The 64,008-nt window shown below is 46.3% G+C and overlaps 1 protein-coding gene across 2 annotated transcripts; it reads left to right on the top strand.

The window, feature by feature from the left end:
- Window positions 1-24,635: 24,635 nt before the first annotated feature.
- On the top strand, window positions 24,636-30,677 carry LOC141099093 (uncharacterized). Of its 2 annotated transcripts, XM_073587175.1 has the most exons (5): window positions 24,636-27,250; window positions 27,708-27,821; window positions 27,953-28,158; window positions 28,870-29,029; window positions 29,141-30,677. In XM_073587175.1, the coding sequence occupies exons 2-5, from the start codon at window positions 27,730-27,732 to the stop codon at window positions 30,609-30,611; spliced, it is 1,929 nt and encodes a 642-aa protein (XP_073443276.1). In that variant the 5' UTR covers window positions 24,636-27,250; window positions 27,708-27,729; the 3' UTR covers window positions 30,612-30,677. The 2 variants fall into 2 exon arrangements, with proteins under 2 accessions (XP_073443276.1, XP_073443275.1); XM_073587174.1 differs by having other exon boundaries at window positions 24,636-27,821.
- Window positions 30,678-64,008: the final 33,331 nt, after the last annotated feature.

Below are 64,008 nucleotides of genomic sequence, written 5' to 3'. Positions count from 1 at the left end.
TTTGATAAAAAAAAGCATGGAAGCCATGTCGCCAACACCAAGGTGACCCTGCTCGAGATGGTCCTACACTGTATAATATTAAAACCTTGCTATGTGTCGAAGTCAACCTCAGTGTGTGAATAAGGGCAGACAAAAGGACCAGGTCCCGATCTAAGGACACCAGCCAGGGGAAGCTTTTAAATGTGATTTACAGCTCAAGAGGGTGTGGCCACACCCCAACTTGCACAGAATGCAAAAATACAAAGACAAAAACACACAAAAATTGAGCTTAGTTGAAGTTGGTATACATGCAGCATAAACGCATGATCATTTTGGACATAAAACATTGAAAAAACCTACAAAAAGCAAAATAAACAAAAATCTTGCTATAACTAAATTAGTAAAAAGCAAGTGCATTTAAATAACACAGGGTTCTTAGTAATACGATTTTTGATCAAAAAAGCATGAACGCCATCTCACCATTGCCAAGGTGACACTGATCGAGACAGTCCTACACTGTATAATAGTACAACCTAACCATGTGTCGAAGTCGACCTCAGTGTCTTGGGGTACATTCACACAAAGGTATTCTGGTCATATTTGATGTTTGTGTTATGATCATAATTCCAAGTTGGCACTTGTCCAATATGCCTAAGATGCTGCCAGATACCATTAGGACAACCACGCTTTGGCTGACAAATGTGGCCACAAAATAGACAGCAAGTTTCACAATCCATTTTTGAATCTGTGGCAGATCTGGATTCTCACATATAAACTTTTTTCCTTTCAGGTCATCGGGGGTTAATGTCAGTTTCTCCCCTTGTGGCCGTTGGTGTAATTACATTGCTGCGGAGTTTGCTGCTGCAGGTGGTGACCACTCCCACCGTCCTTTAAAAGGTCACCTGATGCATCAGCTGACCGTTGGTGTTAGAGTTCATGCTACAGCGACCGAACTGGAGGAAGGAGCTTGCTGGGAGCAGTGGTGCCTCAGCTGTTTATGGTGTATCTGATGTTATGATCCTGCTGTGTGGTGCTTTACAGCAGAAAGCTAAGTGTTTTATTTTTGTTACCCTGTTCCTTTTGCTGTCTGTCTATCCTTACCTTGTGTTGTATTAGTGCAGCGGTGGTACTAGTGTCCTCACTTGCCAATTCCCTACTTAGGGATAGGTGCAGGGCAAGCCAGGGCTTAGGTATCCTGCTCAGCAACAGGTTGAGAGAACCTGTATAGAGATGTTTGTAAGATCAGGGCACTTCCTCAGGTGAGTGCAGGAGGTGTCCATTCTCCCCATTCCCTATCGCAGGGCCCACCGTTGTTAAAGTTTCCCTGGTGTCCGCTGGTGTGTTTTGTTTTGCTGTTTGATGACCGACCAATTGGTAGGTCATGTCGAACTGGTCAGTCACTCCGTGACATTAACAGTGACCTGCCCGTTTTTTTTCTCTGGTGAGCCATGGCCCAAATGCAGGCCTTTGCCCAACTACTCCAGACCCTCACCAATGAGCTTAGGGTGCTGCGTGGTGAGGTGGTGCAGCAGCTGCAGCAGTTGGGGGGTTCGGGGCCTCGGCTCAGGTGCAGGCTCAACCAGAACCCAAGATATCTCTCCCTGACAGGTTTTCTTGAGGGAGAGATGCATTTTTGGTTTTTCAGTAGGCCTAAATTTTGTACTTCAGGCTCCGCCCTCGTTCAGCAGGGAGTGAGGAATAACGGGTGGGAATCATCATATCCCTTCTTAAGGGTGATCTCCCAATCCTGGGCCTTCTCCCTCCCGACCGATTCACCATCTCTACGGTCAGTGGACGAATTTTTCGCAGCTTTGGCGCTGATGTATGGAGATCTTGATGGCGTCACCCTGGCGGAATCCTGATTCCGTAAGATCAAGTATGGGGGCCAGCCAGCTGAGGAGTACTGCTCAGAGATCAGGAGGTAGGCCACTGACGCGGTGGAATGACCGTGCCCTTAGGAGTCATTTTATGCAGGGTCTGTCTCCAAGGTTGCAGGATACTCTGGTGCAGTACGCCACCCCCAAGTCGTTGGAGGCCGCCATGTCCCTTGCCATCCGGGTGGATAGGCGCTTGAGGGAGAGACTTACACCAAATTTGTCCCCTGTAGTCCTTGTGAGGGAGGAGAACACACCGGTGCAGAAGGACAAGCCCATGCAGGTTGGAGGAATTGGTTCCCAAATGGTGTTGCCTGCGGTTCGTCGTGGTGTGGGGGCCTGTTTTTACTGTGGGCAGACTGGGCATTTTATCGGGGTCTGCCAAGCGCGCGCCAAATTATCTGTACCATCTAAGAAGCTGCATCCCCCTGGTCATGTGGATTTGCTACATTTATTCCCCTCAGTGTACCTTGTCTGTTGAAGTGGTGGTTGGTGGGGTAACTGAGGGTATTCCGGTGCTTGTGAACAGTGGAGCAGGTGTCAATCTGGTGGTTGCTCACTTTGTCCAAACCCATGGCCTGAGGTGTAGGACACTAGCCAAACCCCTAAGCGTCCAGGCCATTGACTGTGTCCCACTTAGCCAGGGGAGGTTGACCCAAGTTGTGGATGATATACATCTGCATAAAGGGACTCATCATGAGGAGTCTCTGTCGTGCTACATCTTGGGGGGAATGCCATCACCCATCGTTTTATGCCTCCCTTGAAAAGACACAACCCGGTCATAGATTGGCAGTCTAGGGAAGTAGTCAGCTGGGATCAGTCATGTGAGGGCTGCTGCCCGGGGACTACTGTCTCTGCCGACTTTCTACAACCATCCCCTTCTTCTCTAGTGTGGGCAGCAGAGGTGCTGCCAGGGAATAGGGGAAAGTCTCATCCCTCACCACAAGCTAACCCTGAGTGTTGGAGTCCTCTTAGGTGTCAGATGTACCTGTCCTGTGTGACACGACCCGCAGGTCGGTAACTGAAACAACAAGACAAAAAGGAGAACACCGGGGAAACAGTTACAACGGTGGGCACTGCAATAGAGAATGGGGACGTGGAGACCTCCTGCACTCCCCTGAGGCAGTGTCCCTGAACACTCCTAACGTTCCCTATACAGGCTCTTCACCTGTCGCCGACCAGGATACCTGAATCCCTCACTAGCCCTGCACCTATCCCTTACTAGGCAACTGGATAGTGGTCCCACCGCTGCACTAATACACACGAAGGAAAATACACCAAACGGGGGAAAACAACAAAACACTTATCTTTCTCTGCTGCAGTCACTGGGCAGCAGAGATCATCACCGGATTAGCTTTCAGCAGTGGCTCGACACCTAAGAGCCAGCTGCTACCTTCACCATCTTCAGCAGTGGCTCAGCACCTAAGAGCCAGCTGCTACCTTCACCATCTTCAGCAGTGGCTCGACACCTAAGAGCCAGCTGCTACCTTCACCATCTTCAGCAGTGGCTCGACACCTAAGAGCCAGCTGCTACCTCCACTATCTCTGCTGCAAACACCGGGCAGCAGAGTTCAGCACCAGATCAGCTTCAGCAGTGGCTAAACACCTCAGAGCCAGCTGCTAACTTCACCGTGGTTGGAATCAACCAAGGACCTGCTATAACCAACACCAGCTGATACACCATGTGACCTTATATAGCAAAGGAGGAGTGGTAACATTAGCAGGGAAAGCAACAAACAGGTAATAAACCCTGTGGCCACCGGGGGCAAAAACCCATATTAAGGCCCCAGAGGCCTGAAAGGAAAAAAAAAGGTTTAAATGAGGGAATCCAGAATCTGACACAAATCCAAGAATTGGACTGTGACATTAGGAGGGGGGTCAGAGGAGGGTGGAGGGTGGTGGTTCATTTTGAGCATTGTGGGGGTGTGATGACACAGGGGGACGCCTCTGTTGTCGGTTCTGTAAAGAGTTCATCATCTTGTGGCAAACTTATGCATGGCAATAAACGTTCAGGTCCGGACCTGTGTGTGAATGAGTACGTATGGGTGTCCACCAGAGACATCGGATGGAAGTGTGCTGCTGGGGCCTGGAGTTCTCGGGTGATTGTGCCGTATGGGGTGTCAGCCATTCTCGGCCCGGGGACTTACCAGCTGGAATTACCCCCAGTAATGCCCGTACACAACTCATTCCCCAAGTCGGGGCTCTGGAGATTTGTGACACCTCCGGAGTATATGTTATTGTCACTTCCATCAGTCCGAGTTTGCCATAGGTGACTACCGAGTTGAACTCTGGTGGATCAAAGCATCCTCACTGTAGGTTGCTTTCAGGTGAGGTCTGGTGTTGAGGGTCCAGAGGCCCCTCAATGAGGAAGGGGTACTGTCATGACCCATTTTTGGATCTGTGGCAGAACTGGATTCTCACATATATATTTTTTTCCTTTCAGGCCATTGGGGGTTAATGTCAGTTTCTACCCCGGTGGCCGTTGGTGTAATTACATTGCTGCGGCGTTTGCATCAGCTGACCGTTGGTGTTAGAGTTCATGCTACAGTGACCGAACTGGAGGAAGGAGCTTGCTGGGAGCAGTGGTGCCTCAGCTGTTTATGGTGTATCTGGTGTCGTGATCCTGCTGTGCGGTGATTTACAGCAGAAAGCTAAGTGTTGTATTTTTGTTACCCTGTTACTTTTGCTCTTTTCCTGTCTGTCTATCCTTACCTTGTGTTGTATTAGTGCAGCGGTGGGACCGATATCCTCACTTGCCAATTCCCTAGGTGCAGGGCAAGCCAGGGCTTAGGTATCCTGCTCGGCGACAGGTTGAGAGAACCTGTATAGGGAAGTTAGTAAGATCAGGGCACTTCCTCCGGTGAGTGCAGGAGGTGTCCATTTTCCCCGTTCCCTATCGCAGGGCCCACCGTTGTTAACGTTTCCCTGGTGTACCCTGGTGTGTTTTTTGTTTTGCTGTTTGGTATCCAACCAATTGGAGGATCGTGTCGCACTGGTCAGTCACTCCATGACAGCAAATTACAGCTGCTACAAGGTTACATCCTGAATTACAGTGTATTATTAAACTTGGGATGAAGAAAAATTAAAGTGGCTGAGTGATGCTGGAGGCTTAGGTGTAGCGGTGAGATGAATAAATTGATAGTCTGGAGGGAAAGAAAATCAGTTTGACTAATTTATTAGAAAAATTAAACTCCAAGTAAAATAATGAAAAAGTAATGAACTGCTTACCTCTGATCGCAACTGTGACGTTGTCAAAAGAATTTGTGGTATCCAACACAAATTGTACTTTCTTAGTGTAATAGTGTAATTCTTTTAGACTTTTCAGTTACATTCAAACAACAAAAATCCAGTCATTATAAAAGGTGACTATTCTGTTTAAAATAATAATACAATTTTAGAATATGCTGCATTTTGGATGTTGTCACATATTTTTACACTAACCCTGGAAACCCCAGGTTTGGCGTTAGAAATAAGGTTACTGAGTTAACAAATTATAGTTATATTATGAGGTACCAAGGCCAAAAAGATTGAAGAAATATTCATTAAAATTTAGCTGTAACATAGAGAATGAGGCATTTTATTTACAGTGTGTTTTCTTTAATATTGGTAGGAGAAAACTATAGTAAAAATGCAATTACTTACCAAACCAGGACACAGAATGCCAGTGATAACATAAAGACTTTGCAATAGTTTGTGAAAATTGTAAATTAGACTAACTTGTAAATAGAGTTAAGTGAATATCTTCAGTTCCCCGCTTATTTGGCAATCTATAGCGCTTGCTGAATAAGCTACAGTGGGAACCTGACTTCTTGGTTCGCGCCAGCTGAACATCTAATCGCCGCCACAGCTGCATGTGTCGCGGCTGTGTCACTGTCACAGCACATGCATGGAGACCCTTTGGGTTGGGCTCTCCATGCATGTGCTGTCGGTCTTACTCAACTCAAACTGAAGAGTGGGTCCTCACAAGCAAAACCAACAACAGTAAGACTCAATGACCCAGTGGAATTAGCCTAAAATCTTAAAAAATGGTATCTCATGGTGCCATAAATCCATATTCGTATCTAGACAGGCACCCATAACGTAGGCTGGGGGGCTTTCTTGCCAAACAAAAATATGCAGAGCAAATGGAGAACGTTTGGTTGTCTGGGAAACTGTCTAAAAGCCATCCTTAGGTCTGAAGCACCAGCATCTCTTCCCTGATAATGCCATTACAATAGACATTTTTAGGCATCAACTGGTTGCAGAATTCAAACTCTTCAAAATTTTACACATTAGATATTTGCTTGGGCACAGAAAAGACTCCTTTCCGTTACAGATATCTATTTAAGGCAGGGGTGGGGAATCTCAGGACAGAGAGCCGTCTGTGGCCCGCGATGACCTTTTATCCGGCTCATGTGCAGATTCCCAGGGACCGCAGTGCTTGAGCCCGGCAACTGTGTATTGATGACCCACGATCCTTTTGATTTTTTTTTGCTCTGTGAGCATGTGCATGCAGAGCTCAATACTCAATGCTAAGGCGCATGCAATGAAAGATTACGTCTTGTCACCACCGCCATCGTCAGGACGTACTTTGTGGGTGGAGTTAGCGCATGATTTGTACAGCCCCGGAAGGATGGAAGGATGGTCTAAATACCCAAATAGCCTTTGGCCTTCAAAAGGTTCCCCACCATTAATCTAAGGTGAGGGAGCAAACCAGAAAAATCTGGATGGTGGAATAGTGTTCTATGTTATGTTCTCAATGAGTGGATTCTCAATAAAATCTTTGCACCATTGAAAAGATGTAAAAAAAATATATTTTTTTGTCAGTTTAGTTTAGCACTGGGTGCTCCAGTTTTTACCACATATATTGGAAAGGGTTCATTTTATCAGCTTCATAGTTCTACCATTCAATTCCCCCTCACAGTTTCACAGATAAGGAACCTGATACAGAGGGACACTAGTCTACATTTCTAACTCTTTAATTGGAGCCCTGAGTCTGTTTGGTGCTGTGTGTGTATTTTTAATCTATAGGAATTTTAAAAGTTAAGGTCCGTTTACACTGTGAAACTAACACACAATTGCTGTTCGATAATCAGCGTAGGGTAAATACTCTATTCACAATTTGCAGGAGAAGAACAAGGGAGCACCGCACTAGAGTTGTAAAAGTCTCAAAAGTAGTGACTAAAGATCAAGGTTGTATAACAAGTGGATGAGAGAATCCCATAAGGGATGGGGGCAGTGCTCTAGAATCACTGCGTTGAGAAACACGTGATGGTGTCTCCGCAGTGCCGGATGTTGATCTCCATGAGGTCAATCATCCTCATTTTTTCTTAGTCTTTTACTAGGCATTGCTCCTACTAGCCAGTTTCCTACTCCACACTGATGAGGGGCAATACCCCGAAACAGCTGTCTGTGGATGGATACCATGTTTTGGCATAGGTGGTTTCCTTCATTGGAGACTGCCCTTCCCGTGGTTGTTCCTTCCCGGTGAAAGACCTGGCTAGTCATTGCTTGCGTTGAGAAACATGTGATGGTGTCTCCGCGGCTTATATATTTTGCATGTTTTACATATTTCCCATAAGGGATGGGGGCAGTGCTCTAGAATCACTGCGTTGAGAAACACGTGATGGTGTCTCCGCAGTGCCGGATGTTGATCTCCATGAGGTCAATCATCCTCATTTTTTCTTAGTCTTTTACTAGGCATTGCTCCTACTAGCCAGTTTCCTACTCCACACTGATGAGGGGCAATACCCCGAAACAGCTGTCTGTGGATGAATACCATGTTTTGGCATAGGTGGTTTCCTTCATTGGAGACTGCCCTTCCCGTGGTTGTTCCTTCCCGGTGAATGACCTGACTAGTCATTGCTTGCGTTGAGAAACATGTGATGGTGTCTCCGCGGCTTATATATTTTACATGTTTTACATATTTCCCATAAGGGATGGGGGCAGTGCTCTAGAATCACTGCGTTGAGAAACACGTGATGGTGTCTCCGCAGTGCCGGATGTTGATCTCCATGAGGTCAATCATCCTCATTTTTTCTTTTTTTTTTACATTAGGTGGAGTGCCGTGTTTACTTTTAGAACTATTCACAATTTGCCAATTGGTAACTAATCACTAACTAAAGATTATATTAAAACATAACTTTTACTATGGACATTTAAAACCATCAAGTAGCTGTGTATTCATCACTACTCATTGGGACAACACTACTACAAAAATCAAGTCAATTCACTGCTCCTTCTTATGGTACCATTCCCTAATCATGATAGTTATATAAGTTATGGGATCGGTGCGGCCGGTACCTGATTCCCTATTATAGGTACACTTCTGACTTGTTATTAAAACAATTTTCTAGACCTCCCTGACATATTTTGCCAGCTTAGCTGGCTTCATCAGGGTTTGAGGCTTGACTCAATTAGCACATGGTCAACCAGATCTTTTAAATCCTTTGGTATGATGTCATCAAGGTGAGTTGGTTGGGATTAACGAATCAGATCGTATAAGGCATCCTAGCCAATCAAGACTCGTCTCACAAAATGATTACTCGCAATAAACAATACAAATCCCTATCAAAATGTTTCCCACTCACTCATACCTATAATAGTAACCATAGAGATTTCCATGTGAGCTATTTACTTACGCTCTCTTCCAATAAATTACGGCGTTCACTATATGGGGGAAGAAAGATATGTAAACACCATCACTTCCATGCACTACTATTGGTGCTCACCTTCATTGTGGGAGAGAGGGTCCCCGCTGAGTGTCCGGGTCGGAACCAAGGGGACCGTCACCTGGGTTCCGGGGGAAACTGTTTCCGGGGGACAGAGTTCAGGGACAGACCGTGGAGACTGACAGGTGGGCTGGGGGAGGAGCCAATATAAAAGGGGCGGGGAACGCTAGTCACAGTGAGTCAGCAGAACGGGACAGAAGGAGCAGGAGACCGTGGGAGCAACTGAGTGCCAGAGCGACTCACCGGAGCCAGGAAGGAGGCCAGAGACAGGAGAGACTTCCTCAGGTGAGTGCAGGAGGTGTCCATTCTCCCCATTCCCTATCGCAGGGCCCACCGTTGTTAAAGTTTCCCTGGTGTCCGCTGGTGTGTTTTGTTTTGCTGTTTGGTGACCGACCAATTGGTAGGTCATGTCGAACTGGTCAGTCACTCTGTGACATTAACAGTGACCTGCCCGTTTTTTTTCTCTGGTGAGCCATGGCCCAAATGCAGGCCTTTGCCCAACTACTCCAGACCCTCACCAATGAGCTTAGGGTGCTGCGTGGTGAGGTGGTGCAGCAGCTGCAGCAGTTGGGGGGTTCGGGGCCTCGGCTCAGGTGCAGGCTCAACCAGAACCCAAGATATCTCTCCCTGACAGGTTTTCTTGAGGGAGAGATGCATTTTTGGTTTTTCAGTAGGCCTAAATTTTGTACTTCAGGCTCCGCCCTCGTTCAGCAGGGAGTGAGGAATAACGGGTGGGAATCATCATATCCCTTCTTAAGGGTGATCTCCCAATCCTGGGCCTTCTCCCTCCCGGCCGATTCACCATCTCTACGGTCAGTGGACGAATTTTTCGCAGCTTTGGCGCTGATGTATGGAGATCTTGATGGCGTCACCCTGGCGGAATCCTGATTCCGTAAGATCAAGTATGGGGGCCAGCCAGCTGAGGAGTACTGCTCAGAGATCAGGAGGTAGGCCACTGACGCGGTGGAATGACCGTGCCCTTAGGAGTCATTTTATGCAGGGTCTGTCTCCAAGGTTGCAGGATACTCTGGTGCAGTACGCCACCCCCAAGTCGTTGGAGGCCGCCATGTCCCTTGCCATCCGGGTGGATAGGCGCTTGAGGGAGAGACTTACACCAAATTTGTCCCCTGTAGTCCTTGTGAGGGAGGAGAACACACCGGTGCAGAAGGACAAGCCCATGCAGGTTGGAGGAATTGGTTCCCAAATGGTGTTGCCTGCGGTTCGTCGTGGTGTGGGGGCCTGTTTTTACTGTGGGCAGACTGGGCATTTTATCGGGGTCTGCCAAGCGCGCGCCAAATTATCTGTACCATCTAAGAAGCTGCATCCCCCTGGTCATGTGGATTTGCTACATTTATTCCCCTCAGTGTACCTTGTCTGTTGAAGTGGTGGTTGGTGGGGTAACTGAGGGTATTCCGGTGCTTGTGAACAGTGGAGCAGGTGTCAATCTGGTGGTTGCTCACTTTGTCCAAACCCATGGCCTGAGGTGTAGGACACTAGCCAAACCCCTAAGCGTCCAGGCCATTGACTGTGTCCCACTTAGCCAGGGGAGGTTGACCCAAGTTGTGGATGATATACATCTGCATAAAGGGACTCATCATGAGGAGTCTCTGTCGTGCTACATCTTGGGGGGAATGCCATCACCCATCGTTTTATGCCTCCCTTGAAAAGACACAACCCGGTCATAGATTGGCAGTCTAGGGAAGTAGTCAGCTGGGATCAGTCATGTGAGGGCTGCTGCCCGGGGACTACTGTCTCTGCCGACTTTCTACAACCATCCCCTTCTTCTCTAGTGTGGGCAGCAGAGGTGCTGCCAGGGAATAGGGGAAAGTCTCATCCCTCACCACAAGCTAACCCTGAGTGTTGGAGTCCTCTTAGGTGTCAGATGTACCTGTCCTGTGTGACACGACCCGCAGGTCGGTAACTGAAACAACAAGACAAAAAGGAGAACACCGGGGAAACAGTTACAACGGTGGGCACTGCAATAGAGAATGGGGACGTGGAGACCTCCTGCACTCCCCTGAGGCAGTGTCCCTGAACACTCCTAACGTTCCCTATACAGGCTCTTCACCTGTCGCCGACCAGGATACCTGAATCCCTCACTAGCCCTGCACCTATCCCTTACTAGGCAACTGGATAGTGGTCCCACCGCTGCACTAATACACACGAAGGAAAATACACCAAACGGGGGAAAACAACAAAACACTTATCTTTCTCTGCTGCAGTCACTGGGCAGCAGAGATCATCACCGGATTAGCTTTCAGCAGTGGCTCGACACCTAAGAGCCAGCTGCTACCTTCACCATCTTCAGCAGTGGCTCAGCACCTAAGAGCCAGCTGCTACCTTCACCATCTTCAGCAGTGGCTCGACACCTAAGAGCCAGCTGCTACCTTCACCATCTTCAGCAGTGGCTCGACACCTAAGAGCCAGCTGCTACCTCCACTATCTCTGCTGCAAACACCGGGCAGCAGAGTTCAGCACCAGATCAGCTTCAGCAGTGGCTAAACACCTCAGAGCCAGCTGCTAACTTCACCGTGGTTGGAATCAACCAAGGACCTGCTATAACCAACACCAGCTGATACACCATGTGACCTTATATAGCAAAGGAGGAGTGGTAACATTAGCAGGGAAAGCAACAAACAGGTAATAAACCCTGTGGCCACCGGGGGCAAAAACCCATATTAAGGCCCCAGAGGCCTGAAAGGAAAAAAAAAGGTTTAAATGAGGGAATCCAGAATCTGACACAAATCCAAGAATTGGACTGTGACATTAGGAGGAGGGGTCAGAGGAGGGTGGAGGGTGGTGGTTCATTTTGAGCATTGTGGGGGTGTGATGACACAGGGGGACGCTTCTGTTGTCGGTTCTGTAAAGAGTTCATCATCTTGTGGCAAACTTATGCATGGCAATAAACGTTCAGGTCCGGACCTGTGTGTGAATGAGTACGTATGGGTGTCCACCAGAGACATCGGATGGAAGTGTGCTGCTGGGGCCTGGAGTTCTCGGGTGATTGTGCCGTATGGGGTGTCAGCCATTCTCGGCCCGGGGACTTACCAGCTGGAATTACCCCCAGTAATGCCCGTACACAACTCATTCCCCAAGTCGGGGCTCTGGAGATTTGTGACACCTCCGGAGTATATGTTATTGTCACTTCCATCAGTCCGAGTTTGCCATAGGTGACTACCGAGTTGAACTCTGGTGGATCAAAGCATCCTCACTGTAGGTTGCTTTCAGGTGAGGTCTGGTGTTGAGGGTCCAGAGGCCCCTCAATGAGGAAGGGGTACTGTCATGACCCATTTTTGGATCTGTGGCAGAACTGGATTCTCACATATATATTTTTTTCCTTTCAGGCCATTGGGGGTTAATGTCAGTTTCTACCCCGGTGGCCGTTGGTGTAATTACATTGCTGCGGCGTTTGCTGATGCAGGTGGTAACCACTCCCACCATTCTTTAAAAGGTCACCTGATGCATCAGCTGACCGTTGGTGTTAGAGTTCATGCTACAGTGACCGAACTGGAGGAAGGAGCTTGCTGGGAGCAGTGGTGCCTCAGCTGTTTATGGTGTATCTGGTGTCGTGATCCTGCTGTGCGGTGATTTACAGCAGAAAGCTAAGTGTTGTATTTTTGTTACCTGGTACTTTTGCTCTTTTCCTGTCTGTCTATCCTTACCTTGTGTTGTATTAGTGCAGCGGTGGGACCGATATCCTCACTTGCCAATTCCCTAGGTGCAGGGCAAGCCAGGGCTTAGGTATCCTGCTCGGCGACAGGTTGAGAGAACCTGTATAGGGAAGTTAGTAAGATCAGGGCACTTCCTCCGGTGAGTGCAGGAGGTGTCCATTTTCCCCGTTCCCTATCGCAGGGCCCACCGTTGTTAACGTTTCCCTGGTGTACCCTGGTGTGTTTTTTGTTTTGCTGTTTGGTATCCAACCAATTGGAGGATCGTGTCGCACTGGTCAGTCACTCCATGACAGCAAATTACAGCTGCTACAAGGTTACATCCTGAATTACAGTGTATTATTAAACTTGGGATGAAGAAAAATTAAAGTGGCTGAGTGATGCTGGAGGCTTAGGTGTAGCGGTGAGATGAATAAATTGATAGTCTGGAGGGAAAGAAAATCAGTTTGACTAATTTATTAGAAAAATTAAACTCCAAGTAAAATAATGAAAAAGTAATGAACTGCTTACCTCTGATCGCAACTGTGACGTTGTCAAAAGAATTTGTGGTATCCAACACAAATTGTACTTTCTTAGTGTAATAGTGTAATTCTTTTAGACTCTTCAGTTACATTCAAACAACAAAAATCCAGTCATTATAAAAGGTGACTATTCTGTTTAAAATAATAATACAATTTTAGAATATGCTGCATTTTGGATGTTGTCACATATTTTTACACTAACCCTGGAAACCCCAGGTTTGGCGTTAGAAATAAGGTTACTGAGTTAACAAATTATAGTTATATTATGAGGTACCAAGGCCAAAAAGATTGAAGAAATATTCATTAAAATTTAGCTGTAACATAGAGAATGAGGCATTTTATTTACAGTGTGTTTTCTTTAATATTGGTAGGAGAAAACTATAGTAAAAATGCAATTACTTACCAAACCAGGACACAGAATGCCAGTGATAACATAAAGACTTTGCAATAGTTTGTGAAAATTGTAAATTAGACTAACTTGTAAATAGAGTTAAGTGAATATCTTCAGTTCCCCGCTTATTTGGCAATCTATAGCGCTTGCTGAATAAGCTACAGTGGGAACCTGACTTCCTGGATCGCGCCAGCTGAACATCTAATCGCCGCCACAGCTGCATGTGTCGCGGCTGTGTCACTGTCACAGCACATGCATGGAGACCCTTTGGGTTGGGCTCTCCATGCATGTGCTGTCGGTCTTACTCAACTCAAACTGAAGAGTGGGTCCTCACAAGCAAAACCAACAACAGTAAGACTCAATGACCCAGTGGAATTAGCCTAAAATCTTAAAAAATGGTATCTCATGGTGCCATAAATCCATATTCGTATCTAGACAGGCACCCATAACGTAGGCTGGGGGGCTTTCTTGCCAAACAAAAATATGCAGAGCAAATGGAGAACGTTTGGTTGTCTGGGAAACTGTCTAAAAGCCATCCTTAGGTCTGAAGCACCAGCATCTCTTCCCTGATAATGCCATTACAATAGACATTTTTAGGCATCAACTGGTTGCAGAATTCAAACTCTTCAAAATTTTACACATTAGATATTTGCTTGGGCACAGAAAAGACTCCTTTCCGTTACAGATATCTATTTAAGGCAGGGGTGGGGAATCTCAGGACAGAGAGCCGTCTGTGGCCCGCGATGACCTTTTATCCGGCTCATGTGCAGATTCCCAGGGACCGCAGTGCTTGAGCCCGGCAACTGTGTATTGATGACCCACGATCCTTTTGATTTTTTTTTGCTCTGTGAGCATGTGCATGCAGAGCTCAATACTCAATGCTAAGGCGCATGCAATGAAAGATTACGTCTTGTCACCACCGCCATCGTCAGGACGTACTTTGTGGGTGGAGTTAGCGCATGATTTGTACAGCCCCGGAAGGATGGAAGGATGGTCTAAATACCCAAATAGCCTTTGGCCTTCAAAAGGTTCCCCACCATTAATCTAAGGTGAGGGAGCAAACCAGAAAAATCTGGATGGTGGAATAGTGTTCTATGTTATGTTCTCAATGAGTGGATTCTCAATAAAATCTTTGCACCATTGAAAAGATGTAAAAAAAATATATTTTTTTGTCAGTTTAGTTTAGCACTGGGTGCTCCAGTTTTTACCACATATATTGGAAAGGGTTCATTTTATCAGCTTCATAGTTCTACCATTCAATTCCCCCTCACAGTTTCACAGATAAGGAACCTGATACAGAGGGACACTAGTCTACATTTCTAACTCTTTAATTGGAGCCCTGAGTCTGTTTGGTGCTGTGTGTGTATTTTTAATCTATAGGAATTTTAAAAGTTAAGGTCCGTTTACACTGTGAAACTAACACACAATTGCTGTTCGATAATCAGCGTAGGGTAAATACTCTATTCATAATTTGCAGGAGAAGAACAAGGGAGCACCGCACTAGAGTTGTAAAAGTCTCAAAAGTAGTGACTAAAGATCAAGGTTGTATAACAAGTGGATGAGAGAATCCCATAAGGGATGGGGGCAGTGCTCTAGAATCACTGCGTTGAGAAACACGTGATGGTGTCTCCGCAGTGCCGGATGTTGATCTCCATGAGGTCAATCATCCTCATTTTTTCTTAGTCTTTTACTAGGCATTGCTCCTACTAGCCAGTTTCCTACTCCACACTGATGAGGGGCAATACCCCGAAACAGCTGTCTGTGGATGGATACCATGTTTTGGCATAGGTGGTTTCCTTCATTGGAGACTGCCCTTCCCATGGTTGTTCCTTCCCGGTGAAAGACCTGGCTAGTCATTGCTTGCGTTGAGAAACATGTGATGGTGTCTCCGCGGCTTATATATTTTGCATGTTTTACATATTTCCCATAAGGGATGGGGGCAGTGCTCTAGAATCACTGCGTTGAGAAACACGTGATGGTGTCTCCGCAGTGCCGGATGTTGATCTCCATGAGGTCAATCATCCTCATTTTTTCTTAGTCTTTTACTAGGCATTGCTCCTACTAGCCAGTTTCCTACTCCACACTGATGAGGGGCAATACCCCGAAACAGCTGTCTGTGGATGAATACCATGTTTTGGCATAGGTGGTTTCCTTCATCGGAGACTGCCCTTCCCGTGGTTGTTCCTTCCCGGTGAAAGACCTGACTAGTCATTGCTTGCGTTGAGAAACATGTGATGGTGTCTCCGCGGCTTATATATTTTACATGTTTTACATATTTCCCATAAGGGATGGGGGCAGTGCTCTAGAATCACTGCGTTGAGAAACACGTGATGGTGTCTCCGCAGTGCCGGATGTTGATCTCCATGAGGTCAATCATCCTCATTTTTTCTTTTTTTTTTACATTAGGTGGAGTGCCGTGTTTACTTTTAGAACTATTCACAATTTGCCAATTGGTAACTAATCACTAACTAAAGATTATATTAAAACATAACTTTTACTATGGACATTTAAAACCATCAAGTAGCTGTGTATTCATCACTACTCATTGGGACAACACTACTACAAAAATCAAGTCAATTCACTGCTCCTTCTTATGGTACCATTCCCTAATCATGATAGTTATATAAGTTATGGGATCGGTGCAGCCGGTACCTGATTCCCTATTATAGGTACACTTCTGACTTGTTATTAAAACAATTTTCTAGACCTCCCTGACATATTTTGCCAGCTTAGCTGGCTTCATCAGGGTTTGAGGCTTGACTCAATTAGCACATGGTCAACCAGATCTTTTAAATCCTTTGGTATGATGTCATCAAGGTGAGTTGGTTGGGATTAACGAATCAGATCGTATAAGGCATCCTAGCCAATCAAGACTCGTCTCACAAAATGATTACTCGCAATAAACAATACAAATCCCTATCAAAATGTTTCCCACTCACTCATACCTATAATAGTAACCATAGAAATTTCCATGTGAGCTATTTACTTACGCTCTCTTCCAATAAATTACGGCGTTCACTATATGGGAGAAGAAAGATATGTAAACACCATCACTTCCATGCACTACTATTGGTGCTCACCTTCATTGTGGGAGAGAGGGTACCCGCTGAGTGTCCGGGTCGGAACCAAGGGGACCGTCACCTGGGTTCCGGGGGAAACTGTTTCCGGGGGACAGAGTTCAGGGACAGACCGTGGAGACTGACAGGTGGGCTGGGGGAGGAGCCAATATAAAAGGGGCGGGGAACGCTAGTCACAGTGAGTCAGCAGAACGGGACAGAAGGAGCAGGAGACCGTGGGAGCAACTGAGTGCCAGAGCGACTCACCGGAGCCAGGAAGGAGGCCAGAGACAGGAGAGACACTCCCCCTGGACATCAGTGGGATGGCGCCAAGACGACCGTCCGAGAACCTCTCCCCCGCATCGACCAGCGGCCGCTGCCGCCTTACTCCAGCCCGCGGCTGTGGCCTGCCCGCAGACACTCGCGGCCGTTGCCGCCTCGCTCCTGCCCGTGGCTGCGGCCTGCCCGCGGGTCCCTGCGGCCGTTGCCACCTCACGTCAGCCCACGGCTGGGCCCCGTCCCCCGCTGCCCGCAGCCGCCCCGCTTCCTCCCGTGGCCGTGGCTAGTTCAGTGCCATCAGCGGCCACCACTGTCCCTCTCCAGTCCGCGGCAAGGGCTGGGCCGTTGCTCGCCGCAGGTCCTCCGTTGCAGTCGCTGGCTGCGCAGGTGGCCTGCCAGCCGCCACCCCGCATCGCCGCTGCTTGCCCCTATCCAGGGGCTGCGGCCCATCTGTCCAAGGACTCTTCCAGGGCCTGTTGTTCCCCTGCTTCACCGAGTGTTGGAACGCTAGAAGACTATGAAAGATCTTCAGCGGCTGGGCCCAGCGGATGCTACGCCGAAGAACAATCGTCCGGGACGCCGAGGGACGTCGAGCCGGTTAAGTGACACTATATCGTTAAGGACCCGTAGTCGGCCATACCGCGGCCCTATAGTGACCGGCTTTGCCGGACTTAGTCGTGTTCTTAGTTTTCCGTGTTGGCTTGTATTGAGTCCCTGCGAGGACAATTCCTGTTATTTTGGTCGGTTGCTAAGACTATCCCTGCGGATAGTTACCTATAAACCTATAAAAGTTATTACCAAAAACACAAAACCGTCTCGCGTCTCGACACTGCATCCTGCGTACCTGCTAGTACCACATCATCATGCATCAATGTTCTCACAGTGTCTGCTGCCAGTGTTGATAGGCCAACAAGAAATTCCAGGTAACATCCTTGTCACACGATACGCGCATGCGCTCTCTTCATGAACTCGTAGCTACAGAGAGCTCCATTGCGCATGACAAAAATGACTATTTTGCGCCTGTGCAGAAAGGAATAATCTCAACATTGAGATTTCCATAGATAAATATTACGCTGCTTTCAATTAAGAAAAAAACATTGTAAGTAGCTCGGGAAACCTCTTCTATCCTTGCCTAATTGATTACTATTATACCGATATTTTGGAAACTCATAATAAGAAATATAAATAAAGATCATAATTTGAACAAGTGAAAAATGTCCTATTATTCATTATGGCAGCAAGATTATAAAAATAAAAAATAAAAAATTCAACGGAGTAATCAAGTCAGAGAGCAACAAATCCTCCCCCAACAATATACCAATACATTTCTAATAAAATTCCAGAGCATCAATCATCAAGGAAGACAGAATAAGAAAAACCTTCAATAAGACCAAGAGGGGGGGGGTACGACTTTTCAATCTAATTATCCACCTACACTCCTCTTGTAATAACATTTTAGCAAGATTGCTCTTTATGGGCCAGATGAAAGATGTCTGATACCCCATATCTTCAATTGTAGAGGATCATCCACATGTAATATATTCCTCATGTGTGATGACAATGGTGTCTCTGTCTTTGTATTTATTGAACTAACATGTTTGGAAATTCTCCTCCTTAGTTCTTGAATTGTTTTACCCACGTATATACGTGGACATGGACACATGATTGCATACACTACCCCCTTGGTCCTACAGTTGATACTATCTCTGATGTAGTACTCCTTATTATCAACAGAGTTACAAAACTCTCTCATATGTGGAAGGTATTTACAAAAATTACAAGATCCATATGGATGGGAACCCTCTTTTCCAACCCTTACTTTCGAACCACTTCTATACTCAGTAAAGTGACTGTGTGTAAGAAATTCTTTGAGGTTCTTCCCTCTGCGATAAATGATAGAGGGATAAATTCCAACTACATCCTTTAGATCCAGATCAGCTCTTAAAATAGGCCAATATTTTTGTAATATATTAGATGCTTCAGTGGATTTTTCATCATAGGTCCCTATGAATCTTACAACTGGTTCCTCCATCTTCTTTTGGGTTATATCCAACAGCCTATCTCGATTAGTCATCTTTGCCTTATTATAGGCTTTAAGTAAAACTCTTTTTGGATATCCCCTATCAGAAAATCTCTGAAGGAGATTTTGACTTTTCCTTATAAAAAAGACTATCACTGGAACAATTACGGCTTGCCCTTTAATATTGTCCAACTGGAATACCAGCTTTCAAAGATGGGGAATGCCAGCTTTCTGTTGTGAATTCTCTTGCTCGCATTTCTGAGCCGAAGCTCCCTCTGATCCCTCTGGTGGTTGCTGAGAGTAGTGGAGCTGGCCAGGTGGATGGAGGTTCTCCACCTGACAATGATAATTGGGAATCTGGGTATTGCTGGCTGGGAACATATAATGGAATTGGCTGCTCTTGCAGGTTGCTGGTGATTTTTTCCTCTGTGTGCATTTGGAGTTCTTTTGTCCCCTGCCTGATCTGCATGTTCAGCTCAGTGATTCTTTTGCTAATCCTTTGCATCTAATCTGGTTGTGTCTTTTATTGCTTTCTGTTTTGCTGTTAGGGTTCAGCGTGCCCCCTGCAGCTTGTTCAGTCCCCTGTTATGTTAGTATCTTTTTGCTTGCTGCCAGTTTATACCAGAGTGCTGATCTAGCGGGGGTGAGATTGTGTGATCTCAGTTTTTTTTGTATATCAGAAGTGTTGGACTTTTTCAGGGTTTTGTGCGTGATTGCAGCCAGTATCTTTTCTGTCCTGTCCTGTCTAGACAGCTTGGGCCCCACCATTTGCTCAGTCTGTTCTCTGCCTGTGTTTGTGTCTCATCTTGTCTCACCGACAATATATGTTTGGGGGCTGTCTATTCCTTTGGGGATCTGCTCCGGGGCAGTTTAGATTTCATCTTTCTGTCTTTAGGCTTCGTTAGTCCTCCGGCTGTGGCGAAGCATCTAGGGCATCGTAGGAATGCTCCACGGCTACTGCTAGTAGTGCAGATAGGATCAAGGGTCTGCAATCCGCTTAGTTACCAACCTCTCTGGTCTTCTGGTGGCTTAGCCTGTTCCTGCCATCCTCCTCAGTGACCCATTCATAACAGCTTTCCCAATGTAGGAAGTTATTCATAGACGTAGGCTTTCTGTATATGTTTGTATTGATATTTCCTTCATCATTAATAGAAATTGTTAAATCCAAGAAATTGATCATTTTATATATCCGATTTCCATTGCAAAGTGCATTCCCACCTCATTATTATTCAGAATAGATACAAAATCTGTAAATAATTGTTAATCTCCATCCCACAAAATCAAAATATCATATATACATCCACCCCAAAATAAAATGTGAGTTGTGTAAAAACTAAGATCCTCACAGAAAACGTGTACATCTTCCCATCACCCTAAAAATAAATTTGCAAAAGATGGTGCACAAGGTGTACCCATCGCGGTACCTCTTATCTGATGATAGAATGTAACGTCATATGTAAAGTAATTGTAAGTACAAAACATAGACGTGAACACAAAAAACCATTGTACGCCGAAAATTGTCTACTTTTTGAGGAAAGAAAATGTGACACTGCTGTGATACCTAGCTCCTGATCTATATTGTTATAGAGGGCCTCTATATCTAGACTTGTGAGATTAATGGTATCTGAGACGTTCATGTCCTTTAATTTAAGAACCATGCTCTTTGTATCCTGAACAAATGATGGTAGGGTATGTACCAAAGGTGATAATAACTCCTCAAGGTACTGGCTGGCACCCTCCGTCAATGAATTATTACCTCATACAATTGATCTCCCTGGAATAGGTCTAACATCTTTGTGGACTTTTGGCAAGGCGTAAAATGTTGCAATTGTGGGAAGAGGATTATACATCTTCTTCAATTCATCATCAGAGATAAAATTATTCTCCTTTGCCTCTTTTAATTTCTTTCATATATCTCTCTGTTGGGTCCAATCTAAGGGTGGCATAGATATTTTCGTCATCCAAAAGGTCAATGACCATCCTGACATAATCATTTTTATCCATGAGGACTACATTTCCCCCTTTATCAGAGTGTTTTATTATTAAATTATGATTTTTTCCATTTTTCCTCAAGGGCTGAATATTCATCCTTATTTAAATTTGCATGTACTACTCTCGATTTTGCCAGCTTTCTAATATCTTGTTCCACCATATTCACAAAGGTATTGATGTTGTGATACTGTGAAAATGCTGGAGTATTCTTACTCCTTGGTTTCTTACTCAGGTATGTGTGAGTGGGAAACATTTTGATAGGGATTTGTATTGTTTATTGCGACTAATCATTTTGTGAGAAGAGTCTTGATTGGCTAGGATGCCTTATATGATCTGATTAGTTAATCCCAACCGACTTACCTTGATGACATCATACTAAAGGTTTTAAAAGATCTGGTTGACCATGTGCTAATTCAGTCTAGCCTCAAACCCTGATGAAGCCAGTTATGCTGGCGAAACATGTCAGGAAGGTCTAGAAAATTGTTTTAATAACAAGTCAGAAGTGTAGCTATAATAGGGAATCAGGTGCCAGCCACACTGATCCCATGACTTATATAACAATCACAACTAGGGTACCATAAGAAGGAGCAGTGAATTGCCTTGATTTTTGCAGTAGCGTTGTCCCAATAAGTAGTGATGACTACATAGCTACTTGATGGTTTTAAGGCTGGTTTCACACTGGCGTTTTATCGTGCAGCGCATCATGCGCTATCGGGCGCACACGCAATGTTCCCCTATCTTTAACAAGGCAATCGCAGGGTCTTGCGATTGTATGCGCTCAGCAGCGTTTAGTGTGCGCTGCGCATTTTACAGGTGAGCGCCCAGACGCGCCGTATGCTACATATTGCATTTTTTGTTCTGCCTACATCGTTAAAAAAATCGCACGCACACGTGTGCGCACGTTGTGCGCCCAAAAATAGCATTACAGTCTATGTGGTCGCTGACGTGCGCTTGGCTGCGCGCACGTCAGCGCCTTGTGCGCGTTCGCGATTTGAGTAAACAATGTCTGGACACTTGTCTTAACCTCCCCCTAAACAAGCAACATTGTTTGGGAGGAGTGTGGATAAAAGAAGGTGTCTTCAGGGTCAGACAATTACCCTACAGACAGCCTTGCAGAGACCAGACAAGAACCTACAAGAGGCTTCCACCTGTGGATTCAAGCTTCAGGAGCCAAAATGTGAGTATTCTTCAACATAATGTCTGTGTGTCCTGTACAATTTTATAAAGTACTAATGTATTTTTTGTTTACATTTCAGCATGTCTTCTTCTGGATCACTGTATTAGCCATCTCGGCAAGAACTGGACCAAGCTGATCGTGAGGTGAGAATTGTAACGCCACTGTGTTTGGACCTTGATTCACGGCGTTACTCTGCATATCTGCTTTAACCCTTCGCTCTTTTTCCCTCTAATGTGCTGGAATGCTGTTGTCAGTTATCTGTGTGGATGCTGCCTGGTGTCCGGCACCGCCTCATAGCCGTACATGCGTGCGTGGTTCCTCTGCGCTGCCTGACCACCCGTGTGTGCGGTCCCTGGCAGCCACCCGTGGGTTAATAGGTCTGCTACACATTGCGTGTCTTACCACGTGTGTTCAGGCTTCAGCTTCTGCCAGGTGTCATTTGCATTGCTGATTATGTTCTGTCTTGCTTAGGGCACGCGCGGCCACACCTCCCTTCCTTTTATCAGGAAAGGGTGTGTGCTACAATTGCTGCTCCAGCCTATGGCTGTGTGGCAGCTCCTATATAAAGGTCCCTCCCCCTTTGGGGCATTGCCAGAGCTTCGCATTGAGTTCCTGAACCTTGCCATGTGAGTCTGTGTTCTGCTCCTGCTCTGATTCTGTTTAGTTCTGGGGGAGCTGTTGCTCTTTATCCCTCTGTGAACTGTGTCTTGTATCTTGGCCTGCTCTGGGGGCATAATACCCAGATTGCCTTTCCTGGAGGCTGCATATCCAGGCCTGCCTGAATTGTGTCTTGTTTCTCCGCCTGCTCTGGGGGCAGTAATACCCAGATCGCCCTTCCTGGTGGCTGCATATCCAGGCCCCGTGTATGTGTTGTTTCCTGAATCCTGGATCTGCTCCTTTACCTGACCCTGTCTGAACTGTGCTCACTGTGTGATGTTCCTGAGGTCCTTCCGTGCCTTGAACCCTGTGCCCAGTGACTGAGACTCTTTGTTACCTGACTTTCCGTGATCTAACCTGGGTTCATCTAGGAAGTAGGAGTCCAGTGTGTCCGCTGAGTTTCTGCTACTCAATACTTAGCTGGGGATTCGGTGCAATTCCCTGCCGGCTCCTGTCCAACCCGGTAGGGTTTGCACCAGACCGCTTGGGTTCCTTTCTAAGTCGCTTCCAGATGTCCGGAGCCTGATGACCGTGGTCTCTCATCCGGAGCCTGTCATCCACGGCCTGATGTCCGGTGTTTGACGACCCCTTCCTGATGTCTACCAGATGTCTACCAGATATCCTGATGTCCACCTGATGTCCTGATGTCCACCTGGTGTCCAGATGTCCTGATGCCTACCTGGTGCCCCGATGTCCGACCCGGCGTCCTGATGTCCGCCTGGTGCCCTGATGTCCACTCCGTGATCCTGATGTCCACTCCGTGATCCTGATGTCAGACCGGAGTCCGGATGTCTCTCTGAGTTCTGATGTCCAGCCTGCGTCCAGATATCCAGTCCGTGGTTCTGGTGGTCCAAGTTGTGCTCTTAAGCCGGTCCCGTTCTCCTTCCTGGATGGAATCCTCCTCCATGGTTCCCGGGAGTTTCCAGCTCTGCTCCCTGGTGACGGTCCCACCTGCGAGTCCTGAATCTGACCAGCCTATGCCCGGTGCTGTAGTGCCACCACTCTTGGGCCTGCGCTATCCAAGTTCTGTTCTGTTGTCCTGCCGGTTCCCTGGGGTCTTACCCGTGATGACCTCTGCCATCATCTGAAGTCCGCCTGTGGTCGGCGTCTGACGTTCTCCTGCTGTGCCTGTGCTACGCCCGTTGCCATACATGCGTGCGTGGATCCGCTGCGCTGCATGACCACCTGCATGTGTGGTCCCCCCTGGTAAGCCCATGCCAGACAACCCTGGACTGCGTCAACCCATGATGACCTCCTGCTTCGCCTGTCAACCTGAGATGGGTTTCCTTCATGATGTGCATAATCTGGAACCTGGTGTTTCTATGTTTTTGCCTTATTTCAGTAAACTTTATTTTTTTTTCATACCTGAAGTTGTGCGGTGTCTTTTAGTCCTGCTTATGGCCATTAGGGTGACCGCAAAAAAATCGATGTCGGAATTTTGTCCGTCTGGACCCCACAAAACGATTCCCCTTTCCAGATATTGAGATAGCCAAAATTTGAGCTTGATCAAACGACGTTAACCCGTGCCGCTCGTCGCTCAAAGTTTGAAAAAATCCAAATTGAGGTATTTTAAGATTTAGGTATTTTGCATAGTCTGTTAGACTATAAAGAATGTGACAACAACATTGCAGAAATAGCCCTGACCAAATTTTCGAACCATTTGTGGTATTTGAATGCAGAGTTGGTGGGATTATCGTTTTTTGATCCCACCATTACAGACAATGAAAAGTTGTTAATGGCTAATAAATTGCTCAGTAGCACAGATGAACCATCAGAGCACGCTAGGGTTGTAAATCCAAAAGTTAGGAAAGAAAAATTAAAAGAGGTAGGAAGTAACCGACTTTAATGACCTTCTGACAAAAGATGAAGAACAAAAGCAATATGTCCTGCAAGTTGTAAGCAAATGCCGAGCATTATATTCTGACTTTTCAAAAACTACTTTAACAAAAGCCCTAGAATAGGTTAGATAACTATGTAAAATTATCAACTCATGTAGGTTAGCGTGCTCTGATGGTTCATCTGTGCTACTGAGCAATTTATTAGCCATTAACAACTTTTCATTATCTGTAATGGTGGGATCAAAAAACGATAATCCCACCAACTCTGCATTCAAATACCACAAATGGTTCGAAAATTTGGTCAGGGCTATTTCTGCAATGTTGTTGTCACATTCTTTATAGTCTAACAGACTATGCAAAATACCTAAATCTTAAAATGCCTCAATTTGGATTTTTTCAAACTTTGAGCGACGAGCGGCACGGGTTAACGTCGTTTGATCTAGCTCAAATTTTGGCTATCTCAATATCTGGAAAGGGGAATCGTTTTGTGGGGTCCAGACGAACAAGATTCTGACATTTTTTCCCCCCCATATGAGATCCGGTCACCCTAATGGCCATCTTGTCCACAAGCTCAGCTGCCACAGACCCTGGTCGCTACCCTTCCCAGTGGGTCCACATTCCACGACTGCCTGGGACGCATACCCCGTCGTTGTTATAGCTCGACGACACTGGAGATTTGGCTGTAAGCCATGCTGCGTCCGCGATCATAACAGTAAGCTCTGGCCATGGATTCCGCTGAGTCTTTAAGGACTGCAGGACATTTCCGAGCCCCACCTGGTGAGCGGATTAGACAGCTTGGACTCCACATGGTAAGTAGAATAAACTGCTCTATTCCCTGCATGGTCTGCGAACGGAATATTTTTAAGCATTGGATTCTGCTGCTACTGTTGTGAACTATGGTTTGTCCGCCAAGCCCAAGTGAATTTTCTGGTTTTTTTTTTAGCTTGGGTCTTCAGAAGAGAGGGCTTGAGGAGGGGATACTGTAGCGCCGCTGTGTTTGGACCTTGATTCATGGCGTTACTCTGCATCTCTGCTTTAACCCTTCGCTCTTTTTCCCTCTAATGTGCTGGAATGCTGTTGTCAGTTATCTGTGTGGATGCTGCCCAGTGTCCGGCACTGCCGCATAGCCGTACATGCGTGCGTGGTTCCTCTGCGCTGCATGACCACCCGTGTGTGCGGTCCCTGGCAGCGACCCGTGGGTTAATAGGTCTCCTACACATTGTGTGTCTTACCACGTGTGTTTAGGCTTCAGCTTCTGCCAGGTGTCCTTTGCATTGCTGATTATGTTCTGTCTTGCTTAGGTCACGCGCGGCCACACCTCCCTTCCTTTTATCAGGAAAGGGTGTGTGCTACAATTGCTGCTCCAGCCTATGGCTGTGTGGCAGCTCCTATATAAAGGTCCCTCCCCCTTTGGGGCATTGCCAGAGCTTCGCATTGAGTTCCTGAACCTTGCCATGTGAGTCTGTGTTCTGCTCCTGCTCTGATTCTGTTCAGTTCTGGGGGAGCTGTTGCTCTTTATCCCTCTGTGAACTGTGTCTTGTATCTTGGCCTGCTCTGGGGGCATAATATCCAGATCGCCTTTCCTGGAGGCTGCATATCCAGGCCTGCCTGAAATGTGTCTTGTTTCTCCGCCTGCTCTGGGGGCAGTAATACCCAGATCGCCCTTCCTGGAGGCTGCATATCCAGTCCCCGTGAATCTTATGTGTTGTTTCCTGAATCCTGGATCTGCTCCTTTACCTGACCCTGTCTGAACTGTGCTCACTGTGTGATGTTCCTGAGGTCCTTCTGTGCCTTGAACCCTGTCCCCAGTGACTGAGACTCTTTGTTACCTGACTTTCCATGATCTAACCTGGGTTCATCTAGGAAGTAGGAGTCCAGTGTGTCCGCTGAGTTTCTGCTACTCAATACTTAGCTGGGGATTCGGTGCAATTCCCTGCCGGCTCCTGTCCAACCCGGTAGGGTTTGCACCAGACCGCTTGGGTTCCTTTCTAGGTCACTTCCAGATGTCCGGAGCCTGATGACCGTGGTCTCTCATCCGGAGCCTGTCATCCACGGCCTGATGTCCGGTGTCTGACGACCCCTTCCAGATGTCCACCTGATGTTCTGATGTCCACCTGGTGTCCAGATGTCCTGATGTCTACCTGATGTCCACCAGATGTCCTGATGTCCACCAGATGTCCAGACGTCCACCAGATGTCCTGATGTCTGATGTCTTCCTGATGTCCACCTGGTGCCCCGATGTCCGACCCGGTGTTCTGATGTCCACCTGGCGTCCAGATGTCCTCCTGATGCCCAACAGATGTCCAGATGCCCACCAGATGTCCACTAGATGTCCTGATGTCCACCAGATGTCCTGATGTCTGATGTCTTCCTGATGTCCACCTGGTGCCCCGATGTCCGACCCGGTGTCCTGATGTCCACCTGTCGTCCACATGTCCTGATGCCCACCAGATGTCCAGATGCCCACCAGATGTCCAGATGCCCACCAGATGTCCAGATGCCCACCAGATGTCCAGATGTCCACCAGATGTCCAGATGTCCACCAGATGTCCTGATGTCCACCTGGTGCCCCGATGTCCGACCCGGCGTCCTGATGTCCGCCTGTTGCCCTGATGTCCACTCCGTGTTCCTGATGTCCACTCTGTGATCCTGATGTCCGACCGGAGTCCGGATGTCTCTCTGAGTTCTGATGTCCAGCCTGCGTCTAGATATCAGTCCGTGGTTCTGGTGGTCCAAGTTGTGCTCTTAAGCCGGTCCCGTTCTCCTTCCTGGATGGAATCCTCCTCCATGGTTTCCGGGAGTTTCCAGCTCTGCTCCCTGGTGACGGTCCCACCTGCGAGTCCTGAATCTGACCAGCCTATGCCCGGTGCTGTAGTGCCACCACTCCTGGACCTGCGCTATCCGAGTTCTGTTCTGTTGTCCTGCCGGTTCCCTGGGGTCTTACCCGTGATGACCACTGCCATCATCTGAAGTCCGCCTGTGGTTGGCGTCTGACGTTCTCCTGCTGTGCCTGTGCTACGCCCGTTGCCGTACATGCGTGCGTGGATCCGCTGTGCTGCATGAATACCCGCACGTGCGGTCCCCCCTGGTAAGCCCGTGCCAGACAACCCTGGACTGCGTCAACCCATGATGACCTCCTGCTTCGCCTGTCAACCTGAGATGGGTTTCCTTCATGATGTGCATATTCCGGAACCTGGTGTTTCTATGTTTTTGCCTTATTTCAGTAAACTTTATTTTTTCTTCATACTTGAAGTTGTGCGGTGTCTTTTAGTCCTGCTTATGGCCATCTTGTCCACAAGCTCAGCTGCCACAGACCCCGGTCGCTACCCTTCCCTAGTCCGGGTAGGTCTGGGTCCCCCCTGTGGTCCAGTGGGTCCACATTCCACGACCGCCTGGGACGCATACACCGTCGTCGTTATAGCTCGACGACACGGGAGCGTTGGCTGTAAGCCACGCTGCGGCCGCGATCGTAACAGTAATCTTGCTGCCTTTGGGTAAGTATAGCTGCCTCTAGAAATGTGTTATAATTTTTTTTTTCTTTACAGACATCGGACACGGGCAGTGAAGATGAAGTGCGGGAGCGGACTGAGTGGGAGCGGTCTGAGTGGGAGCGGTCTGAGCGGGAGCAGCGTAGTCAAGTCGTGGCGAGGAGATGCAATGTTAGTATATAATGTGTTTTTTTTTTTTTTTCTGTCTTTATTTTCATCTTTTAGCTTTCTTCTTCTCTGTTTCTTTTTGTATCTTTTTAATTCTCCAAAATTCCAAACATTCTAATATTTTTTTTTTCTAGGTTCCACAACGGGATGACGAAGAAGTACGTAGTATACATAGACAACGAGCACCTGATCCGCCTTGTTGAGGAGTGTATCCCGTTGTGGGACAGCCGTGACCAGCAGTACAAAGACACAGTGGTGACCCAGCAGCTCTGGAATGAGGTGGCCGCAGCGATGATGGATGGCTGGGACAGCGCCTCTCCGAGTTCAAAAAGGGCGTTCAGTAAGTATAAAGATGCTCTGTGATACTGCATTGATTTTTGGTCCAGATGGTGCTGATGTGTTTGTGGCAAGATATATTCTTGCATCAAACACACCAATGCCTTGTGGAAAACAGTGATTGATTTTTGTATTCAACTGCTATCTTTAAGCTGCATTGATTTCTGGTCCTGATGGTGCTGTTGTGTTTTTTTGCAAGATATATTCTTGCATTAAACACAACAATGCCTTGTGGAAAACAGTGATTGATTTTTGTATTTAACTGCTGCATTGATTTCTGGTCCTGATGGTGCTGTTGTGTTTTTTGCAAGATATATTCTTGCATTAAACACAACAATGCCTTGTGGAAAACAGTGATTGATTTTTGTATTCAACTGCTGCATTGATTTCTGGTACTGATGGTGCTGTTGTGTTTTTTGCAAGATATATTCTTGCATTAAACACAACAATGCCTTGCGGAAAAACAGTGATTGCTTTTTCAACTGCTGTCTTGATCCTGTTTTCACTCTTGCTCCGGATGATACTGTTTTGGCTGCTACATATATTATAGCAGGAAACATAACAGTGTCCTCAGGAACAACAGTGACTGCATTGTGTCTATAATTTATTTCTGCTGCAGCATTGACTGTTTGCAAAGTTGTATCAGGTGTGTGTGCTGATAATTAAGTTGCCTTAAGTGCATTGTCTAACGTTTTTTTTTTTTTTTCCCCAACAGTGAACAAAATACGCACACGTTGGCGCTCGATGAAGGACCGCTTCAACACTGATGTTCGTGCTGAGGGACAGGTTCGGAGTGGTTCAGCGGCAAGGCGCAGAAGAAAATACCGCTATTATCGAGAGTTGGCTTTCCTGAGACCGATCCTTGCCAGCAGAGTGTAAGTTATTATCTTTTTTTTTTTGGTTTGTTATTACTATGTGCTTTTCAATTCCACAGGTGATGCTTCTTGTAAATGCATGATACTAATGTTTTCCCTTTCTTTCCACAGCACTTGGAGCAGCACCCTGAAACCTGTCCCGGGAGCGGTTCTTCATCGATCGACCTCGGACCCGTCCCAGCCATCCGACAGCCAGGAAGCATCTTGCAGGTCAGCAACACAGACAGCTGGTGACCAGGAAGCTGGTCCATCAGATGTTCCCCTGTCCCAGGTCTCTGTCACTGGTTATGCGGGTACTACCCGCCAGCGGCAGAGGGCCTCGGACAGGCCTGTCATGTCCGAGTTCATGCTCTTGAGCGAGGCCTTTAAGGGCAGCCTCAAGGCGCTGTCCGTCAGAATAGAAAGCTGTTTTTCTCTGATGGAACGTGGTTTTAACCACATGGAACACCGCTTCCACTCTGTTGACCAGCACCTTGACCGTCTGGAGGCCGACCTCAACAGACCAGCGCACCATTTTTTCAGTAAAATTGAACAGGGCATGGCGGAACACCTTAGTCCTGAGCAACAGCTAAGTGTGTTACAGGCCTGCAACACTGCTTACTTGCAGGCTATGCAGCAGAATCGGTATGTTCAGCAGTCAGTGGTGTCATTTCCAACAGTTCCACCGCTGACTCGCTTTACCACACCACTACCGACTTCTGCTGCATACCACTGCACGGCCACCTGCATTTCCAGCGAAGCCGGACACCACTACACCACCCCAAGTCTGAGTGCTGCTGGACACTCCTCCGCCACCACCACTATGGCCAGCGCTGCTCCTGTATGGAGCACCACCACCGCCACAGTACCACCAGCTTGGAGCCAAACCACCACAGAACCTGCTTGGGCCACCGACACCACCAGTCAACATGAAAGGAGCACCGCCAGCACTCCTCATCAAAGGAGCACCGCCAGCACTCCTCATCAAAGGAGCACCGCCAGCACTCCTCATCAAAGGAGCACCGCCAGCACTCCTCATCAAAGGAGCACCACCAGCACTCCTCATCAAAGGAGCACCACCACCACTCCTCATCTTAAGAGCACCGCCACAAATTCTCCTCCTCGGAGTCCCCCAAGAACTTCGGCTGAGATCCCAGACAGGCAGCCTCCTTCTAGGAGCACCGACACGACAACTTCTTTGAGCACTGACCCAAATTTGTCCCCTTCTAGGAGCACCGCCACTGCCACTTCTAGCAGCACCGCCACCACAGAGCAGCAAAGGGGTGATCCCCATTCGCTATTTTACAGGGAAACGCCACAGTCCACCATCACCAAGCAGTCGAGCAATGTAAGGCAGTCACAGGGTGCACGTTGGTCCGGGCAGGATACTCCAGCGGCAAAGAAAAGGAAAAAAAAAACTTTGTTCGTCCATCCACCCTCTCCTCCTAATGTGTCTGAACCTGCCTCCATGTCCATTCCAGAGCTCCCTTCCCCCAGTACTTTCGTCGCCCCTTCTCCTAGAACCCCTTCCTCAACCTCTAGTCGTTCCTCGTCTCTCCACACACCCAAAGTATCCCAATCTTCCCCCAAACGTCATTCCTAATAAAAAAAAAATTTTTATTTTATTTTTTTTGTTAAAAAATAAATGTGCAATTGTGCTTGCAAAATATTTGGATTGGTTACTGTGTCAATCGCCGACTACACACACTGCGCCATACACTTAGCATTTTTGCCACCAGATATCTCCATTACTGATGTTTCTTGTGTCAGTCTTGGAGATATGTGTTGTCAGCGAAACCAATCTACACAACTTGTCTTTTCCACAGCAGTTTCTACATTCTTGTAATATTGCACAGACTGGATCCAGCAGGGTTCCACAACTACAGTCTTCAAGGGCCACCAGCAGATCATGTTGTATGGAATCCTCTTTTTTTTATGGCTCTTGTGAAGCAGTTATCAACGGAGCTATGGATTTCATTACAACATGATCTGTTGGTGGACCTTGAGGACTGGAGTAGTGGAACCCTGCTGGATCCAGTCTGTGCAATATTACAAGAATGTAGAGACTGCTGTGGAAAAGTCATGTAGATTGGTTTCGTTGACAACACATATCTCCAAGACTGACAAAAAGAAACATCAGTAATGGAGATATCTGGTGTATTGCACACAATGACTTGAGCAGGGTTCCCCAACTACAGTCTTCCAAGCCAACAAACAAATCATGTTTAAAGTAATTCCATTTGAGGGAAAAAAAAACCTTTAAACATGATCTGTTGGTTGACATTTAGGACTACATTTTGGAAACCCTGGCATAGAGGATGGTGTTGAGTGCAAGGCATATCTATGGTTAACTTGCCTTTTTTGTACCATCCTCATTTAACTATTAGAGAAAAGGCAAGGAACTATAGATATACCTTGTAATTTACCACATACTCTATTACGTGTTTGTTGAAGAAACAGATTAATTATGGTGAAAATAAATGTTCTATCTAGTTGACAAATACCCTGACCTTGCATCACTATGACACTTGGGCGGGTGAATAGAGTTTGAACCTGCAGCGTTGCTTAACTGTCCATATATTTTGCAGAAGAGTGTAGTGATTCTGCAGTTTAATCTGTATTGTAATGCCCATTTGATAAGTATTCAGCATGACACAAGGCCTGGGTATTTTACCAGTGTGCTTTCTAAATGAAAGCCATAGTGGTGTTATATTTTTGTAAAATCACCCCATGTGACACAGTTGTATTATCTCCACCGTCGCTGTTAATTGAACACACACTGTAGAGATTATAAAGGTAATACAACTTGTGTGTGTATGTATAGTTACCTACTCAGGAGTATTAGTGAATTCACGATGCACAAAACACAGCATCATAAATTCACTGATACACCTGGATACTTGCTAATGGTTTTGGGAGTGTAAAAAGAGAATGCACTCATTACAGGTATCAAAACATTTTTTTTATTAACATACCAACAACATGTATCAAAAACGTTTTTTTTATTAACATACCAACAAGAAATTTTTTTTACACCATTTGCTCTTGCCATTCCACCCGTCCTACATCTGAGTTTAAGTAGGCCGCAAATTGGTCCCTCATTTGGCCAACTTCAATGGACGACCTGAGAGGCTGCTGGAATGCTTCATCACCAACCATTACAAAACGGCTGAGGCGGACCTTCGGTGTTGGGAAGAGGACGTGGCATGGGGAAATTGAAGTTGTTGCCATACAACCTCCTGCCCATGTCTGAGTTCTTAAAAGCCTGGGAATCATTCCCACGGCCAAATGCCCCAATGTCCACTGCAATAAACATACAGTCTGCATCCGCAATGGCCATCAGTACAGTAGAAAAGTACTTTTTGTAGTTGTAGTACTCAGAGCCTGTTCTTTTGGGCTTGATAATCCGGATGTGTTCGCCATCAACCGCTCCCAAACAGGGAAATTGCAGACAGTCCAGAATCCTTCGGCAATTTCCAACCACTTTTCTGCGGTTGGCAGGGGCATGAATTCAGGACAAAGAACGTTCCACAAAGCCCGGCAGGTGTCCGCTACAATTCCAGACAACGTGGAGATTCCAATCCGGTACTGGAAGTGCAGTAACGAGAGGGTCTCTCCAGTAGCCAGGAATCTGTGACACAAAGAAAAAACAAAAATTAATATTTGTGTATACGGATTTTTTTACACACGTTAAATTAAAAAAAACCAAAACAATTATATATCTGCAGCCTTTGGTTCAATACATGCCATCAAAAAATTACTGCAGCCTTTAGTTAACTACATGGCAGACTATAATTCTGCCAGATTTGGAAGAGTACATGTCACAACCAAGAAAAATCTGCAGGCATTGGTTTAGCAAAACAATGTACCTTAATGTGACCAGGAGCCGTTCCTCAGGAGTAATCGCACGCCGGAGCTGCGAGTCCTGTCTCCGGATGACTTCTTTTACCCGACCAAGCAAATAGTTAAAGGTTTCTTGGGTCATCCGGGTATAATCCGTAAATTTCTCCGGGTTTGCCTGGAGCTCGCTGTAGAGGGTGTGGTACGCTCCACGGCTCTCCCGGAGTTCAATAATGGGATGTATCTACATACGCCGCCGCTGCCGTCTTCGCTGCCTCTCTCTCTCCCTCTGTTCATGGCAAGCAACTGCATAAGCCTGAGCCGTCCTCATGTCCAGATCCAAGTCAATGTAAAAACTCTTCAGTGCAGATCCATGATTCTCAAGTCAAATGCAAGCAAATGTGAAGAATTCAGCTGTAAACAGGGGCTATATAAAGAATTTCCATAAGACACGCCCTCTGGTGTCCCATTGGTGGAGTGTGTTGCAAGAATTTTTCAAGGATTTTTTCTACTGTGAAGTGACACCATTGCGCATAAAAAATGTAAGCGCATAAAAAATGCAAACGCATGAAAAACACTGCGATTTTTTGTCGTTATGCGCACAATAATGCTACAAAAAATGCAGCGTTTGCATGCGCTTTTGACATGCGTTTCATGTGCGCTCGATATGCTGCGCAGAAAGGCGCAAGTCTGAAACTAGCCTTAAGTGTCTGTAGTACAAGTTATGTTTTAACATAATCTTTACTTAGGGATTACTTGCCAACTGGCAAATTGGAAATAGTTTACACTTTGAAATGCATGGTATTGAACAGTCACCGACTAGCAATATGACAGCTAATATATTGTTCAGTTCACATAGGCTATCACTGTTATCATTAAACACACAAAATATTCCTATAAACTATGGGGTTAGATAACAAATCCAATAACTCTATAATGCAATCCAAACCAACGATGAAGAAGAGGTGAAAAGCGAGTAGGGGCGGCAGGCTAGGGGGATTTCATCGCTAATAGATGTAAGTACTGGTCACAGTCTATATGCTGGTATTAATATGCTAATTACGCACTAGCCGCACTTTATTTTGATCACTATTTTTTAATATGTATATGCCATGTTAGTTCAACCCGCCATTGTGGGTGAATTGAATTGCCTGATATGGGCTCAAATGTTTATTGCTACATGGTGTGTTTGACTAATAAGGCAGTTTTGGTGGATACACAGCACATTTTATAGCCTTTTGGCTTGCTGATTATTTATCTACTAGATTATGGCCCGATGCTATCGCATCGGGAGGATGCGATAGCATCACACCTCTTGCCATGTTAACCCTCAACACACACACTCCTCAACACACACTCCTCTCACCTTTCACCATCTCCACTCACTCTTTCACTCCACATACGACCCCTTATCTCACTCCGTCTCTCATACTCACGCCGTCATCGCCGCTGCTCCACGATCCCCGACATCTTCTTCCGCCGGCGCCATCCTGGATCCAGACGTTGTCCACGCCGGCGACATGTTCTTGCAGCGACGCCATCTTGAGTATCGTGAAATCCCGCGATAGTCAAGATAGCGTCGCCGGAAGAACATGTCGCCGGCGTGGACGACGTCGGGATCCAAAATGGCGTCGGCGAAATCTCGCGAGTTTTTGCCGACGCCATTTTGGATCCCGACGTCGTCCTCGCCGGCGACATGTTCTTGCGGCGACGCCATCTTGACTATCGCGGGATTTCGCCGATCCAAAATGGCGTCGCCGCAAGAACATGTCGCCGGCGTGGACGACATCGGGATCCAAAATGGCATCGGCGTAATCTCGCAAGATTTCGCCGACGCCATCTTTTTGGATCCCGAGTCGTCCACGCCAGCGACATGTTCTTGCGGCGACGCCATCTTGAATCTCGCGGGATTTCACGAAATCCAAGATGGCGTCGCTGCAAGAACATGTCGGCGGCCTGGAGAACGTCTGGATCCAGGATCGCGGCGGCGGAGGAAGATGTCGGGGCAGCGACGATGACGGTGTGAGTATGAGAAACGGAGTGAGAGAAAGGAACGTATGTGGAAAGAGTGAGTGGACGTGAGTGGAGGTGAAAGGTGAGAGGAGTGTGTGTTGAGGCGGTGTGGTGTGTTGAGGGTTAACATGTGCGTGTGTGTGTGGTGACGTCACCGGTTACAACTGGACGGAAGTTGTTACAACCGGAAGCTGCTTAGGGCATTTATAGATACCCAGTGACCTTTATGAATATAATTGAATAGTTGTTTCCCCCGTGTTATTTTGCCTGCTTGGTGAGTGTTGCTCTGTTTTTAGTATTGCATTCTATTTTTTGATGTAATAAAATATATTTATTTTTATCCAAATATACTCTTTGAACTCTTTTAGCATATAAGGTTTTTTTTTGTTACCATTGTTTACACAGAATGATGTGCTACCGAGAACGATGATCTCCTGTGCAAATCAAAAGATCACATCTTGAGCCCAATGAGGGTTTTGCTCATTTGCCTATGATCAGAAGCTTGTCGAGACTGGACAATTATGAAGTATAAAGGTACCTTTGGGTTAGACAAAGAACAGATAAGTCCAAATGAAACTGCAAAATGTAGTCAGATGTCTGCTCTTGTTCCGGGGCCCATTTAGGTAGGGACTTCCTCAACTGAAAACATGAAGATGGAGTAGAATACGTTGTTATTGTTGCTGTTGATTATATTTTTTTTGTTATACTTCTCTTGATCGTTTGTGCACTGACTTGCATGTGTTTGTCATTATCATTTCAGTAAGCTGTATTTTTTCATTTAGCCATTGTGTGTGAATCCTTTTATTTGCATCCATTATACATATACATAAACACCACAGTTTATCATTTGCATTTCAAATGGGCAGAAGCTTCTTTGTGTACACATGTATATGGTAGGAAAATAAACTCTACCTAGCCAAGGACTATGCTAAATATGGATGGGGTGTAGTAGTCTATGACTCTTAAGACAATGATTCTTTGCAGACAGTATTGTCACCGATTCCATCTTCTTGTGTGAATAATCCGGGAAGAGCATGTGTAATGCAGGTGTCTGGATGCAACAAGCAGAGATCATGAGGAAGAAACAGCCAGGGGTTGATATAATCGTATTTATATATAACTGTAACTTTTAAGCAATTAGTGTTAGTAGATATGCAACTTAATAGTATAGAGAATAACAAAAGGTTTAGAGAAAGCAAGAAAGTCGTTCACTACTTAACGTTAGTGGTGCGCCCCGCCTTGGGAGTCACTACGTGAGTTCTCATTCAAAGCTCTGGCCGTAGCGGGGGTCACTAGTAGTGATGAGCGAGTATACTCGTTGCTCGGGTTCCTCCGAGTATTTTGGCGTGCTCAGAGATTTAGTTTGTGTCGAAGCAGCTGAATGATTTGCGGTTGCTTGACAGCCTGAATACATGTGGGAATTCTCTTACAAACAGGCAATCCCTTCATATATTCAGGCTGTCCAGCAGCCACAAATCATGCAGCTGCGTTGGCACAAACTAAATCTCCGAGCACGCCAAAATACTTGGAGGACACCCGAGAATGTTCGGGAAAACCTGAGCAACGAGTATACTTGCTCATCACTAGTCACTGGCTTTACCCTCTAGGCCACAAGTCTCTTTCTGACGTAGTATATTAAAGCCTGTTGAGCCTCCCACCCACCAACCTGTAATCCTAGTCCCAGTCGACCCCGATACCGTAGGTGATAGCTGAATGTGACAGTCCTGCTCACTCGCACTGTTCCTCCTCTATCGCAGGTGTGCCTCTGCTCTCGCAGTCGCCGCATGGCTCTTGGCTTGACCATCAGCGGAAGTCTCTCAGGCTCAGGGCAGAGTGGGCTGGCCTCAGCTCTTGATAGACATATTCAGGCCCTGGAGGCTTGACCAGCGCAGGGCACAGATTCCGAATCCGACCAGTGTAAGCTGTACTCAGGAATACCTTCTGGGGAATCAGGACCTTGTCAGGTGGTAACCGGCACCTGGATGGCGCAGACTCTCCGCTGAGGCCTGTCACGTTGGTCTCAGCAGTGCCTCTGGAGCACGCCTGCCCCTCTCTCTTCCCTGGCACCAAATCTCCTTATGGTTGGGCATGCTTTTATATCAAGGAAGTCCTTCATGTCCCGGTCCAGCACACGAGGTTGTTCCCCCTGCAAATCTTCCAGCACACTTTGGTTCCACTTGATTTCGGCTGGCCAGCAGATGGCAATCTCTCCTCATTAATAGCACATCCCGCACTAGTTTTCCAGAGGTCTTATGGCTTTTTATAACACATGTTCAACCCATTTTCCTCATAGACTGTAAGCTTGCGAGCAGGGCCCTCATTCCTCTTGGTATTTGTTATAATCTATGTGATTATTGCTATGCTGTAATGTCTATTGTCTGTACAAATCCCCTCTGAAATGTAAAGTGCTGTGGAATATGTCGGCGCTATAGAAATAAAATTTATTATTATTATTAACCCATTAGTCAGCGGCACTTCTTGCAAAAGCGCATGGTGACATTACAAGAGAGGGTTACTATGGAAAATATAGTCACAACACCAATACTTAATTGCACAGTTCAATACCAGTGAACAATTCGGAAAAAAAAATTTGTGGGAAAAAGTTTTTATTTCGATGCATTTCAAAAGCTTTAACTTTTTTTTCTTTGCCGATGTAGCTTTTTTCAAAGCTTGTTTCTTTTTTTGAACAAGTCTTATTTTTATTAGAAATGTTTTGGTACGATTAAATTATTAAAGAACTTTTATCAATTTCGAGGAATGGTAAATAAAAAAAAAAATTACATTGTTTTATTGTTACTTTTTTGTCAATCGCCTTGAGTTTTAAATAAGGTGTTAACGTTTTTATATCACAATTGCGATGATACGATATGTGTGATTTTTTAATACTTGTAAAATAAAAATACGCTAAGGAAAAAAATTGGGAAATCTTTCCCTTTTTTTAAAAAAAAATAAACTTAGTTAACTACTTCAGGACCGTCCATAAACTTTAAAAGTTCAGGTGGTCCCACTCCTACTCTGCAGTGGTGTTCTAAAATATCACTGCATGTCAGCAAAGCTACTTGTGATTGTTTAGCTGGAGATGTGGTGATTCGAGCGTTGACAGCCCTTTCTCCCCCATACACAGTCATGTGATCACTGTGTATATAGAGGGGGAGCAGGAGTTGCTGGGTCATAGGAGACCTAGACAGCAGATTGGATTTCCTGTGTAACTATGGCTAATACACCAGCCCCAGTTACAGTGAAAATAAGATGAGAATAAAAATATTTCAATATTTAAATGTCCCCCAAAAGTCTTTTATGACCTTATGGAAGGCACAATGTGTAATATGAAAATAAAAAAATAAATAATGTAGTGTGAGTGCACTAATACACTAACCTACTGCCACTCTCTCCGGTGTCCATCATCGCTCTTCTCCTCTTCTGAGTGGCATCATCGCTCTTTAGACTCTGCGTGACCTGGGAGGGGCTTTTACAATGTAAGCCTATGGAGTGTCAGAATGAAGCCCCATAGACTTACATTGCAAAAGGGACTTCTGGAGCACGCATAGAGCATAGAGTGACCTGGATAGTCTGAAGCATGGTGGCATCACTGAGAAGAGGAGCAGAATGGTGCTGGGTCACGGACACCGCAGCAGTAGGTGAGTATATTAATTCACTGACACTACATTAAATGTACATATGCACACATGTAATAAAAATATAGATGGGAGTATTTCTTTAGTTACAAAGGCCATTCCTGGTAATATTTTATATGTGGATAATCATCATAATGTATTTCTCTCGGAATATGATGGCACACTTTACTTAAAGAAATACATAGCACTCGTTGTGTAGGGAATACAATTCGATAAGGAACGTGTGTAAGATTTTTAGGCATCTCTTAAGATTGGATTTGGCGCTTTTAGCATGTGGGCTGAAACTACAAAAATGAGTTATCCAGACGATCAATATTATAGGAATAATTACAGTAAATTTGCTTTTGTTTATCCTTTAGCTCCACCTAGTGGTTAGGTTCAGCATAGTCGTTTTGCATGTGAGCTTATACAAGACAGTGCATTGAGAACTTTTTGGAGAAGTGGCTGTCTTGTCTATAAGAGTTTCTAAATCTCAAATTTACTAACATTTGCGACAACCTTTTCAATATAAACGGGTCTCAAAGTCCAAGTTCTTGACTTATTCTTAATCAAACAATTTATCCTATTGATTTGCAATTAATAATTATAGTAGGAGAAACTTTTTATTTAGTGAAAAAGACTAACACTCAAAGAAATAAGCCAGTTTTATTTAACAGGTGCCATGGTAAATGAAACTAGGCCAGTTTTAGTTGTATATTCTTTTGTGCAGTTTTGTTATTGTAAAGGAGTGGAGAAGCTTGTTGACACTCCTCCTTGAAGATCTTTTAGAAATGTAATACACTGAGCTGTGCTGTATGTTGCTTTATTCTGTGGACGGTCTTCAACACTAAGTTAGCCTACAGCGAGGGTTAATTATTGGGCCAGCCCATGTTGGGTGAAGGTAAGTGGATATAGGAACTCAGTTCCTTTGAGTTGTTGGAGAGTACCAGAAGGAGGAACGTTTTGCAGACAAGCATTGATTAAGGGTGTTGTGTGAGGAGAAGAGAGAAAAACATATTCAGGTAGCAAGTTCTGATGTAACCAAGTATCAAGTGGCAAAAGTAGTCCTTTATAGCAGGCAAGTGGGGCCTACAACAAGTGCTATCAAAACTAGATAAGGGTATGTGCACAAGTTGCGGTTTGCTGTGCGGAATTTGGAATCTGCATCTTTTGGCAGAATCCGCAGGTCAAAATCCGCGCATTTTCCTGCGGATTTCTTGCGGGTTTTGTGCAGATATCACCTGCGTTTTTACACCTGCAGACTCCTATAATGGAATGGGTGTAAAAACGCTGCGGAATCCGCACAAAGAATTGACATGCTGCGGAAAAAAACGCTGCATTTCCGCAGCATGTGCACAGCGTTTCCCCCCCCCCCATAGAATAACATTATACTGTAAATCACTTGCGGATCCGCAGGGGCAAATCCGCAACGTGTGCACATACCCTTAGAAGCCCAAGTGTAGCCAAATCTGCGGGTCAAAGCGAAGACTGACCAGGTTGGGACACTCTAAACAATTACAAAGATATTTGTAACAAACTATCCCCTATATTACATCCTCTTTTCACAGTTGTATAGCCATGAGCATGACAATCAGGCAGGATGAGATAACAATATAAAAAAAATCACGGCACTTCCTGGAATGAGTGCTCAAGTAGGGTACCAGTAAAATTAGTAGAAAAGCTTGGCATTCCTACTATTTTGGAAAAATATATAATTAATGGCGTTATTGACTCTAAAATCCAGGAATTTTTAACGAATAAACATCCTATCACTCCATTATTTTATATTTTACCCAAGATCTACAAGTCTTTAGAGCAGTGGTTCTCAAACTACGGCCCACGTGCCACATGTGGCCCACCGAGGGCATTTATCCCGCCCACCGGGTGTCTTTGACGCTGCTGCCTGTCCTGCTTAGCAGCCGACTTGTCCCTAGCCCGCAGTGCGCATGTGTTGAATGTGCGTCGCACTCTCCAACTCCCCTCCTTCTCTCTGTCTCTCAACCAGTGGAGGAACTACAGGGGTTGAAGACGTAGCAGCTGTTTCAGGGCTCGTGGTCTCCAGGGGATCCGAGCAGCTGTTCCTCCTACCTCTGCTACACCGGTGGTTAACTTCTGCGGCCGGCCCTGAGCCCGGCTGACATTGAACTTCACCACAGTTCAATGCTGGTGGGCCCTGTAATTGCGGGCAGAAAGATGTGGTGGCGAGGAAAGGCAATGCGCTGCCACTCTGGAAGATTTGGGACCCTCCATATGCAGTACAGTAGATGTGATTGTCATCACGCTGCCTGCGCTGCCTGATGACGTCTCTCCGCCTGTTCCAGAAGAAGAGTCGAGCAGGTGCCTCTTTAGAGCAGCAGGGGACATAGGTGAGTACTGGTATTTGTTTTTTTATTTTCAACACCGGGTCTGGTCTATCATGCCTATTGGGGACCTATGCTGCCTATTGGGGACATATTCCTGCCTATTGAGGACATTTTCTTGCCTATTGGGGACATTAACCTGCCTATTGGGGACATGTACCTGCCTACTGGGGACCTATGCTGCCTATTGGAGACTCTCGCACCACACCAGTCTGAGCCTGAGGTAAAAGCGCAGTTCCATCAATATGGGCACTGGTGAGTCTGAAATGATATGGACTGCCAAGGCTGCATTGATGGGCATTGATCAGACTGCATTGATGGACAGAGCAGTCTGTATGTCTCTGTGTGGGCAGTTTTATTGCTGGTATATTGTTTTTGTAGCGCTGTATATAGATTGGTATTTTACTAATAGCAATTTGGAATCCCTAGGAAACAATGATATCAAGAAAGAGAAAAATTGACTCGGAGTGTAGGATATTCAAAGAACAGTTGATTATGATTACTTTTTCTTGCACTGGCAGGCAGGCATGGCAGAGAAAATGGGCAAGCAGGCACGGCTGAGACACAGAGCAGGCTGGCATGGCTGAGACACAGCAGGCTGGCTTGGCTGAGACACAGGGCAGGCAAGCACGGCTGAGACACGGGGCAAGCAGGCATAGCTGAGGCACGGGGCAAACAGGCACAGCTGAGGCACGGGGCAGGTAGGCAAGGCTGGGACACAGGGCAGGCACGAGTAGTATATGAAGGAACAGGTAGAGCCCTGTTCACACAGCGGGTGCAGGTACTGGTACAGGCAGGAAGGAGTGGAGTATGAGGGAACAGGTTTGGACCTGTTCACACAGGAGGAGCAGGTACGTGTACTGACAGGAAAGAGTGGAGTATGACGAACAGGTTTGGCTCTGTTCACATAGGAGGAGCAGGTATGAGTACTAACAGGAAAGAGTGGAGAATGACCGAACAGGTTTGGACCTGTTCACCCAGGAGGGGAACCGCAAGGCTGCGATGAAGAGCTGGAGATCAGCAGGAGGTTCTGCAGCAGCAGAACCAAGCAGAACCACAAGAGTACGGCGCACAGGCAGAGCCTACAGAGCAGGCAGAGTCGCAAAAGAGCGGAGCATGAGCAGAGCCGCAAGACTGTGGAGGAAAGTAGTAAAGCAGAAAGAGGTTCTGCAGCAGCAGAACCAGAACCGCAAGAGTACGGAGCAATGGCAGAGCCCAAAGAGTACAGAGCAGGCAGAGTTGTAAGAGAGTGGAACTCAAGCAGACAGGGAGGACACAAGGAAAGACACAGCAAGGAAAGAAGCCAGAGACAAGGAGACAGACAGACAAAGGTAGGACAGAGTTCAGACTGGGTAACAGTACGGGACAGGGCCAAGGACACAGGGACCAGAGTAAACACAGGCACAAAGCAAGACTAGAACAAAGACACAGAGACCAGGATATTCTGCCTCCTGGATGGCAGACAGAGAAATACCAAGCAAAGCTAGGAGTCAAGCCTCCAGAGAAGGAGGAACACAGAGCAAAACCTGGCAGCTCAGTAGCAAGACACTAACTGCGTTAACACATTGCACAGGCCAGATCTTCAGGGTGGAGCTGCCCTAAATACTAGAGGGCTCTTGGTAATTGGTCAGGGACATATTAGACAGGTGCACCCTGATTCCATAAGAACCAGGGAGTTCTGAAGCTGCCCCCTATGCACACAGCCAGGAAACATGCACAGAGTAGATAGGAGACAGAGCATGGAGCTGGCAGCAGACAGAAATCACAGCATGGCCTGGAGAAGTGAGTAAATTGGTGTGTGGGAGAAGGGAGACCATGCAACGATGCCAGCAGGGTTGATACAGTACCCCTCCTTTATGGCCCCTCTTCTTCAAGCCTGCCAGAATGACCTGCAGAAGGAGTATGGGACCACACATAGTCCAGGCTGACAAGAGATCCTTCAGGTAAGGTGAAGTAGGTGTGCCATCACGAATCACAGAGTGCCAAGCTTCATGGTGCCCGACGGAATCAACCTCCACAATGACCTGGACCACCTCCTCTGGACTGGTGGAAAGCAGAGATGAGCAAACTTCAGTCTTGGGATCTTCACCAATCAGCCAAATGGAAGCTGGAGGCATACATTCAAGGAGCATCTCCAGCCTGGTACCCTGAAAAAAACTGGACCACCTCTTCCGGGTTAGAGGATGAGTAACCCTCTGTCTTGGTATCTTCAACAACTGGCCACCTGGAAGCAGAAGGCATACATTCAGGAAGCAACTTCATCCTGTTACTCTGAAAAAACTGTACCACCTTTTCCAGGTTAGAGGTTAGAGGATGAGAAAAGTCCTGTCTTGGAATCTTCACCCACTGGCCACAGAGGAGCTGAAGGCATACACTCAGGATTAGAGTTGAGCGACTTTGGTCTGATCGGGTTTCGTGAAACCCGAATGAAACAAAATTTGTTTCGGATGAAACTGGTCCGACTAGGGCAAAAAAAGTCGGAGTTTCGTCTGAAACTCGACTCCAATGCAAGTCAATGGGAAATAAAAGTCGGTATTGAGTGGATGACATTCATCCACTCCATGCCGACTTTTATTCCCCATTGACTTGCATTGGGGTTGGGTTTCAGACAAAATTCCGACTTTTTTTTGCCCTAGTCACAGTTTTGCCCTACTAGCAGTTTCATCTGAAACAAATTTTGCTTCATTCGGGTTTCACGAAACCCGATCCGACCAAAGTTGCTCACTCTACTCAGGATCCATCTTCAGCCCTTTATCCAGGGGAAGACAATCAAGAGGCAGGGATGCTCCTGAGAGCAGATCACTTGTATAGTCACTGGAGACGTGTGAAGAGAATGCCTCCGCTTCCCCCTCTTCGGAGACGTCATCACACCTTGACTCGACGACTAGCAGACCAGATGAAGAAGATGACATTGCTGACTGACTCTGACGCAAGGGAGCCAGACACCTTTTGTCACTTGGTTGTTTCTACCGAAGCATCTTGCTGGGTCTCCAGACCTGAATGGGTACAAGAATCTCTGGCTCAGAATGACCCATGGGCATACCAGACAGCAAATGGAAGATGAACTTCTTTGCGTACAATGCTCCGACTTGGAGCCCTAGTTGTCCCTCCAAAACTAAACTGTTCATAAGTAGGTCTTGGCCATCACCAAACACCCTCACCGGATTCGGGAGCTGTTGAACAGGAACCACACACTGACTCTATCTGACTTGCAGCTTTAATACATTTGCTGGGCTGAAGCTCCCACAAGGCACTGAAACAGTTACAGACTTTAGTGGGGAGGAGGTACACTCATCAAGGGCAGCCTCTCCCACTGACCTAAGTTTTGGAGTTTGAGCTCCTTCCGACAGTAGCTGACCGGGTGTTCCACACAATTGCAGCAATACTGTATGCCCTTCTTACGACTGGTTTCAGGCTGTTGTTTTGCCAGCCCACTCTTATCAGTCTTCTTCGTTTTACTCGGGTAGCTGCCTTGATGGGATGGAGGAACAGGAGGGTCTCGGACGGTTGTGGTCTGACGTGGCAGTTTTCTCACGGGTTTTGCCCATCTAGACCGCCTTTCGGACCTAGAAAGGGAAGACTTTGCAGGAGCAGCTGGGCAAGGCACACTGTTCTGACTTCTTCCACGTTGTGTGGTTTCCAGCATACGGCTAAACCCTTCATCCACTCTCAGTAAAAAGACGGGCAGCACGGTAGCTCAGTGGATAGCACTGCAGCACAGCACTGCATTGCAAGTCGTGGGTTCGAACCCCACCAAGGAAAACATCTGCAAGGAGTTTGTATGTTCTCCCCGTGTTTGCGTGGGTTTCCTCTGGGAACTCCGGTTATCTCCCACATTCCAAAGACATACTGATAGGAAATTTAGATTGTGAGCCCCATTGGGGACAGTGATGATAATGTGTGCAAACTGTAAAGTGCTGCGAAATATGTTAGCACTATGTAAAAATAAATATTATTAAAAGACTGTATGGGTGCTTAAGTCTATATTTATTGAGATGATGTGAACAACAATGGTGGATGATATAATGGAGGAGATTGGTGAACACATTTGTGGATGAGATCGGAGATTGATGAACACAATAGTGGATGAGATCGGAGATTGATGAAAACAATAGTGGATGAGATTGGGTAAAAACTATAAGGAAACAGACAGTACAATACATCAGTACTGGCAGATAATAACAGCAGTAATACAGGGTACTATCATAACAGTAGCAGGCATTATTACAGAGTGCTGCCACATCAGCAGCAGGCACCACCACAGAGGCTGAGCAATACAACACACAATGCAGTGAAAAGAGACTCAAACAAACTTAGGCTGCTAGCATTGTACTAACTGAACAGTGGTGCATCTGTCTAACATGCAGTGTAAGAGCATTACAAGGAGCTGAAAATACATTGCAATATCATGAGGCTGCATCATGGCCAGCTAACACAGATACATAGCCCATATCACATAACTGCATTAAACCCTCACCGGAATCCGCTTTGTAGGGGCAATGATTCTGTAGGGAGCAGGACACGTGTGAGTAGCTCAGGGATCCGAGGGAAAATGGCTAAATGCTTCAGCCCGGGAAGATGAAGGGGCGGTTCTAAACAGAATAACCATTAAAGGGAAAGGATTCTAAATCCATGAACAGGAAAGAGAAGGGCAACTATGACATCTAATGGCCATAGCTGGAACAGCACTTAAGAAATTTCTTGCTGCACATGAATGGGCAGAACACTCCTCGCTTGGCATCAGCTGATGCCACTATTTGCTTCTTTTGAGTTGAGGGTGGTATACGCATGCTTGCAGGGATGCCAACCTTTACAAGGTTTCTGGCTTGCAGGTAATGCTGACTTGTAGGACTGGGCCACAAGAAGTAGACAAGCAATGGCTCGAACAAGTGACTTCCAGGTTGATAACCTGCTGAACCGATGAGATTCCAGGTGATGACTTGAAATCCCTGTATGCAGAGCAGACACTCGAGGACAGAGCTCTTCGTCGGCATCTGGATCCACTAGTTCGAAAGTATCGGGCCTGTCGATGAGGGGCATTGAACGGTACAAGGAAGCAGGGCCTGTGAACCATGTAGTGTCCTTAAGATGACTTGGAGCAACGGATCTAGTCACATGGTCCGCAGGATTGAAGTGAGTAGGCACATTGTGCCACTGATTAGGGCAGGTGGTTATTCTTATCCTCAGTACCCAGTTGCTGATGTAGACATAAAAACGTCGCATTTCATTGCAGATGTATCCCAGTACCAGCTTGCTATCGGTGTAGAACTCTGCATCTTTGGTCTCCAGATTCATTGCATCTGAGATAAGCTCGGCCAACTCAACTGCGAGTACAGCAGCGCAGAGTTCCAGTGTGGGTATCGTGTGTTCACGGAGTGGTGCCAGTTTAGTCCGGCTCATCACAAACCCAATGTGGCTCTGTTCATTCATGTCTATGGTTTTGAGGTATGCTACTCCTGCGATCGCTTTGACTGATGCATCACAGAAGATATAAAGTCTTCGTGTCTTGACTTCTGTGGATGGCACAGGAGCATACGGTCGTTTCACACGAAGGTCGATCAAGGCCTCGAGAGAACTCATCCACTCTTCCCACAGGTCTGCTTTTTCTGCTGGAAGTAGATCGCCCCAATCAGACATGTCTTGCGTGAAGTCTCTTAGCATCATTTTCCTTGGATAGTCACTGGAGCTACGAATCCCAGGGGGTCATATAGACTATTCACGAAAGAGAGAACTCCTCTGCATGTGAAGGGTTTCTCGTCTTTACTTTATTGATCTGGAAGGTGAAGGCATCTGTCTTCAGATCCCTAAGCAATCCAAGGCTCCTCTGCATGGGAAGGGAGTCGATGCTTAGGTCTAGGTCCTTTAGATCACTGGAATAGTCTTGAGAGGGAAAGGCTTCCATTAACTCTCGGCTGTTGGAGGAAATCTTGTGTAACCTCAGGTTAGATTGAGCAAGCATTTCTTGAGCCCTTTTTAGTAGACTGATTGCAGCCTCATTTGTCGGTGTAGACTTCAAACAGTAGAAGTCATTTTCTACAAAGGATCTGACATCTGACCCATACTTTTCTTCGCCCTCTGTGGTGGAATTTTGAAGGCCATAGGTGGCGACTGCTGGGGAAGGGTTGTTTCCGAAGATACGATACGATGCGATACACTTTATTGATCCCAAGGGAAATTATGGTATGTGCACCCTCATCCGGTATTCTGCGATGCCTTTGTCCGGATTGTTGTCACGGTACCAGAAGAACCTCAAGTAGTTTCTGTGTTCTTCTTTAACAAGAAAACAGTGGAACATCTGTTGTATGTCAGCCATAAATGCCACGCTATCTCTGCGGAAAGAGAGTAGTACTTCCAGAAGTCTGTTTTTGAGGTCTGGACCCGACAGTAGGACATCATTCAATGAAACATCTTCGCATTTGGCGCTTGAGTCGAATACCACTCGTATATGACCTGGCTTCTTAGGATGGTATACTCCAAAGATAGGCAGGTACCAACACTCCTCTGAAGGCCAAAGTGCAGGTGCAATCTCTGAGTGGTTGTTCAGGAGTATCTTCCCCATGAAGGTAAAGAAGTGTTCCTTCATCTCAGGTGACTTGTGAAGCTTGTGCTTGAGGGAGATGAATCGGCTGTAGACCAGTTCCCTGTTGTTGGGTTGGTGCCTTCTCTGAGGTCGAAATGGTAAAGGTGCGACCAAACTGTACGATTTGTCTTGACTATTTGTCTATCCATGATGTCCAAAAACATCCTGTCTTCTATAGACATCGCTACCTTGTTGTCTTCTTTTGTCCTTTGGAAGACTGTACATCCTATGTGGTCTTGTTCACCTTCACAGGTGTGGTCTTCGTTGGTAGGTACTGAGAAAAGGCAAGGTAGGAGAGTGCTGTTTGGCAATTCCTTTACCAGCAGACTATTGTGACATGGCCAGAAGAGAGACAGACATCCATTTTCTAATGTGCTGGTTGACTGAAGTTGGCTTGTGTGCTCCTCCTAGACAGACGTCTCATATAATGACCCACCCAAGGTCGAGCCTCTGTGCGTACGGAGCGTTCCTGGAGCCGTTTATACATTCTCTAGTCTTGTGGACTTGTAGTATATCTGTTCCCAGGAGTAGAGCTATTGGGGCTTCTGGGTCCGACTCAGGTATCAGATAGGCTATACGCTTCAGATGGGGGTGATGTGTCGCCACCTCCCATGAAGGTATCTCTGACCTGTTATCAGGAATCTGGTTGCACTCCAGGATGGTCGGTAATGATAGGCAGGTTTGGCCATCTATGGACTCCACCTTGTATCTGGTTTCTTTTCTCCCCGCCATCTCAACGGTACCTGAACACGTCCTCAGGGTGTAGGGAGAACCAGGGCCTACAATGCTGAAGTTGTCAAAGAAGATGGACCTGGCTAGAGACCTGTTACTTTGGTCATCCAAGATTGCATATATCTTGAGGGCTTTGTCCTTGTGGCCTGCAGGATAGACTCGGACAAGGCAGATTTTTGAACAGGACCTTCCTCCTGTGAGTCCCTTACAGATCTCCCTACATTTAGAGCTGACCTCAGCGGTGTCTTCGTCAGTGTCCTTCTGCTTCCCATCGTGCTCCTCTGCTTGCAACAACACTCGTGGAGGTGATCCAGGGTGCAAGGCTGTATTGTGATCCGTGCTGCTGCATTCTGCACATTTCACGCTAGCTTCACAGTTCCTGGCGAAGTGAGAGGTTGTGGCACAACATTTTAAGCAGATGTTGTTCTCAAGAGAAAACCTTTGCGATCCTCCAAAGACTTTTCCCTGAAGGCTCTGCATTTTAGTAGAGTATGTGTTTTCTTGTGTAGAGGACAATGACATCCTGAGGCTTGTTCTCATCTGGAGGGGGTTTGTTCACATTGTGAGGAGGGCCTGTGGAAACAATATTAGTTTTGTGTACTGCCACGGGTGTCCTACTGGGTTTGACACCAGGGGCAGTAGAACATGACAGAGTGAAATCAAAACTAGGGTCATTTCTGATCCTAGCTTGTTGGATGACAAAATCAACAAATACAGTGAAAGGAGGGAATGGTACATTATGATTTTGTTTATACCCACTTTTGTAGGTTGTAAGGAAGTTTCTGTATTATCGGATTGACACCCCTAGCGGGCGGTGTCTAAGAATGCCAATCCGGGCAAGTCTCCTTCCACCTGGGCAACCTGTAGCTCTATCAATAAATCACTCAATTCTCTAAGCTTGTGATAACCTTTAGGTCCTATCTTAGGAAAATCATCAATTCTTTTATATAAAGCATTCTCTATGACTTCTACTGTCCCATAGCATTCATCAAGTCATTCCCACACTTTACGTAGACCTGTGCATGGATGCTTTATATTAATGTCTCTCAGTCTTTGGCATGCTCGACCAACTCACTTCCGAGCCACTTTACTAGGAGATCTAACTCCTCACTACAAGAAAGGTCCAGACCATGAATGATGTTCTGGAAAGTGGCTCGCCATGACCTATAGTTCTCGGGTTTGTCAGTGAACTTTACAAGACCTTTTGTAACCAGTTCTCGGCGGGCAAAGAACTTTGCAAAGTCCATGGTGGCTCCGTCAGTGCTGGCATGAGCCGGTGTGTCATAGTCATGTCTAGTGTGTGGTGTATCACCATACCTGTAAGACGCTTCTGACTCCGGATAGTCTGTGCAGTACCTTCTCGGTAAAGAAGGTGTCTCTTTAAGGCGGGATGGGAGCTGTACCTTCTGCTCAGTGGAGCAGTAGCTGTGGTCGACATCTCTGTGCTGGACGTCTCCTCGTCTCTGGTAGTGAAGTTCGGGATTGGATCACTGGTAATCGGCATAGGCTGATTGATGTGGTGCGTCAGGGATGTCATCCACACCGGCATATTGACGGACATACTGCGCTGGATCTTGCTGCTCTAGATCTGGTCCGAGAATGTGGCTGCATCTCACATAATCAGGATCCTTCATAGCTTCCAAATACTCTGCCTTAGCTATTACAGCTGCTGTCTCTTTGTCTGCCGCAAGTCGTTCTAGAGACACTCGTAGGCACGCACTCTCCGCCTCTTGCTCTGCCTGCAAACGTGCAGACTCAGCTTCTCGCTTTGCCTGCAGATGTGCAGTTTTGGCTTGCAGGCATGCAGTTTCCGCCTCTCTCTCTGCCTGCAAATGTGCGGTTTCGGTATCTTGCTCTGCCTACGGATGTACCTTCACTGCTTCGTGCTCTGCTTGTCTCAGCTTTAGATGCATCTCTCGATCGGCGAAGGAGGATCTTGCTTTGGCTGCTTCGGCTTCGGAACGAGCGACAGCAGCAAGCTCCACTATTGATGACCTGCTAGAGCTTGCGCGTGACCTAGTTTTGAGTGAGGATGTGCTGGTTTGAGACATTGTGAGTTTAGCTGTGTACTGCTGAGTATATTGGCGGGAAACTGAGTCTATGTGTGGCGGGCTTCTGCTTGGTGGGAATGATGTAGCACTTCTTGGCGGGCTGCAGTAACATTCTGCAGCTGTATGGAGGCTGCCGTGATACCTGTATGATCAGTGTGGGTGTTAGTGGTCACATACAGTCTGATCAACTGCAGCCTGAGACCGGCTGTCAGTTTCACTGAAGGCAGCTAATCTGTTCTTACTGGGCCCTGGACTCTTGTCCCCTGCGAATGTATGGCGACTACTGTAATACCTATATGCGGTGCAGTCTGAGTGATAGCGGTCCCTTACAGCCTGTGTAATCTCCGTGTGCGACCAGCGGTTCCGTTTTTACTGAGCCCTGGGTGTTATGATTGAGTCACCGTAGGAGGCAAAAACAGAAATGCTAGCTAAGTCCAGAAAACCAGAGAAGTTGGCAACTATCAGATTGCAGACCCCTGAACCTATCAACACAACTAGCAGTAGCCGTGGGGGGTTCCTACGATGACCTAGACCCCTCGATCACAGCCAGAGAGATACATAGGCCTAAAGAAGGAAAGGGGAAATCTAACTGCCCCAGAGCAGACCCTAAAGCAATAGGCAGCCCCCCACATATAATGACGGTGAAGCAAGATGAAAACACTTACACAGACAGAAAGACAGGCTGAGCAAAGACGGGGCCCAAAAACTACCTAGATAGGAACGGATAGGAAGGCTGCTGTCTGCAATCTGCCAAAACCCTATCAGAGACAAAAGCCAACAAGCTGATATAAAAATGGCCCTGAAGCAACTAAGCTTCAAAAACTAAATCAGCACTCAGGTACTTTCAGAAGACAGAGCTAACGGAACACTGCACACTCCAGCAGGGAGTGGCAGAACCCAAAAAGCAAGAAAAACAAAAACAAATCTTAAATGCAAAAAGGCAAAACAGAAAACTTAGCTTTAGGAGAGCAGGAATCAGACTGGTGTCCAAGAGTCCACAGAGAAATCACCCGCAGGGCAGAAAGGGCGTAGGCTGCCTTAAATCCAGTCAGTGACTCCACTCAGTCAATCGTCTTCATTAGTCCCAGGTGCCTGATAATCAGGCTCACTACCTTCCTTCACTAGAATAGGGAGTTCACCAGGCCTCAGTGACGGAGGGGAAAATGAACTCACAAAACCTGGGCTCTTATTCCCTGTGGCTGTATGGCGGCTGCTGTAATACCCGTATGCGGTGCAATCTGGGTGATAGCGGTCCCTTACAGCCTGTGTAATCACCTCGTGCGACCGGCGGTTCCGTTTTTACTGTTCTGCCTTCTTCTACGTATGACGCACATACCGAAGGCTTTACAGAAGGCCACTAGGAAAGCCTCTAGGTCCGTGATGATAGGATCCCTTGCTTCCCAGAGGGGACAGATCCACATCAAAGCATCTCCTGCTAGGTAGGAAATTATATATCCCACTTTGACCCAATCAGAGGGGAAACAGGCTGGATTCCACTCGATGTACCGCAGGCACTGCTCCAAGAACCCTTGACACTCCTTAGGATTCCCATAGAACCTTGGCGAATCTGCAGGGTTGAGTTTCTTATAAGACAGGAGCTGATTGTAGAAGGCATTTGAGACAATGATTGGGTCCGGTGAATCAATAATCCTAACCACCCTTTGTGGAACAAATTTCTCAGGTTGCTCATACAGGCAAGAAGAAAGTTCATCATGCTCTGAGAGCGCAAGGACATGGAACTCAGCAGGGACCAGGGCCTGTGCAAAGTGTCACGCTAACGCCCTGACTGGTGGGCGTGAGCCAGGGGGTTGTTGCCCCACTGTGCCACAAACCAGACTACCCTGGAAGGGTCGTGACTAGGACAGCTGCCTTGGTTTTCACTGGAGCCTCTGATGGTGAGGTCAGTCTTGTGCTGCAGGCAGCTGCTAGATGCCACTCCAGGGTGGTGTCTGGCTGTGGCTGCTGATCCCAGTTTGGGAGACGGTGGCCTGGCTGAGACACTAGCAGGCAGGCACGGCAGAGACACTGGGCAAGCAGGCACGGCTGAGACACAGGGCAGACAGGCATGGCTGAGACACAGGGCAGGCAGGCACGGCTGAGAGACAGGGCAGGCAGGCACGGCTGAGAGACAGGGCAGGCTGGCATGGCTGAGAGACAGGGCAGGCTGGCACGGTTGAGACACAGGGCAGGCAGGCACAGCTCAGACACAGGGCAAGCAGGCACGGTTGAGACACAGGGCAAGCAGGCACAGCTGAGGCACGGGCAGGCAGGCAAGGCTGGGACACAGGGCAGGCAGGAGTGGTATATGAAGGAACAGGTATAGCTCTGTTCACACAGCAGGTGCAGGTACTGGTACAGGCAGGAAGGAGTGGAGTATGACGGAACAGATTTGGACCTGTTCACACAGGAGGAGCAGGTACGGGTACTGACAGGAAAGAGTGGAGTATGACGGAACAGGTTTGGACCTGTTCACACAGGAGGAGCAGTTATGAGTACTGACAGGAATGAGTGGAGTATGACGGAACAGGTTTGGACCTGTTCACACAGGAGGGGAACCACAAGGCTGCGGAGAAGAGCTGGAGAGCAGCAAGAGGAACTGCAGCAGCAGAACCAAGCAGAACTGCAAGAGTATGGAGCACAGGCAGAGCCTACAGAGCAGGCAGAGTCGCAAGAGAGCGGAGCATGAGCAGAGCCGCAAGACTGCGGAGAAGAGTAGTAGAGCAGAAAGAGGTTCTGCAGCAGCAGAACCACTACTGCAAGAGTACGGAGCAAAGGCAGAGCCCAAAGAGTACAGAGCAGGCAGAGTTGTAAGAGAGCAGAACTCAAGCAGGTAGGGAGGACACAAGGAAAGAAACAGCATGGAAAGAAGCCAGAGACAAGGAGACAGACAGAAAAAGGTAGGACAGAGTTTAGACAGGGTAACAGTACGGGACAGGGCCTAGGACATAGGCACCAGAGTAAGCACAGGTACAAAGCAAGACTAGAACAAAGACACAGAGATCAGGATATTTTGCCTCCTGGAGGGCAGACAGAGAAATACCAAGCAAAGCTAGGAGTAAAGCCTCCAGAGAAGGAGGAACACAGAGCAAAACCTGGCAGCTCAGTAGCAAGACACTAACTGAGTTAACACATTGCACAGGCCAGATCCACAGGGTGGAGCTGCCCTAAATACTAGAGGGCTCTTAGTAATTGGTCAGGGACACATTAGACAGGTGCACTCTGATTCCATAAGAACCAGAGAGTTCTTATCCCGCCCCCCTATGCATACAGCCAGGAAACATGCACAGAGCAGATAGGAGACAGAGCATGGAGCTGGCAGCAGACAGAAATCACAGCATGGCCTGGAGCAGTGAGTAAATTGGTGTGTGGGAGATAGGAGGCCATGCGGCGATACCAGCAGGGTTGTTACAGAATGCCTTCTTTCTGTTGTCAAAGAGATGTGTCCAAAGAAGGCCGATTTATTTAGTATAGTGAGTCTTTCAGGACCTACAATTACACAAAGGATTGAAGAAATGGGATGTAATTTGCATCAGCATTTGCAAAACTCTGCAAAAAAACTTTCCTATTTTTCCTTAGCACTCTACGAAAGCAATGATATTCGTGATTCTGCACAACTTCTAATTTTTTTTCGTGGGACAAATAACTATTTTGAAGTCACAGAAGAGCTTGCTGCCTTGCAAAGCATCAAAGGAACAACTACAGGAGAGGATATCTATGAAAAGGTTTGCCAAACTGTGAATGGTTTGTAGCTGGATTGGGCTTGACAAATGGGTATTCGTGATTCATGTGAGCTTCCATACCTAGTTATTTAAAACTCTTATTGGCCACCCAACCCCATCGATTCATACCCCAACAAAATAAACACTCCAGAGGTATTTGGATAAATTGGCCACAGCAGCCTTTTATTAAACATATAACATAACATTTTAAACACAACATCCCAGAAGGGGTGGTCCTCGAATCCCCAAACCATAAAACTCAGATTTGATATTCCCAACTTGGTCCCCAGGTCGAGTCTTGCCTCTAGCAGTTAAGCACCAGCTCAGAGACACATATCAACCCACCTGGCCAGTTTCCATTACCATTAAGCATGGGTCCACTTTAATCCCTTCTGCGGGATAATTCAATTACCAAAACCATAAAACTCAGGTTTGATATTGCCAACTTGGTCCCCAGGTCGAGTCTTGCCTCTAGCCGTTAAGCACCAGCTCAGAGACACATATCAACCCACCTGGCCAGTTTCCATTACCATTAAGCACGGGTCCACTTTAATCCCCTCCGCGGGATAATTCAATTACCCGTCCACTTGAATCCACCCAGGGGGGAGTCCAGGACCTCTTGAGATCCCCCCCCTGAACCACTATTTACCAGCACCACCAACTTCGAGGACCCCCCCCACGCCACACTGCTGTGACAAGTAATTATACAGACTTACAAAACAAATTATAACCCCAACCCCTAAATACCGCCCATATCCATACAAGAAAAAGAAACCTATTAACACAAGATTAACCCCAAAGCGATTACCTAACCAAAAACTAATTAAGGGAGGGTGGGTGGGAGCTTCTTGTCACTATGTGGGGGAACCTAAAATGGTTGCCACACTAAGATGGTCACTGTCTTTAGAATGATAGCTCCTACTCCAGCTCTGACCCCGCCTCCCCCTCATCCCAGCACTAGCCCCCACCTTATCCAAGTACATTAACTCCGTAGTACCATCCTAATCCCTAACTCCAGCTCACTATATTCCCACTCAACCCAGTCATGTCGGCCTCCCTTTTAAGGCCTGCGGCCCAGTACGGCCTCTCTTGACAAATGGGTATTCGTGATTCATGTGAGCTTCCATACCTAGTTATTTAAAACTCTTATTGGCCACCCAACCCCATCGATTCATACCCCAACAAAATAAACACTCCAGAGGTATTTGGATAAATTGGCCACAGCAGCCTTTTATTAAACATATAACATAACATTTTAAACACAACATCCCAGAAGGGGTGGTCCTTGAAGCCCCAAACCATAAAACTCAGATTTGATATTCCCAACTTGGTCCCCAGGTCGAGTCTTGCCTCTAGCCGTTAAGCACCAGCTCAGAGACACATATCAACCCACCTGGCCAGTTTCCATTACCATTAAGCATGGGTCCACTTTAATCCCTTCCGCGGGATAATTCAATTACCAAAACCATAAAACTCAGGTTTGATATTCCCAACTTGGTCCCCAGGTCGAGTCTTGCCTCTAGCCGTTAAGCACCAGCTCAGAGACACATATCAACCCACCTGGCCAGTTTCCATTACCATTAAGCACGGGTCCACTTTAATCCCTTCCGCGGGATAATTCAATTACCCGTCCACTTGAATCCACCCAGGGGGGAGTCCAGGACCTCTTGAGATCCCCCCCCTGAACCACTATTTACCAGCACCACCAACTTCGAGGACCCCCCCCACGCCACCAACATAAATGTTTTGATACCTCAAACATTTATGTCCCTCCACACATCAGAGCCTCTTTTCAATGTCCTCTGGTTCCACCAAATGCCACGTATCCAAACCGACCCTGTTTAGGCGTATCTTGTTTCTCTTCCAAAATTCCCCATTTACCAAATTCCAACTCCGTGTGGCGCACCACAACCTCCCCATTCCTTGCCATGAAAGACAGGACACTGCTTTATTCACCTTGATCCCAGATTTGTTCACTCACTGAACAGACCTCGCTCCATGCCACACCTTTCCGAAAACGATATCATACCCAACCACCAAAACCTAGGAGACAATGCCATAGCTGCAACATATCAACTTCATATCCTTAATCACATCCCTGCAGGGCCTTTTCCAAAAACCAATCTGTCCCAGATGAATTGCCAGTACATCTGAAGCTTGGGCCCAAGCAAACAAATCTTTTAAATTCGGAGCGTAACTGTTTTCAAACCATCCCCCCGCCTTCTGATCCACCGTGAGACCGCTAGATTCCTTGGCACCCAAGCTGCCAACTATCTAGGCAGACTGCTGCCCTCAATGCTGCCCAGAAGACAAATGAACGTCCTATAATCCACCAGCGCAGTTATCCATACTTAAACAAAATCAACGCTGGACCAACGTACTATTAGAACCTCACAGACTCCCAACGGCCGATCCTCTTCGTCACTTCCTAGCCTAAGCCTCTCCTGACTGTCTCCATGGCTGCTCCCATCAGAAGTTAATGCCCTTTGTAATCCTCAAAAAGGATAACTTCCTAGCCCAAACACCTTTTTTATTGCCTCAAATTGAAAATGTGACAAAAAATAACCATCCTTATGTATCAATAACAGGGCTCACAACATGCCCATTATCCACAGAAAGAACTCTTCATATAAATCCACTTAACATATAAGAACTAACCACATCAAACAACCTTGCAACCTTTGCCTTTGACATCCGTCTTGGAGGTACGGATAAATGTCGTCCCTCTGATCTCAAACCCATTCGCATCCCATTTCCGCAGCACTCCTTCCCGAAATCTAGAAGGACCGACGAACTCCCTCAATTGAAAAGAAAAAACCCAAAATAAGGTTGCTAGGAAAGCACCCTGAAAAGGAGGTAACTCCCGTGAAGAGGAACAGACATCCACTAGCTGGTTGACAAAATCAGTAAATATATGATAAAAAAACCAGCCAACTTCCGTCCCATACCCTTAGACCAGAAGGATTTTTGCTAAATCCTAAATACCCCTGAACTTAAAAATTCAAAAGCTATATCCGACATGAATTTATTCAATTTAGGAACAGAAAAACTCTTCTACCGACTATACCCAACCAATAACACCGAATTGCTCTCCTCCTCCAACCCTTTGCCCAATGCCGACCTCCAATTCTCCCAATTACCACATGCTTAAACATATTATGTCCACATACATTAAAGACCTAGACAATAAATCCCTTACTGCCATTACTGCCTGATGGAAAGTTCCAGAACTCAACCGGACACATCCACCTTGTTAAACTCGCTCCTACTGTGGACCCGAAAAAGCTTCAAGAATAGAATAGAGTAACTCATGCCACGCCCAACTTCAGCTGATAACCACGAGTCAAATTAGGCCCAACCAAACCGAATGCTGTAACACAATGGCCGCTCGGGAGGAGGTAAGGAATTTTAGGGGCCTATCCTCCCAAACCTTTGAAATCGAAACCAAACCGAATCTTCCACCCTGAAAAGAACTCCATTAACCTACAATGATAGTTCCACCATGATTTGGAATACCTGACCCAAACCCGATTATACGCCAGACCATTATTACTCCCAACACTTGGCCCTGACTCTACCAACCACCATTACTAAACCAAACCCTTTGTCCCGACTCTACCAACCACCCAAACTGAAATGTACAAATCGAAACCATGCTGACCCATCAAGCCAACAAAAGGACCTAAATCCACCAGTGCAATCCAGATGGACCTGCTATTATACAACTCTCTTTTGAGGCAAACAAATGCGTAGACACTGTTGCCATAGATAGCCGACGGCAGAACACTTTGCCCAATGGCATAATCTTACAGGCAAAATTAGCTTGTCCAGTGGAGATTGAGCCTCACGCAACGTCACCATCTACAAATTAACCGACTCGCTTCTGCCTTCATGTCAACCATCATTTTAACCGGTGACCTGCCGTCAAACGCAAATTGTATCAATTTGATACACAAGAAAAAAAAACAAAAACAAAAAACTCAATACTGTCACAGGGCCCACCGTATTTTTTTTTTTTTTTTTTTTTCTTTTGGGCCACTTAAGTGGCCGAAACTTCCTGGCCATGCTCTCCATTGTCCTTTATAGAATGAACAATCAGGATCCTGTGCCAAACCAGTGACCAAAAATTCATCCAATTAATGAATAGAGGAATTGAAAACAAACATCTCTGTAAGCGACCATTCCAAAAAACCAACCATGCGTCACAAGAATATGAACATGAAAGGGGACACCCCATAAGTAGACAATGATCAACAAAGAAACCCGATCCCTAAAAAACAACCCAACCAATGCATACTATCCGTTTTGGCCTAGTTCCCTTTCAACACAACCGTACCCAATCCATAGCAGCAACAAAAGAAGTGTACAACACCAAACTGTTATCTGTTATCAATTACATTTATTGTATATGGGGGGGGGACTGTTGGATGCTCTCAATTAATTTTTCGGTGTCCTGAACGCCTCCTGGCCTGAACTTCAATTCACTGTGTCTTTTGATAGTGTTGTAGCTGTTTTCATTCTGACCCAAAGTTAGGCATGCCAGATCACCAGTGAGGCCAAATTAGGAGTTTACGCCCTTAATTGACAAGCATGCTTGGAGACAAAGGAGGCTCCACACAGGTCATGGGCAAATCACTTTATCTGCCATAATGAATCACAAGGCAATATTGTATACCATTTGCAACAAATGTAACTCTATGTAGCTCATGTAGCCCCCACCGTTTACCCAGGGTCATACCTTGTTTACCATGTACCCAGAACACATTGTGGCTGACTATTGAGAACATATATGATAAGAAGCATAGTTTCCTTGAAGAGGAGACTGCTGCATCATGAGAATAAATTCTAGCAGTTAAAGCCAAAGGCATTTAAAGGCAAACCATTAACCCTTCTATATCAATTTCCCCCTTTTGTAAATGGTATAACCTTTGCCACAGGGTCTACTGATGTCCACAAAGGAGCTACTGTCTCCTGGGTCTAGTACCCATAAGGAGGCTTCCTACCTGCTTCGCCCATCCACCCTGAGTGTGGACACTCACTTTCCCCGTCAGCAATGGCTATCTGGGGTCTATGATACACTACGGAAGGTTCAGCCTTAGATTCCTTTTTCACAGATACATTATTCAGTAGCTTAAGTAATACATACAGTGGGGAAAAAAAGTATTTAGTCAGTCAGCAATAGTGCAAGTTCCACCACTTAAAAAGATGAGAGGCGTCTGTAATTTACATCATAGGTAGACCTCAACTATGGGAGACAAACTGAGAAAAAAAAATCCAGAAAATCACATTGTCTGTTTTTTTTTTCATTTTATTTGCATATTATGGTGGAAAATAAGTATTTGGTCAGAAACAAAATTTAATCTCAATACTTTGTGATATATCCTTTGTTGGCAATGACAGAGGTCAAACATTTTCTGTAAGTCTTCACAAGGTTGCCACACACTGTTGTTGGTATGTTGGCCCATTCCTCCATGCAGATCTCCTCTAGAGCAGTGATGTTTTTGGCTTTTCGCTTGGCAACACGGACTTTCAACTCCCTCCAAAGGTTTTCTATAGGGTTGAGATCTGGAGACTGGCTAGGCCACTCCAGGACCTTGAAATGCTTCTTACGAAGCCACTCCTTCGCTGCCCTGGCGGTGTGCTTTGGATCATTGTCATGTTGAAAGACCCAGCCACGTTTCATCTTCAATGCCCTTGCTGATGGAAGGAGGTTTGCACTCAAAATCTCACGATACATGGCCCCATTCATTCTTTCATGTACCCGGATCAGTCGTCCTGGCCCCTTTGCAGAGAAACAGCCCCAAAGCATGATGTTTCCACCACCATGCTTTACAGTAGGTATGGTGTTTGATGGATGCAACTCAGTATTCTTTTTCCTCCAAACACGACAAGTTGTGTTTCTACCAAACAGTTCCAGTTTGGTTTCATCAGACCATAGGACATTCTCCCAAAACTCCTCTGGATCATCCAAATGCTCTCTAGCAAACTTCAGACGGGCCCGGACATGTACAGGCTTAAGCAGTGGGACACGTCTGGCACTGCAGGATCTGAGTCCATGGTGGCGTAGTGTGTTACTTATGGTAGGCCTTGTTACATTGGTCCCAGCTCTCTGCAGTTCATTCACTAGGTCCCCCGCGTGGTTCTGGGATTTTTGCTCACCGTTCTTGTGATCATTCTGACCCCACGGGGTGGGATTTTGCGTGGAGCACCAGATCGAGGGAGATTATCAGTGGTCTTGTATGTCTTCCATTTTCTAATTATTGCTCCCACAGTTGATTTCTTCACTCCAAGCTGGTTGGCTATTGCAGATTCAGTCTTCCCAGCCTGGTGCAGGGCTACAATTTTGTTTCTGGTGTCCTTTGACAGCTCTTTGGTCTTCACCATAGTGGAGTTTGGAGTCAGACTGTTTGAGGGTGTGCACAGGTGTCTTTTTATACTGATAACAAGTTTAAACAGGTGCCATTACTACAGGTAATGAGTGGAGGAAAGAGGAGACTCTTAAAGAAGAAGTTACAGGTCTGTGAGAGCCAGAAATCTTGATTGCTTGTTTCTGATCAAATACTTATTTTCCACCATAATATGCAAATAAAATGAAAAAAAAAACAGACAATGTGATTTTCTGGATTTTTTTTTCTCAGTTTGTCTCCCATAGTTGAGGTCTACCTATGATGTAAATTACAGACGCCTCTCATCTTTTTAAGTGGTGGAACTTGCACTATTGCTGACTGACTAAATACTTTTTTTCCCCACTGTATATTAGCGCTTTTACGGCTACATAAAACAATAAGCAAAACAACAAAAGTTGCATACAAGTCTGTACAATGCCAAAAATCCATACTGCTAGGCCATTAACCCAATTTGCTGGATTTAAAAAAAGAGAATGTGTTACCCCACCAGAAGTCTCTGTTTGCACTGTGTTGTTTTAACCATTGGTCTCTAAGTTCACCTATTTTGTCTATACTGATTCTGATATGGAGATTGCCAGCAGGGTTGATATAGTTGCAACAGGTGGGACCAATTATTTGACACATTCCTCCTTCTTTTGCTGTCAGGTAATCTAGTATTATAGTATGTTGGTTAGTAACTATGATTAATTGTCTCTGTATTGTATTAGTTTCATTAAGAACTTCAAGAATCTGGAAAATCTGATCATCCAGGTAGTCGGTAACTTCCACTAATTTATCCCACATTTGTGTATATTAGCATACTACTGAATATTTTGTTTGTTATCCCCATTTCTACTAGATGCGGCCTACCATTTTGATGGGGCTTATTGTCTGCAGCCCTTCTCTACAAGGTGTGAATTGGAACTGCTGCTGTGTCTACAGTATACTACTGTGAGGAACTATGAAAGTGGCTGGTGTCAGTTTAGCAAGAGTGCAAAGCCCTCTTATGTCCGGGCTCACCCACCTGTAGGCACGATGTCCGCACACTAAGAATACTCCTTCTGGGAGAACACAAACGTGACCAGGGGTCTGTATACATTGGTGTAAACTCAAAAGTCTTAACATAGGTTTATGGGCACACCAAGTATTATTCATTTGTTTTCCGTTTATACCAAATAATAACCAACAAACCAGACAAATACACATGATATTTTACCAATAAATTGCATCAATCATGTGCATATGGATTAAATACGCCTATCATCGATAATACATAGATAAAACTCAGCAAAAAGATGATTATGAGGCAATGATTGTATCAAATATAACAAGATAAGTTTATTAGAAATTAGATTAAAAACATATGCCAAGATATGGGGAAAGAAGGGAGTGGGCTATGGGCTCACCGCTATGATCATACATCGACATGCATAGCCAGTCGGCAGACAGTACAATAATTGTAAAAGGAAATAGGAATATCTGCTATAAACAATCTAGCGATTATAATATCATAATGTCACAGACAATTCACATAACAATATTACCCGTGCACCCTTTGGTAACATATAGCCAAATGGCATAACAGAAAAAATTCCTTTTCTATAAGTAAAATTACCTCTAAGGGATATGCACAGTAGCACCGCTGTCAGCTGGGGCTGCACGTCCGCCCCGACGCGCGTTTCGGTCTCCTTCCTCAGGGGGCCTGTGACTAGTAATGTGTCCGGCATTTTTATATCACGCGGCGGCGGCAAAATCAGCCGCATAACCGGAAATGACGCTCCCGACCCGAAAGTGACGGGCCGCGTTGTCAAGACGACCAAGACGCCAGCCAGCGGCGGCGTCAGGCGGAGGGAGGAGCCGGGGCGGGCCCAACCACTGTCAAATGACGCCGAGAGCAGACTGACGTAGCGGCGAGAAGACAACACGCTCGTACAGGGCAAGGGCGCAAATATGCCGACACAATTACCAATACAAAAAGCCAGCTATTGAGACAGTGGATGAAAACTCGGGTTAACCCTAATATGACTAGCTATTACCAAAGCGGCCTGGGGCTTATATATACATAGTAACCAATAAGAATATACCCTAGCCTAACAGGCCATATCCGACGACGAACATCAAACGTAGGCATGTAATGATTATCTAAAATCCACAGTATATCCACAGATTGTATGCATGCACGTCACAAGATATTCAATGTCGCCATATATAGATTTTACAATCATATTTATATAGTATAGCTAACAATCATACATCACAGAATTATACAAGATATATATGTAAGCGCAAGTTGGTAATTGTGTCGGCATATTTGCGCCCTTGCCCTGTACGAGCGTGTTGTCTTCTCGCCGCTACGTCAGTCTGCTCTCGGCGTCATTTGACGGTGGTTGGGCCCGCACCGGCTCCTCCCTCCGCCTGACGCCGACGCTGGCTGGCGTCTTGGTCGTCTTGACAACGCGGCCCGTCACTTTCGGGTCGGGAGCGTCATTTCCGGTTATGTGGCTGATTTTGCTGCCGCCGCGTGATATAAAAATGCCGGACACATTACTAGTCACAGGCCCCCTGAGGAAGGAGACCGAAACGCGCATCGGGGCGGACGTGCAGCCCCAGCTGACAGCGGTACTACTGTGCATATCCCTTAGAGGTAATTTTACTTATAGAAAAGGAATTTTTTCTGTTATGCCATTTGGCTATATGTTACCTAAGGGTGCACAGGTAATATTGTTATGTGGATTGTCTGTGACATTATGATATTATAATCGCTAGATTGTTTATAGCAGATATTCCTATTTCCTTTTACAATTATTGTACTGTCTGCCGACTGGCTATGCATGTCGATGTATGATCATAGCGGTGAGCCCATAGCCCACTCCCTTCTTTCCCCATATCTTGGCATATGTTTTTAATCTAATTTCTAATAAACTTATCTTGTTATATTTGATACAATCATTGCCTCATAATCATCTTTTTGCTGAGTTTTATCCGTTTATACCAAATGTACATTTACCCCTTTCTTTCCTTACTATTTTACCCGTAGATTCTTTACAGCCTTCAACACCATCTTGGTATACTGTCTCATTAACCTGTGTTTGATCATGAGTGTATGTTAGGGACGGAGGAACGCACCAAATATAAATAATAGAAGGTGCGTTCGCCGCCCGGGGTCCACCGTGCGGTAGATGTAAAGACCGCTGCTGGAAACTCGCTAGATGGCGAAGTAGAGCACTCGGGTTAACGTCACCCGAGGTAGTTTAGGCAGACTCTGTTTAGGACACAGAGACGCCCTAACACAAAAGGGAAAGGAAAGCTGGACCTGTTAACTCCACAGCGTGGATATTCTCCACTGGCTCCCAGGTCCGAGCCTCTGGTCCATGACCCTTCCAATCCACCAAATAACATTTTTTGCCATGGACAACCCTGCGTCCCACAATGGCGTTAACCTCGAACTCATCAGACGACAAGTCTGATGACCCGGCAGATGACTCGGAGAACCGGGCCATATGAACTGGTTTGAGGAGGGACACATGGAAAACGTCCGAAATGGCTAAGTGTGGCGGAAGAGCCAGGCGGTAGACCACCGAGCTGATACTCTCGAGAACCTTAAAAGGTCCAATGTATCGCGGCGCGAACTTGGGGGACTCGCAGTTTGATATTTCGAGTAGAGAGCCACACCATGTCGCCGGGGGAGAAGCTTGGAGCGGGTCG

The sequence above is a fragment of the Dendrobates tinctorius genome, unplaced genomic scaffold (genome assembly GCF_039654945.1).
Source record: "Dendrobates tinctorius isolate UK_male_01 unplaced genomic scaffold, ASM3965494v1 ptg000098l, whole genome shotgun sequence".
Lineage (NCBI taxonomy): Eukaryota > Metazoa > Chordata > Amphibia > Anura > Dendrobatidae > Dendrobates > Dendrobates tinctorius.
This window is presented reverse-complemented; position numbering and strand designations above follow the sequence as displayed.

What these genes read in the sequence shown, in the direction of transcription:
- LOC141099093 (XM_073587174.1), top strand. Translation starts at nt 27,679, where the DNA reads ATGTGTTATAATTTTTTTTTTCTTTACAGACATCGGACACGGGCAGTG. An exon ending in TCGTGGCGAGGAGATGCAAT is followed by an intron (nt 27,822 to 27,952) that starts GTTAGTATATAA and finishes TTTTTTTTCTAG; the next exon opens with GTTCCACAACGGGATGACGA. An exon ending in CCGATCCTTGCCAGCAGAGT is followed by an intron (nt 29,030 to 29,140) that starts GTAAGTTATTAT and finishes TTCTTTCCACAG; the next exon opens with CACTTGGAGCAGCACCCTGA.